The sequence below is a fragment of the Coffea arabica genome, chromosome 11e, assembly GCF_036785885.1.
Source record: "Coffea arabica cultivar ET-39 chromosome 11e, Coffea Arabica ET-39 HiFi, whole genome shotgun sequence".
NCBI classification, from domain to species: domain Eukaryota; kingdom Viridiplantae; phylum Streptophyta; class Magnoliopsida; order Gentianales; family Rubiaceae; genus Coffea; species Coffea arabica.
In genome coordinates this window covers 47,652,493-47,724,368 of record NC_092331.1, presented here as the reverse complement: position 1 = coordinate 47,724,368, position 71,876 = coordinate 47,652,493, and the positions used below count along the sequence as shown (strand labels likewise).

Sequence of the window (71,876 nt, the reverse complement as noted above, 5' to 3'; positions counted from 1 at the left end):
TGATTCCATGATTAAGTACAATCACCATGTGTACAATATAACAATCGTATTTGAAGCATATATGGTCATTCACCACTTAAATAAAATAAAGTCATGCATTATGATAGCATTTGAACATACTAGAATAGTAATCTTAAATTCTACTCGGTCCACTTTAGCATGAATCTAACATAATTACTATATGGAGTGTAGATCTAAAACTATATGCTTATAATACAATAATATTTGAGCACTAGAACATTTATATAAGCACAGCATATATCTATACGAATATAAATTGGCAATCATTTGGATATCCTTAGTGTTAAATAAGGTGGATTTTTGTTGAAACTACTTCCTTATTATAGCCTGAAACTATCTCCTTATTATAGCCTTCTTTCTCTGCTTTCTTTAACCCTTTTTGCTCTTCCCTTTCTCCTTTTTAGCTCACTTCTCTTACCCTCTCAAGAGTATAGATGAGAGTTTCTATTTATATGTAAATGATAGGGAGGGCCCTATTTATAAGAGGATGGGATAGTAATAAGTCAGCAAAAGGAGTAACGGAACTCCGACACATTTCATAAGGTAATGACACTTGTTGCGCTGGCATGAAATGTGTCCACTACGGTGCGACACATGTTAAGGGTTGTGACGTGTATGGACATGTATCAAGCTATGCAACATGTGTGTAACACATGTCACTATAAAAAGAAATATGGTAGAATTATTAGTTATTTTTGTATTAATCCCTCAAGTTTGAGTGGGTTGTATTCAGGTCACAGGTAAAACCTCTTTACCCAAATCTCCTAAAGTTGATTTAGCTCAAGTTAGAATCTCCTTAACTAATGGTGAACACGAACCTCCTTAGTTAGAGTCTCTTAGGTTGAATTAGTTTAATATAGATTAATGCTAACTACTGCTAAGATATCTCATACAAATTGATTGAGAAAAACCCTAATTTTCACCATGACAAACCCACTCTAGTTAGAGAAATTAGAGATGCAATTTTTCTTTATTTTCTTGGACGAATTTGGGTATTTTTCTATCAAGATTTTTTCAAAATCTCAGAAAATGTATGTTGAGTAGCCTTGCTAGCGAAAGCTTGATGAGTATTTATAGACAAATAAGTTGTCAATATCTTTATGGAAACTTGAAATCAATTTCCAATAGGATTTGACTTTCTTATTCTAATAGACCACTTGTATTTGGAAGATTTAAACTTATTTGTACTATAAGTTCCTCTAGTTTATTTTGTCTCACAAATTAAACTACAACTTATAAAGCTTATCTTGCAAGACTCCACTTAAAATTCTTTTAATCCAGTTAAAGAATCTCTTAATATGTGTGATCCATTATGTTCTCATATACGTTGACAATAACTATAAATTATAATTCTTAATAAATAAGAACTAGATAAATTAAAACTGCTTTTAATTTATCATGATTCTGCTAATTATTCAATTCATTCTTATATATCAAAATTGATATCTAACAATGATCATGACTACCCAAGTAATGAGAAAAGTCAAGTAGATGAATTCACCTTTTAGTGAACATTTATTGTGTAATTAATATTTTTTTATCATAGTTATCTCATATTAAACTTGAAATAAGTTGTACCTGTTGAAGATATATGATTATAGAAAGATTTGATATTGTAAATATTAGAAAAGATTTGATTTGATTTGTTTTGATTATAGTATCAGATATTAATTAGGTAACAGATTGATTTAGACTAGCATGATTTTAGGATCTAAATTAGATTACACTTATGTATGTATATATTTGAATATTGTGTAGTTCAGAAATATGAAGAAGTGTATTTTCCCTCCCTTTTTCTTAGTTTTCATGGTATCAGAACGTTAGACTATGTTATCAGTTTGTCTTTTGACGTGACCCTATTTGAGTCACTTTTAGGTCTTTCTTGTATGAATTATAATGGCAGATATGAAAGGTAGTAGTAGAGAGATAAAAACAGTAATTTCTGATGTTATTCCTACAACATAAAAAATTACTGAACACAAACTGAGTGAAATTTTTTTTTTTGAATTGGAGTAAAACTATTCGGATATATCTGCGCAGCATCGATAGAGATGATCATCTCACTGATGACCCACTCGTTGATGGGGAAGGAAAAAAGGTTTAGCTAAGGGAAAATGCAAAACTATTTTTACAGATCCGAAACTCTATTGATAATGAGATAGTCAGTCTCATCAATCATTGTGAGTTTGTTAAAGATCTTATGGATTATTTGGCTTTCTTGTATTCTGGTAAGGGTAATTTAAATCGTATATATGATGTTTGTAAGGAATTTTACCGTCTGAAAAAACAGCAGAGATCCCTTACAGAATATTTTATGAATTTTAAATGTGTGTATGAGAAATTGAATTCTCTCCTTCCTTTTAGTACTGATGTAAAAACTCAACAGTCTCAACGGAAACAAATGACTGTAATGAGTTTTCTTGCAGGATTACCAATTGATTTTGATGCTGCTCGAACACAAATTCTCTCTAACCCAGAGATTGTTTCCCTCCATAACACTTTCACACGAGTGTTGAGAACCGAGGGATTTTTGTCTATTTCCAATGTTACAAGTGCTCTCGTGAGTCGAAGTGGCGCTGGTTGAGGAAATAATGGTAGAAACAGTGGCAAAAATGGGACTGGTGGGATTGCTAGTCATGGACGATACAACTCAAATCAGCGAGTCTATTATCACTGTAAGAAACCAGGTCATACCATACGTGCGTGTTGGAACCTTTATGGTAGAGCTCAACTGCAACCCCCGTTTGCAAATTTCATAACCCAAGAAAACAATTATGCACCTTCTGACAAATTCATACTCATATTTGCTGATGAGTTTGCCAGCTTTACTGAGTTCCAGGCCTCACAAAAATCTGCTAACCTATCTTCTAGTACTAATCCTCCTTCTATTGATCACTCAGGTAAACCTACTACATGCCTTGTGTCATCTTCTAACAAATGGGTCATCGATTTCAGTGCAACAGATCATATGACCGGTAATTAGGGGTGTGCATCGAATTCGAATTCGGTAATTCGGAAGTTTGAATTCGGAATTTTTCGAAATTTTGGTACCTGATAATTCGACCGAATTCGATTTCGAATTCACCAATTCCGAATTCGAATTCGTACCGAATTCAATTCGGAATTCGGTAAATTCCGATTTCACCGATTTCACCGAATTCGGAAAAATTTATATATTATTATATAATATAAATTTTATAATATTATATAAATTTTATATTATATTATATTATATTATATAAATTTTATAAATTTTATATAATATTATATAGTATAAATTTTATATTACATGTATAAAAAATATATTTATATATTAAAAACGAATTTGAAATCGAAATCGGAATTCGAATTCCGATTTCGAATTGTGAATTCGAAATCGGAAATTCCGATTTGAAAAACTCCATTACCGAATTCGAACCAAATTCGAAATATATGAATTCGGAAAATCCGAATTCGATTCCGATTTCCGATTTACCGATTTCGAAAATTCCGAATTCAATTCGAATTCGGTCGGTAAATCGGAATTTTTCGATTTTGCACACCCCTACCGGTAATAAAGGTATCCTCTACTCTTTTAGTCCTAACAAAGATCATCCGAATGTTATTTTGATTGATGGGTCATGTGCTTCAGTTATGGGTTCTAGTGTAGCAATTCCTATCTCATCTATCCCATTATATTCAGTCTTATGCTTACCTAATTTTTCTTTTAATTTACTCTCAGTCAGTAAAATTACAAAAGCTCTCAAGTGCTCTGTATCATTCTTTCCTGAATATTGTGTTTTTCATGATCTTATGATGGGAAAGATTATTGGTAAAGAATGTGAGTCTGGCAGCCTGTATACACTTGAAACCCTTTCATCGAAAGTGCCGAAACCTGTTGCATGTTCCTTTACCTTGACTCCTCTTGAAATTCACTGTCGTTTGAGTCATCCATCTCTACCCACCTTGAAGAAGTTATGTCCAAGTTTCAGAATTTATCCCATTTAGATTGTGAGTCATGCCAATTTGTCAAGCATCATCGTTTGCCCTACTTGCATAGAGTCAATAAACGGGGTACATTCCCTTTTGAATTAGTGCACTATGATATTTGGCACTCTTGTCCAATAGTATCTAAGTCTGGTTTTAAGTATTTTGTCACTTTTGTTGATGACTACTCTCATGTTACTTGGTTATATTTAATGAAAAATCGTTCAGATTTATTTAGTATCTTTTGTTCCTTTTGTACTGAAATAAAAATACAATTCAATGTATCTGTCCGCATTTTGCGAAGTAATAATGCAAAAGAGTACTTTTCAAACCCTTTAATTCGTATAAATCAGAAAACGGAATCCTTCACCAATCTTCATATTCTGACACACCATTACAAAATGGTGTTGTTGAAAGAAAAAATAGACACTTATTAGAAGTTGCTAGAGCCCTTCTATTTCATATGAAGGTTCCTAAGCAATTTTGGGCAGATGCTGTTTCAACAGCTTATTTTTTAATTAATCGCATGCCATCTTCTGTGCTTGTTGGTGAGATTCCTTATTCAATTTTGTTTTCAACCCAATCTTTATTCTCCATTGAACCACGTATATTTGGGTGTACTTGTTTTGTTCGTGATACCCATGCTCAGGTGTCTAAATTAGATCCCAAATCTCTCAAGTACATGTTTTTGAGTTATTCACATTTTCAAAAAGAGTATAGATGTTATTTTCTAAATTTATATCGTTATTTAGTCTCTGCTGATGTTACATTTTTTGAGACACATTTATTTTTTCTTAAGTCTAATGTCTATAGTAGTTAGGAGGAGGAAGATGATATTCTAATCTACACTGTTACAACAACTGTTCCTATCAGACCACCAATCACTCAAGTGTATTCTCGTCGTCCTCAACACATAGACTCACATCCTCCACTATCTTCTCTGTCTACAGATCCGAGTCCTGATCCACCGCTTCTTCAGTCTCTAGATTCCAGTCTTCATTTGCTTATTGCTTTAAGGAAAGGTAAAAGACAGTGCACTTATCCAGTTTCATCATTTGCTTCATATGATCATTTATCTCCCTCCTTGCGTTGTTTTACTGCTTCTTTAGATTCAATATCTTTTTCTCAACGCTTATTTGAGGCTTTGGAACATCCTGGTTGGCAGGCAGCTATAGAGGAAGAAATTATGGCTCTAGATAATAATGGTACCTGGGATTTGGTTCATCTACTAACAGGTAAGAAACCTATTGGTTGTAAATGGGTATTTACTGTTAAAGTCAATCCTGATGGTTATGTTGCTCGCCTCAAAACTCGTTTTGTTGCAAAAGGGTATGCTCAAACATATGGGGTGGATTATTCAAACACATTTTCTCCTGTAGCAAAACTTACCTCTGTTCGATTATTTATTTCCCTTGCTGTTACTAATAATTGGCCTTTGCACTAGTTAGATGTTAAGAATGCATTCCTTCATGGAGATTTACAAGAGGAAGTTTATATGGAGCAACCACCTAGATTTGTTGCTCAGGGGGGAGTTTGGTAAGATTTGTAGATTCCGAAAGTCATTATATAGTTTAAAACAGAGTTCTCGTGCTTGGTTTGAGAGATTCAATGAGGTGGTTCAAGTGTTTGGCGTGAAGAAATGTAATTCTGATCATTCTGTCTTTTATCAACAATCTGAAGTTGGTATTATCCTATTAGTAGTTTATGTTGATGATATTGTTATTACTGGTAGTAACAATGAAGGTATTGCAGCCCTTAAAAATTTTCTTCAATCGCGCTTCCAGACAAAAGATTTGGGTATGTTGAAATACATTTTAGGCATTGAGGTTACAAGGTGTAAACAAGATATTTTCTTATGCCAAAGGAAGTATGTCCTTGATCTTTAAAAGCAACAGGAAAGCTAGGTGCTAAGCCATGTAGTACACCAATGATTCCAACATGCAACTTACAGCAGATGGTGGGGAGTTATTCTCAGATCTTGAAATATACCGAAGGTTAGTCGAAAAATTGAATTATCTTACTGTGACTCGTCCGAACATTGTATATTCGATTAGTATTGTGAGTCAATTTATATTCTCACCAAGAACCATCCATTGGACAGTTTTAGAACAAATCTTATGTTATCTTAAAGGAGCTCCGAGACGTGGTATACTATATGGTAATCATGGTCATTCTCATGTTGAATGCTTCTCAGATGCGGATTGGACATGTTCTAAAATTGATCGAAGATCTACAACTGGATATTGTGTTTTCGTTGGAGGTAATTTGGTATTGTGGAAAAGTAAGAAACAAAATGTAGTATCTCGCTCTAGTACAGAGTCTGAATATCGGTCTATGGCACAATCCACTTGTAAGCTTATATGGATACACCAATTATTGTATGAGGTGGGAATCAATAATTCACTTCCAATGAAGTAATGATGTGACAATCAAGCTGTCCTTCATATAGCATCAAATCCAGTTTTTCATGAGAGAACAAAGCATATCGAAATTGATTGCAACTTTGTTCGTGAAAAAATTCAGCAAAACTTGATCTCAACCAGTCATGTGAGAATTGGAGAGCAGTTAGCTGATATTTTTACTAAATCTATAAATGGTCCGAGAATTGATTATATTTGTGGCAACATGGGTATGATTAACATCTATGCTCCATCTTGATGGGGAGTATTGAAGATATGTGATTATAGAAAGATTTGCTATTGTAAATATTAGGAAAGATTAGATTTGATTTATTTTTATTATAGTATCAGATATTAATTAGGTAATAGATTGATTTAGACTAGCATGATTTTAGGATCTAAATTAGGTTACACTTGTGTATATATATATATTTGTATAATTGTGTAGTCCAGAAACATGAAAAAGTGTATTTTCTCTCCCTTTTTCTTAGTTTTTAGTACCTATTCCATTATATGATTAATATTCATTTCTTGAACCAAAATATTACTCCGATGAAGAAATACTTAAAAACATGTTCTAAAACTCTTCCACTTAGTTCTAAGAATTCTGAATTACTTCTACAATTGGCCAGACATGAGATAACTCATCTTTCATAAGATGTGGTAAATCTTTATAAGTTGTTCACTATCTTTCTATATTTCAAATATATACCTATATGCTAATAATGTGAGCATTCCCTGTTATGGAAGAAATCATATAACAAACAAAGTATAACCATCAGTACTCACGATACGATGATAACTTTAAATCTAATGATCACTTAAACAAATGTCACTTAGAGATTAATCCTTTGGCACTTAAAGAATATCTCTATGTAGATCAATTCAGTGAATTTGATTATCTTTTCAACCACACATATATTAGTTTAGGTGTCTCATACACTATAATAGATGAGATTTACTATTTCTCATATAGACGCGGCATAATATATGCCAGTCTAACCGTAATGCTCTGTTTTATTAATACTTTGATTAAAGATATTTAAGAATAAATCTTATCCATAATCGAATAAACCTCACCATCATAACTCTTATAATTTTATCACTTAGATTTAATCTAAGAGTTTTATCATACAAATATAAATATCTATAAATAATCAATATGGTAAAGATATCATGTAAAATAACATAAATAATTCAAGTGCATATTAAATGTTAGAAGTTAGTTGACTTTAGGTCATATACACTTTCAACTAGCATGGGACTAATAAGAAAAATGAAAAAAGTCATAATTAGCAATGGACTAGTTTGGTAACGCTATCCAATCAATATTTATAATAAAACATTTAAAACATAAATTATAACAAGTAAACACATAGAAACACATAGCATACAAACATAATATCTAGATGTGATGTCAAATCCTAAGGAAAATGAGTAAAATACATAAGACACATAAACACATACAATCTATCTATTAAAAGGGCCAACTATCATCTAAAAGTAAAAATATAAGAAAATAAACATATCTAACATATCTATTATATTTGTCTATCTAATTACAATTTTTGCAAAACATAACCTATTTATTAGATCTTGAGTATTCGAATACCCTCCAAATTATTATAAAACTTAAATTACATAAATAAACCATAAAAATGCCTAAAATATTAAAGAAATAAATAAAAATACATAAAATATATAAAATATATAAGATCACATATTTTCAAGAATTTAAAGGGTTGTAGGGTTAACTCCCTCTGAAGAAATGACTAAGATGAGGGAATATTGACCTATCTATGTTCAAGAATCAACAAAGGGTCAAGACACCAATTTAATTAAAAATACTTTAATAAAGAGAGTTAAAATGTAGTAAATTCACATTATTTAGCTAAACACAAAGAAACTTAAAACATTCAAAATGGCAAGTTAAATGCATTTAAGAGAAGCACAATTAGCAATTAAAGAAAAAAAAAACCATCCTAATTGAGAGATTAAGAAGCTATCAGAGTCAAAATATATTTTTCAAAAGATTAGGGTCTAAAATAAAATAAAAATAAAATTTTGGGGTCAAATTATAATTAAAATAAGTACCTAAATGAAAGAAAGTTAAAATTTTTGGATCACAACAGAGTTATTAAGAAACTCATGGGGCCAAAATAAAAGTTCATTTTCTTATGGTTTAAACCATCACGGTAATTGTCTGGATTGTCCCACTTTAGGCCCGATGAAGTAATGACAGATTACCTAGAAAAAATAGTAATGACCCACTTAAAAAAAAACTCAAACAATTCAATTTTGTTTTTAACCCAAATAGACCAAATCTAAAACTAAATAAACCTAACCAATAGCTTTTGAATTGTTGGCCATCACCAAGGACTTGGTGGGGATGGGAGGTAAAGAGTTCAAATCTTGCTTCCCACCAATTGTCACAATATGTGATTTCCGTAAAAAAATCCAGACAGGTGCGCTGGTCCGATGGTGGTTCAGTCCCTATCAATTTCCCAATAATATAGATAAAGTGACGATGACAAAAAAAAAATAATAATCAAATTAATCCAACTCCTTAAAACTCAAACAAGCTTGACTTAAATCTAAACAAACCCAAAGAATCAAATTAATCCAAGTAAAAAAAGAAAAGGAAACAAAAGACAAGGTAAGCATTAGCAAGTTTCGTTGGCCTCTAGAAATATTCCGACAAGAATGGTCGGAACTTCGTCGGGATCAAGCTCTGGTAGCTTATTTTGGGAACAAAAACTAGAGAAATAACCTCCACATGACAAGAAAGACAACCTCACTATCTATATCAACTCAAGGTTCATGAACAGGGGACAAATAGATAGATTTCTTTCAAAGCATCCAAAACCCAAAACACACAAAATGTCATGAAATATGCACTAAAATCTATTTTAAAATATGCTATAGATTCATCAAACATATAGAACAACCTTTGACCAACTATCAAGTATAATCTCATTTGCCAAAAGTTGCCAATAATAACATACCCAATTCAAAGTTCAAGGAGCTAACTTTTAATTTTGACATTTTCTTATTTAATCAAACATCAATAGACGGTTAAAAGGGTCTCTATGAGGCTATAATGATCATGAAACGGGCACAAATAAAAGCAAAGCATGAATCACCATGTCTAATCAAAAGATAAAAGCTTAGAACTCCTTTATGATGGATTTAACCTTTTACCCAAATTTGAATAGATGGAAAAGAATAAACAAGAGTTACCATTGGTGCTTGGGAAGTCAGATTGAGCATAAACTCTGGTAGTGTATAGATTTTGAACACAAAATAGACCCAAATAGACAGCTTCTTTGGCAACAAGAGTTGCGCCTAAGATGATTTCAAAACTCCAATTTCAAGCCTTTAAAGCCGCTTTCTCCAGATACTCTCAACAGGGAAATCATTCTATTATGAATCTAGAAAACACAGGAAAAATAATCTAACCCAAAAGGTCTAAAACAAAAGAGAAAGCTGGGGACGAATGGGGCTGGTTCATTAGTCCTAACGCCTTTTCTTTTCTGAAATTTTTCTTCTTCTTTCTTTTCTTTCTGATCTTTTCCTCTCTTATTTGTTTCTGTTACTGCTCCTTTCATCACCCTTTGCTTCTGAAAAAACCTAAACTCCTTGTTTAGTAACTATTTATATAGACTAAGAACTAGATACAATGGTTGAGATCAATTCTTAGGGAGGCAGATATAGGTGGTGGCATTTTCTTGATCAATTGATCAGAAATCTTGATAAGATTTCGTATTAGAAGTGGAATGGGAGGGATGGCTGGTACAGGTACAATATCCAATGAGAAAAAATGAGAAGGAAAAAAAATAAAGGCCTCCAGTGTTGTTTCTGTGATGCGAAGAAGAGGAAGTATGTTAGGATTTTTTTATGTGAGCAAAGGGTTTTTCTTCAAACTTTTCCTATCCTTTTTGTTGGGATTTGTGTGAGATTTGTTTTGAATTTGTTTTCATTTCTTTTGGTTTTTGGAGTTAGGTTTTGGGGGTTTAAGGAAAATGGGTTTTTTTCTTGATTTTTTGAATTTCCATTCTTTTGTTCTTTTCTTTTTCTTGTTTTACTTTTCTTTGCACCAAACCCACAAAAACAAAAAATAAAAATGAATACTTGAGATAAATAAAATAAATAAATAATAATAATAATAAACTTGAGATAGACAAAATTTTACTGTATACATCTCAAAGAATGAGCATTTGAAAAACTAAGCAAATAAGGAAAAAAATTTCGATAATTATTCCCTATGAGTAAACTAGGCTAATTCTATTTTTCTAGAATTTTTTGAATTGTATAACCCTACTAACTAAGACTCCTAAAATTAAACCCTGAGCTAAAAACTCAGAATTTGTACTTCGAAAGGAAAGTTGACCTTTTATCCATTATAAATTTGCCCTTGAAACTATTTTTATTGAATCCAAATAGGAGGTACTTTCTTATTTATGTGTGATATCTTAAGTAAATGGATATTACATTATACAAATCCAGAATGCTAATAATCTAAACTACTTGTGGCCTGAATATTATTTACACAAACCTAAGGGACCAACCTGTTAATAACTAAAGTTCTTACCATATTACCTTTTGTAGAGACACATGTCCTAACACGTGTCATCAAATCTTGACACATATTATTAGTGTGTGTTGTAGTGACACGTGTCACCAAATGTTGACACGTGTCATAGTATTATGACACGTGTGGCATATTCGACCCCTCTTAGTGCTGACTTATCACTTTTACGTTTCCTTATAAACAGGGCCCTCTTCATTTACACATCAAAAATTAGAAACTCTTACCTATACTCTTAAAAGGATAAGGAAAAGTGAGCCAAAGAGGAGAAAAGAAATAGCAAAAATTGCCATAAAAGATAGGAGAATGATGCCATAATAAAGAGATAGTGTCATGAAGATGACAACCTTACCTAACACTAAGAATATTCAAGTGAGTGCCCATTTACATTTATGTAGGTATATATTGTGTCTATATAATTGTTATAATGATCAAACATTCTTACATAGCATATAGTTTTGAATCTAGGCTCAATATAGTAAATTATGCTAAATCCATACTAAAATCGAACCAAGTAAAATTTAATATTACTACTCTTGTGTGTTTAAATACTACTATAATGCATGTCCTTACTTTGTTTAAGTGATAAATGACAATGGGACAGTGTCGAGACAGTGATAAGCTAACTTAGGACAAGAAGATTTAGGTAAGTGTCCACTGCATTCATGTAATGATAATGTTGCATTCGTATAGTTATTATATGATAACTTTCTTTTTGTATATTAAACATATAGTTATAGACCTGCATTTATAGCAGTAGTTATGTCAACCTCATATTAAAATCAGACAAAGTAAAGTTAATGATTGCTATTTTTGTATGTTTAAAAACTACTATGATGTATGTTTTGTCTCATTTAAATGATAGTTTCTTATTTAAGGTGAACATACTTTTCAAATTACTATATTACAAACGGAATTATTTTCTTATCAAGCATGCTATTGTTTTGTGAATCTAGGTGTGTACTTTATTGCATAATAAATTTTATTTGCTTGTCTAGCTAGCTATTGTCCTCGTGAATCTGGATATGTATTTTATCACACCGAAAAGTGATTGATTGAATCAGCTTGCAAATACAATGAAGCATTTACCGGTTATGTACTTTATCGCATTGGAAAGTGCTTGCGACTTGTTTCGCTAAAGAATTGTCTTATGATTGCTTGTGCTTGGCCATACCAATTATGTACTTTATCATACTGGCACAAGTGTTATGCCAATAATGTGTCTTGATCCGTTGAACAAGCAAAGGGCTATGTTGAATATCACTTCACACATTGATCCACAACCCACTATTTGGGTAGGAGGTTGTCCATTTACTGATTAGTGAGTGAAAGGCATTTCCAAATTAACCTAAGTGATTATTGAAGTAGGAGGCTGAGTTCGTGATTGCGGTATAAGGCGGAACCGGATCGTCACTAATAATTAGTGCAGTATCTTTCCATTATGTTGTGATTTATCTGTTTTATGTGTTTCTTATGTGCTTGAATATACATATTCTTGAAAATTTAATCTCACTTATATAGACAGACCTCACTGGACTGTTGAGTTCACACCAAAACACTAACATTTCTTTAAGGATCGAACTATTCAAAATAGACATGAAGAAGAGATCATCCCAGCATAGCAATGGTAGTTGAGTGTATTAAAGATATACAGAATCTAGTGAATTCAAGTAGAGCATAATTTCTGCTGTATAATAGTGTAATACTATGAGTTGTAAAAATGTCTCTACAGTAAATGAAAACTATTGTTAATTTTCAAATTAGTGATTGAGTGAGTCCTGACAGAAATTAGGCAATCCACCGCTAATAAAGTGTCAAAGAGGGATGGAATGCTTTATCGTTTAGGTAGTCCACTAGCAAATGCTTCGTTGAACTTATAAGCTGAATCAACCAATCACTTTCCGATGTGATAAGTACACATCAGGATTAAAGATATACAGAATCTAGTGAATTCAAGTAGAACATAATTTCTGTTGTATAATAGTATAATGCTATGAGTTATAAAAATGACTTACAATAAATGAAAACTATTGTTAATTTTTAAATTAGTGATTAAGTGAGTCCTGATAGAAGCTAGGCAGTCCACTGCTAATAAAGCCCCAAAGAGGGATGGAGTTGTGGTGTGATAGATGCTTCATTGTCTAGGTAGTCTACTGGCAAATGTTTCATTGTACTTATAAGCCGAATCAATCAATCACTTTCCGGTGTGATAAGTACAGATCAAGATTCATGAGAATAATAGCAAACTAGACACGTAAATAAAATTTTTGGTGCGATAAAGTAGACACACAGGTTCACAAAATATATAATAGCATGCTTGATAAGCAAATTCTAGAAAAATAGGATTAGCCTAGTTTAATCATGGGGAATAATTACCAGAATTTTTTATTCTAATATTAAAGTATTTTAAGTACCTAACTTTTTGTGGTACTTAGTTTTCACTAAACTAGTCAAACTTGGGCGGGTATAACCCCGAACCTTATTGTACCTTGTGTAACTACAATTATCCTAGTGATATAAATTCTATTTACTAAATGCTTTATTATGTCAAGAAATCCTCCTCCATATTAAGACTATATGATCCAATTGTAATATGACATCTTTTCCCGTTAAAAGAATTTCATCCTAGAAATTCATACCTATTTTTGAGAATACTTCTAGGTATTTTCTTTGAATCTCTTCCTCTAACTCCCAAGTAGCACTTTATATTTCATGGTCACTCCATCATATTTTAATCAATGGTACTTCTTTTGTCCTCAACTTGCACACATCACATTCCAAAATCTGGATTGGTTTTTCTTTGTATGTCAAGTCAAGCTGCAGGTGTAGTACCTAGTAGTCTAATATATAATCCTTATTTGGTTGGTACTTTCGAAACACGGAAACATGGAAAACATCATACATTCCTACTAGGTTTGGAGGCGAAGCTAATCTATATGCTACTTTCCCAATACATTTTAGTATCTCAAATGGTCCTACATACCTAGGGCTTAGCTTGCCGCCATTTATATGCTTGATGATTCCTTTCTTTGGCAATACTTTTAGAAAAACTTTGTCCTCTTCCAAAAATTCTAGATCCTTATGATAATTTTCAGCATAACTCTTTTGTCTACCTTGGGCAGTAGTCATCCTTTGTCCTATTAGGTTTACTTTGTCAATCGTATCCTCCATCCAAAGAATGATATTTGGTATAAGAATTTTCCTTTCTCCTACTTCCTTCCAATGTATTGGGGATTGGCACCTTCTCTCATGTAATGCTTCATAAGGTTCCAGACCAATAGTTGATTGATAACTATTGATATAAGCAAATTCTACTAGAGCCAAATACTTATCCTAATCATCCTTGAGATCCATCACACATGCTTGAAGCATATCTTCTAGTATCTAAATGATCCACTAGACTGGCCATCAGTTTGGGGATTGACTAAGGTGCTAAATCTTAATCTTGTTCCAAAGGTTTCTTGTAATTGTTTCCAAAGTCGTAAGCTAAATCCAGGATCTTGATCAAAGATAATGGTTTGAGGTGCACCATACAATCTAATTATTTCATCTACTTACAGCTTGCCTAACTTGTCCAGAGAATAGGTCATATTAATAGGTATAAAATGAGAGGATTTGGTAAACCTATCCATTACTGCACATATTGCATCATGTTCTTTATGACTCCTTGGCAATCCACTAACAAAATCCATGGTCACTTCTTACCATTTCCTTTCTAGAACCGGTAGGAGTTGGAGCAATCCAAATGATTTTCGGTGATCTGCTTTCACTTTATGACAAGCCAAACAAGTAGATATACAATGTGCAATATCTCTCTTCATGTTGTTCAACTAATAGTATTGCTTTAAGTCCCTATACATCTTGTTTCCTCCTGGATGTATTGTATACTTTGAACATTGTGTCTCTTTCAAAATTCTTATTTAAGATAGTTAATATTTGGAACACAACCCCTATTTCGGAATTTCAGCATCCCTTCTTCATTAATTTGAAAATCCAGTAGTTTTTAACATATGAAGAAAAACCAATCTAGATTTTGGAACATGATGTGCAGAAGTTGAGGACAAAAGAAATATCATTGGTTAAAATACGATGGAGGAACTATAGAATAGAAAATGCTACTTGGGAGTTAGAGGAAGAGATTCAAAGAAAAGACCCAGAAATACTCTCAAAAAATGTGTGAATTTCAATGATGAAATTCTTTTAAGAGGGGAAAGATGTCAAACTCCACTATTGGATCATACAGTCTTATATATGAAGGAGGATTTCTTGGCATAATAAAGCATTTGGTAAATGTAATTCATATCACTAGGATAATTGTAGTTACACAAGTTATAATGGGCTCGGGGTCACACACGTCCAAGTTTGATCAATCTGTGGAGACTAAGTACCATAAAAGTTAGGTATTTAAACTACTTAGAAAATTGGAATAAAAATCCTAGTAATTGTTCCCTATGAATAGACTAACCCTAGTTTTTAAAATTTTTCTAAGCATATAACCCCACTAATTAAAACTCTTAAAATTAAATCCTGAGCAAAAACTCGAAATTTGTTCTTCAGAGGAAAAGTTGACTTTTTGCCCATTAAGAATTTGACTTTGAAACTATTTTTATTGAATTCAAATGGGAGATACTTCCTTATTTGCATGTAAAAGCTTAGGACGTTTACCTAAATGATATTACATGGAAATAAAGTTTTGAATGTTGATAGCCTAAACTACCGGTGACCTAAATATAGCAATCAAACTTGAAAGACCAATGTGCAAATTAGGGGTGAGCAAATTCGGTACATACCGAATTCATAACCGAATTCAAATTCAATTGGTAATTTGAAATTGGTATTTGGTAATTTGGTACAAATTCGGTACGTACCGAATTCACCAAATTTTAATATGGTATGAAATAGGTAATGAGATTATGAATTTGGTAATAACCGATTTTGCATTCAAATTCAGTAAAATGAAATAGGGTTCCGCATTACCGCATTCGAATACCAAATTAGTTTATAAAATTATATAATATATAGATAAATGCTATTTAGTATTAGTATATACTACTAATATATTATTATATTATATAGGTAAATGCTATTAATAATAGTTAGTATATGGTATTATCATGTACTTATAATAATAATAATATATAATAATGTACAATATATTATTTTAGTATTTGTTAATTGTTATATGACTATAATAATACAAATATATAGTAATACATAACAATATAACATAACTATAATACTTATTATTTTATACATGAGTAACATGACTAGAATTAGATAATAATTAATACATATATGTATAATACTAAATATTAAACAATAAACATAATTAGTAATTAGAATTTAGATATTGGTAATTTGATACATCATTCATGTTTGAATTATTGAATATTTGAATGCGTAACCTGTAACTTGCAAGTATTAATGTGCTCTAAATTTACATTACATATTTAACATAAAAATTCATATTCTCTATTCACTAATTTTAAGGCTTTAAGTATAGACAAGACAACTAAGCAGTGTGAGTGAGTGCATATGAATTGCAAATCAATGTATTAGTGTATTGACTTTCACAATAACATATGTAAGTAAATAAGTTTTATGTTGATCTGAAATAAATTATAAGTTTGTAACTAATATAACTTATCATTAATCATTGTAATTTGTAAGTTTGTAACTAATATTACTTATTATTAATCATTGTAAATTATAAATTCATAAATTATCACTAATCATTGTATAGTCTAAGGTTTATTCTAGTTTAAATTAATCACTTTTTATGTGTTCCTTAAATCATAGACTAAGGATTCTAGGTATAAGTGATCAAATAAATGCCAATTAAATTAAACCACAAAATGATTAGAACATAAGTAATGTGTTAAATTATGAATAAATTTGTGGATCAAATCAGTAATAATTTTTTAAAAAACAGTTTTTTTTTATAAATGAATTCGGTTAACCGAATTCATTACCATTTCCGAATTCCAAATCGGTTGCGAAATGAATTCGATTATAGCCGATTCGAAATTGAAAACGGTTTAGATTTCTATATTCACCGAATTCAGCTAACCGAATTACCGAATTTGTACCGTTTGCTCACCCCTAGTGCAAATAATAGATAATTCTGCCATATTCCTTCTTAAAGTGACACGTGTTACATCGGACATGTTCCACACATTTTGACACGTGTCACACCATAGTGTGACATGTCATGACCCTATAACATGTCGCAATTCTATCGCTCCTACTAATTCATCACCATCCTATCTTTCTATAAATAAAGTTCCTCTCTTCATTTACACGTCAAAAATTAGAAACTCTCACCGAGACTCTTGAGAGGGTAAGGAAAAGTGAGCTTAAAAAGAGATAAGGAAAAGCAAAGAGGGTCGAAGAAAAGAGGGGAAAAAGGCCACAATCAAAGGAGATAGTGTTAGAAAAAGATCCACCTTATCTAACATCAAGGATGTCGAAGTGAACACCCATTTACATTTATAGAGATATATATATTGTATCTATATAAATGTTATAATGTTCAAATATTGTTGTGTTATAATCATATAGTTTTAGATCTATAATCCTATAGTAAACTATGCTAGATCCATGCTAAAATTGGACCAAGTAAAATTTAAGATTAATACTCTTGTGTGTCTAAATATTATCATAATGCATGCTCGTATTTTGTTTAAGTGGTGAATGACCATACATGATTAATATATGATTGTTATATTATATACATAATGATTATATTTGATAATTGAATCTGTCCGCGAGTTGAATCAATTATCGATTGTGTACTTTATCGCACAGGAGAATGTTCATGTACTTGTCTTACCAAAGACAGATATCGTGATTGTATATGCTTGACAATACAGTAATATACTTTATTACACTGGTACAAGTGTTTATGCCAATGTTGTGCCTTGATTCATCTAGCAAGCAAGGGTTACGTCAAACGTTAGGATAGGAGGTTATCTACTTATTGGGTTGCAAGTGAAAGGCACTTCTGAAATTGACCTATTGTTCGGGAGTAGGAAGTTGAGCTCGTAATGATGGTATACGGTGGAATCGAGTCGTCACCAAGAACTAGTGCGTATTCTTCAATGTGTTGTGGTTTATTGGTTTTTCCTTGTCTGATATTACTTATATCAGGTCTGACTATCTAATATTACTTATATCAGGTCTGACCATTTCTAAGCAAATATAACGTACTTACAATCCAAAAAGCAAAACATATCTTTAGCAATAACAGGATTCCCAGCCAGAGGTGTTCTCAATGTATGATATACTATGCTTGGGAATTTGCTGCTGGGCTTGAATTTCTATACGTTCTGTTGTTTGTATCGTTCAAATTTTTTTTTCTCATAAACTTGATCAGCGAAATTAAGCTTTCAATTTTTGCACATAATCTTATGTCATAATATTGTTCTAGAATACAGTCTGTTAAGCAATGTTCCATTCTCAAAAAACCGAGAGCATAATAATCCCTAACATGGTCCCTGGATCACCTGCGATGATGCTTACTTCCAGAAAGATCTACCACTAGTTCTAAGTGTACTACAAAGGTCAGTAATATCTATCCAAATATACAACTAATCATTGCATTTTTACAACAAAAACTATTGTTGGTGAACAGTTACTCTATGCAGCGAACTGACACCACAGACTGCTCAGCCTAATTTCTCCGTGCAAAGGAATCAGCTTAAGACGAGGTTTGTAGGCACAGAAATGAATTTCTGGTGAGGAACTTCAGGATTATTCCAGGGCATAACTTGTGCCAGAGGCTCCTCACAGCCTAGCTTCAAGAAGGCAGCATTGGAAAGCACTGGAGCTGTACTTTTTCTGAATTTCGGTAATCAGTTCAAGCTGCTGGAGACAAACAATAAAATAAAATAAAATAATAAAACAACATAAAATAAAAGGCAGAGAGTATCAGTTCACAGGAACAAAACACCTGATGCTTTGTAGTTTAAGCTAAAAGATGCATCCCACACATTACCTAATTTATAGTAGCTATACAATGCAACATATTGACAACTAATAGCTACCAACCAAAAAGGGGGTGAATGACTGGCTTTCATAAGTTGTCATTTAACTTAAATACAATCTAAGCAAGCACATTTTGTTTCAATTACCAAGTACAGAAAATTTGCACATCTTTGTGCGCCATTAAACACAACATTTGGGTTAAGATGGAGGAGCTTTAAGAATTCAGTGCAGGAATAGGCACTTGACATTGCAGAAACAGAAGCAAAACATGCAAAGGACAGGGGCTGAAAGAAAAAACAGTCTTACCATAAAATATCCAAGCTAGTGAAACATTATCTATTATAATCTTTTGTCAGTCTTCCCATTATTGTCCATTTCCTGCTTCTCATCCTCGCTTTGCAAATCAAAGTGTAGGAGTGCATCCAGACTGGATATCCATAAAAAGGACATTGTTAAGAGATTTAACGTTTTAATAACAACCTTCACAAACCATGCACAACCATCAACAATAATTGATAAGAATAAGCATCCCACTAACCTGCAATTCTGAGGAACCCTCCATGATACTAAAGGCGATCCCTTAAATCTAGGTGGCAGAGACATATAGCTTTTCCAATCTTGAAGCAATATCCTGAGATCGTGAAGTTTACTATCCAGCCCAAAGCAACAATTTGCATGCATGGTACAGACTTCATTTAAATCTCGGCTAGGTTCGCAAAACCCACCAAAGTATGCAGTACTCAAAAATCTCATTTTTAGTCCAATATCTTGGATAAAAGTACCATTTTTTATTATGTTAAGTACATCCTGATCATGTAAACCAGGAAATTTCTCTCTTGATGAGTACCAATACTTGTAGAACTCTATGGATCGATTATTTGACCTTACAAACTTGAAACCACCATTAGGTTTGTTTTCAACACCATCAGATATCCCTGAAAAATGATCACAAGCAATCTGAAAATCTGCATCGAAGTAGAAATGGGGAAATGGATCCCTAAACCACATTACATCAGCATCCTGGAAGAAGAAAATGAATCAGAAAGTACTAAATATGAATGAAGCAAATACTTCTAAAGTTCACATATATTTACATGAAATATCACGTTATTAAATGAAATCAAACAAGCAACAAATGTAATAGGAAACGGCACAACTTAAGTATCATAATTAAATAAGTGAATCACCACAACAATGTTTAAGTCTCGAAGATAAAACACAAACTAGTGAATGTCCCAATAAATGCAAAGAAAAATATCCAAAAGACACGTAGAGAATCCTTCCTCTATGAATACCTCTGATAAGTTATATTTGGTTTTGACTTCCTATCTTTTGAGGATTGAACATGAGATAATCTTAGAAAAAAAATTAAATCATATGATGGAGTATCTTCTCACTCTATCTAGTCCTTAAGATTCCATAAGCCTCAAAATAACACAATAGACAGAGTTAAGTACTACTATTCTCCCATGCAAAGCAAGCAAACCACACACAAACACCAAAATGACACGTTCATCAAATTATGAGATGCCAATACCAAGATCCAGCCATAGACAAAATGTTGGTTCTCTGGATTAGAACTACAATATATGATTATTAAAAACGTTAATCAGCAGAATAAAACTGGTAACCATGGACCTAATGACCTTAAAAGACCTTGGACAGGGGATTATAAATAAAAACACAGTTACAGAAGAAATTGTTAAGCGCAACTGCTTAAGATGATTACAAGTGTTTGTTAATGCATATGCAGCTACCTCAAATGGGAATATTTGTGTGCCTGTACGAGAGGGGGGGAGGGAGGGAGGGAGGGAGAGAGAGAGGGAATACCGTGAAAACAAAGTTAAATCCCAACTCCAGAACAGATTGTAGGAAAAAAATCCTACTCCACATCATCTTTAAGTACGCTGGAGTCATGAAATAGGCCTCACTTGAAAAATTGACTCCTTCAGTAACTAGGGCAAAGCAATGTGTATGTATATCCAAACATCGAGAAAATGCTTTCATATCCAACGCAATAATCACCAAATGATTAAGAAGTTTCCGAGTGTGTTCTCCAAATCTGAAGCTCTCAAGAAAGAGATCAATAATTGAATTTGGTGAAGCCCACGCTTCATTCAAAGTAGTTAGAATTACTGTTTTATCTTCCATTGCAGCATCATTCAACACTTTTTCAAGCCTAAACTCCTTGCTGTCCTACAGTAACCACAGAGGTCAACAGAGCACGAGCATTTTATTGTCTACCATGGACAGCAAATAACAATGAGTCAAAGCATGGAGTTCTGCAAAGATATTAAACCAAGAAAAATTTTCCCTTCATGCGTATCAAACTATATTTTTTTCCAATGAACTCATGAATTTCCAGAAGAAAAAGCCCAATACCGCATTATGTGAAAACTCTGGCACCAATCTAGAGCTGCCTTGACTAAACTATAATGAGATACAACACGAGCCAGCTTAACCACAAAGGTAAAACTAGAACTACAGAATGTAGAAGGATGATGTACAAGTACATACAGAAGGACTTTACAAGAAAATTTTGCAGTAATAACCAAAAAAGCAACTGCAACCACTATCATTTTCCTATCTCAGTATTGACAAGTAAAATATTATTCCATTTATTTCCATTTTCCATCATCCTCTGAGAAAATTGTCAGAAGCAATCGTGCTTATATAAATCTTCTTCTTTTTGATCGTGTTATAAATTGTGCTTATAATGCCCTCATTGGATCAGTAAACCTTCTTCTTTTCAGCCAAATTGGTTAGTCAACTGATAACTTAGTCACTCATATAATAAAGAATCTGAACATCATCTTTATTCGTTGAAAGAACATTTTGATTAAACAATAAGTTAAGTAACCAAAACAGGATATTTCAAATAACTCAGCGATCATTTGCTCCATATGCTGTAAATATTTCTCGGAGATCAAAATTTTTAGGGGCAGGCCAGTAGGCATGGATTCTGCAGAATCACTGTTCATGGTTCTTCAACTAATCAAATTTCTCAGCATAACTAAGCATGAAGCCAAGGTTCAAAGGCCCAAAAAAAAAAAGCCAAACCCTTTATGGAGTCCGAAAACACAGTAAAAGAAAGGCCAACAACTAACAAACCAACTGATATTCCCTTCTTCTATTCAACTATATATGGAAATCAATACAATGGACAGGCACGCACTCACCGGCAGACGAGAATTATCAGAGGAAACATCGTCAGAGAGTAAGTCAGGGTTCCCGGAGGCATAGTAGTAGTAATAAACCATCGGCATTTTCAACCCAACAGAATCAGTAGCTCTATAGAGAACAAAGCAGGACAAAACCACAGCGCTTAGGAAAACAATCGCAGTAAATACTCGCCGGAGATACACGGCGGAATTAGATGCAACATCCGGCTTCATCTCGCCGGAATTTGAGGGCAGCGGCGGTTTTGGCGGCGGAGACGAGAGAGGAAGAAAAGAGGGAGAAGACAATCGACGGCGAGGAAATATATAGGCGGAGGAGAGTGGCGAAGATGATGGCGATGACGAGATCATGATGGAGAATTGGTAGAGATTCGGGTCGGATTTGTAGGCATTGGGCGTAGAACATAGTACTCGTTACCGTGCGTGAGTATGTGAGACAGAAAGTGCGGCGAAGAGGGTAGATGCGGACTTTGTCGGTTTTGATTTGGTTTTAAAGTTTTGAGAGATGTTTTGGTTGTTCAAGAGAAACAGTAAACGTCTATATAGAAATTTGTACCGCGGAAATTTTGAAAATTGGGGTGGAAATTAGAAAGTAGTGAAAAATTAACAAATAAATCTAGACATTTTTTTGTACTCCCTCCGTCCAACTTTAATAGTTCTGATTTTTTTCACACAATTTAAGAAAAAGTAGTTAATTTTGTTGGAACAATCAATTTAGATAGCTATTTTTCTAAAATACCCTCACATTAATTAGAGTACAACTTTATGGAACTTGAATTGATGGTAAAAAAAGAATCAAGACTCATTAAATGGGATAGGTTTATAATAACAACAACTTACATTGAATAAGGGTATTTTAGAAAAATTAAAATACAACTACATTCTTCAATTGGAAAATGAGCTACAATTTGGGACAGACGAAAAAGAAAAATATGACTATCAAAGTGGGACGGAGGGAATATTTAGATTTACCAGTACTCAATGCACACCCAGTGTGTGTGCAATCAAAAAATACATAATATTTATGATCATATATTTTAAATAAAATTTTTATTACTAAACCAAACTTTAATCTTTTAAATATTTTCCAAAAAATAATTTTATATTGCTAGTTATAATATTTAGGGGTAGTTATGTTGAAATATATATTTAAATAGTTGAAAGTAAAATTAGATCAGTAGTTATAGATAGTTAAAATAAAAATAGTTTTTATAAGAGTAAATTCATAAAACGACAATAAATGTTAACCCCGATGTTAACACCAAACTCCTTTCTCAGGCTTTATATATAATATAAATTTTGTTAAAAAGAAATAGTAATTGAATTTCAATTTTACAAGTGTCCAATAGGCATTTTTTAGATGAACTTTTATAAGAAAAAAGTTTTTTCTATAAGTTAATATATATATATATATATATATATATATATATATATATATATATATATATACTCCCTCCGTCCCATTGTTAATGTCATATTTCACCTTTTTCATTGTCCCAAAATTAGAGTCACGTTACACTATTTTCCTTCTAACGTTCCGTCCTTGCTCTCATAGTGCATGTGCTAGAAAATCCAAATAAATTTGGTGGGACCTGCTATTTATTATCCATTTGGAGAAGCAAGAGGAGTACGTGAGACTAACTCTCACTTTATAAGGCCAATAATAGCGCGTGTCTCTAACATACAAAGGGATGCTTTTGGTTAAGATGGGACCCACGAAATCATTACTCCATGAAAAACACAAAGTGCAGCTGAACATTGTACTTGCGACGGGGTAAATTTGGAACAAAGGCTTGACTGTCAATAATGATACCACTGTACATAAAAAGTTGCATTCCCTATAAACGTCTCTAATATTGGGACGGAGGGAGTATATAGAATTTTATATCGTGTAAGTGTATAAAGTGATCATTACACCCTTCAATCCACTGCAAGTTCATCTCCTCCACGCTCCAGGTGTCAAAATTTCAAGTATAAAATGACCATTATGCCCTTCAATCAACCTCTTGCTCAATCTACCCCGTTTACGCATAGTCAATGCCTACCTTAAAGTGTTTTAAGGGTAAGAAATTTCAAGGATGAGTGTCATGTTTGCGTATTGTAAAAATATTACTAAAATGGAAAGAAATTAGATATCAAATATAAGTATACTTTTAATTTATACATTCAATAAAAATTGCTAAATAGTATTGTGAAGAATTCTGATACTTCTTCTTGCTGTTTGAAATGTTTTGCTTTATTTTATAAGCAATTGAAGTGCATATCATAGATAAAATTTAGTAGAAATTTTATTAAATTTAGAGTTGTTGATTATTGTTTGCTTCTAATTCGTATGCTAAAATTATTGGCCTTGTTTGACAGATAAATTTTTTGTCAAGTTTGTCTGCTATAAGTTTAAAAACTTTAGCTACAGTAACTTCAAAAAACTTTTCAAAATTTTTAAACTATACATTTCAAAATATTAAAAAAAACATACTTCAAAATTTTTTTTTTAATTTCTATAGTAAGCTACAATAAAGTTTTAGACAAATACCTAAAAAACTCACTTGCCAAACGGGGCCATTGTCTTTTCTTTTTCAGAATGTGGAGGCTGTGAAACATGGAAACTTTTGTGGTTTTTTAAACTCTAATTATGTTTTAATCAAATTGGCCGTCTTTAGATTTTGGAGTTGGCAAAGGGGTGTTTAGAGATTCAGTAGATGATTGCTTCTTCATTTGCAAATTATATAAGCGCAATCTTTTTTATTTCCATCTAAGGTAAGCCCGCCTTCTATAGTTTTTCCTAGGGAAAAATTCACTTTGAATTAGGGACACATTTCATCTCCAAACTTTTTTGTGCAAGACATTTAGTACATGAATTAATAGCCCTGTTTGGCAAGTGAGTTTTTTTTATATTTGTCTAAAACTTTATTGTAGTTACTGTAAAAGTTGTAGAAAAATTTTTTGAAATGTGTAAATTTTTGGATATTTTGAAGTATATAGTTTAAAATTTTTGAGAAGTTTTTGAGATTACTGTAGTTAAAGTTGTTAAAAAAACTTATAACAGACAAACTTAGCAAAAAACTTGCTTGCCAAACAAGGTCATATAATTTCTAACCAGATTTAGTTCAAAAACAGTAAATTGTTTAATTTGGAGGGAGAAGACTCACGCGTATAGCACGTGGCCGTTGATTTGGATTGCGAAATTATTTTTACTTAATGGCCACGTGCTAAACACGTGAGTCTTTTCCATCCAAATTGAACAATTTACGGTTGTTGGACTAATATGGCCAAAAATTATTAAATCATGTATTAAATGTGTTGCGCCTAAAATTTTAGGGATGAAATGTATCCCTAACTCAAAATTTAGGGATGAAAAGTGGATTTTTCCCCCTTCTTCCTATCTAAATGGCTATTTAGATATGGCAAGCTTACAGAACCGACATGTTCCAAACTGGACATCATGGCATACTGTGTGTAATGAACTTCAGCCTGTTTGCCATGAAGAACAGAAGGAACTTGATGCGGTTGAGCTACTGGTTCGTGGCCTTTTGGTCACTGTTTTGGGGTGTTTTGGTTGTTGTCTTGGTGTATAGGGCAACTCTCAAATTGCAGTCCAATCGGTTCACAAGGTGGTACTCAACCGACTAAACTTGCGGGCTGGTTTGGTGTAATGGTTGGCACTTGGTAGGTTTTTTTTTTTTTTTTTTTTTTGAAACTGGAGGGTGTAGTGAAGGGGCTATTTAGGTCTGTTAAGGGCTTTGAAGTTGACTAGAAGCCTGGCCGAATGGGTTTGGAAGCTGGTAATCCAAAAAGAATTAGGATTAGTTGTAGTTCAAGGTGGGACTTTGTTCTTGATTAGAAAACTAGGGCCGTAACTTCCTTTTTTTTTTTTTCTTATCATTTTTGAGTCTGTTTTGTTCCCATATTCGTAACTACGTGTAGGGTTTTGTCTTTGGTCCGAAATCTGTCCTGCGTGTGTCCTTTGTCGCAGATTTGTCTTACTAAGTTATGCATTCTTCAAGGTTCTATTCGTGACTTACTTGTCCATGAGTCACACATTGATGGACTAATGGGACACTTTGGTGTCACCAAGACTTTAGCTATGTTGCAGGACCATTTCTATTGGCCACGCATGTGCAGGGACGTGGAGCGGATTGTTGAAAGGTGTGGTGTGTGCCATAAAACTAAGTCTCGGGTCAATCTAAACGGTTTGTATACTCCTTTACCTATACCTCACCAATCTTGGATTGATATTTTCATGGATTTCGTACTTGGTTTACCTCGATCTAAACGTGATCATGATTCTATATTTGTTGTGGTAGATAGATTTTTTAAAATGGCTCACTTTATTGTATGTCATAAAACGGATGATACTTTGCACATTTCTGACTTATTCTTTAAAAAAATTGTTCGTTTGCATGGCATACCTAGGACTATCGTGTCTGATAGAGATGTCAAGTTTTTGAACTATTTCTGGAAGTCATTATGGGGTTGGTTGGGAACCAAACTGTTGTTCTCTACTTCTAGTCATCCTCAAACGGATGGACAAATTGAGGTGGTCAATAGGACCTTATCCACACTCCTACGTGCAATCATAACGAAAAATCTTAAGTCATGGGAGGAGTGTCTACCTCATGTTAAGTTCGCATACAATAGGGCTGTGCATAGTATTACACAATTCTCATATTTTAAAGTTGTGTATTTTTTTAACCCCTTAACTCCCTTAGATTTGTTGCCATTATCTTTTTCTGAGCATGTGAATTTAGATAGTAAGAAGAAAGTTGAGTTTGTGAGATCATTGCATAACAAGGCTCGTACCAACATCGAGAGGAGGACAGCCCAATATGTCCAACAAGCTAATAAGAACAGGTGCAAGCTTGTCTTTGAACCTGATGATTGGGTCTGGTTACACTTGCGCAAGGAAAGAATTCCCAAAAAATGACAAAACAAGATGTCACCAAAAGGAGATGGGCCTTTTCAAGTCATTGAGCGCATCAACGACAATGCATACCGCTTAGATCTACCTGGTGAGTATAATGCTAGTGTTACATTCAATGTTGCTGATCTAAATCCGTTTCTTGCAGGGGACGAGCACGATTTGAGGGCAAATCCTCTTCAAGATGAGGGGAATGATGCGGTTGAGCACGAGACCCATGGTGCTCAGGTAAATCCTGTAAAGGTGCCCCAAAACCCAGTGACACGAGGACGAGCTAAGAGATTCAAGGAGTCACTTCAAACCTTGGTTCATGCCGTCCAATCTCAAGAGAAACCACCCATTGAAGGGATTGAGTTGGAGGATCCTTGCAAGACTACTAAAGTGTTGCTGACAATTGAAGATGCAAGTGTTCAAGCTCCAAACGGCGGATTGGGTCACTGAGCTTACGGTCTATGTATTGTTGGGCTAAACTTCGGGCAAGTAAAAGAAATGGGCTAGCCAAATTTTCTTAATGTTTTTCCAGCTTTATTAGGGTTTAGTCAAAGCTATAAATAGCCTTAAGTGATGTTTTACATTCAGTTTTTCGATATTATTCAATAAAAATTCCAGAATTTCGTCCATAGATTGTGGCAAGTTCCTTTAACTTGTGAAAGCTAGTTTGAACATCCTAGAGTTGATCTTAGGTTATTTATTGACTTATCAATCAAGCAAACACACTTGATTGTGGCGTCCTCTATCGTTGAATCCGTTCTTGAGTGGTCCAAGTTTGGATTCGACTCCATTCGTCTTGCAACGTGTCCTCTAGGATCCTAAAATAGCTTCCGCGCTCACATCAGAACTTCAGTTTATCTTAGACCATTCATTGAAGAACATCCTTTAATGGAGTCACCATTTTCAGGCTGGAAGCTCGAAAACGAAGGCAATGAAGCAAGAACAATATTGCATGATCTATGCTCTGAGCTTTTGAAATTTTGGTCTTCAACTTGTATGTTACGGTGTGCTGATATTGATTGAGATAAAAATCCATTATTCTTACATGGTTCATCAACTGAGTCAACAACTAAATCAACTTAATTACCTAATTGATTTTCCCTTTCTTTTCACTATCAAAAGTTTAGCTGACAATGAAACAGACATTCAGCAAGCTTAACTATGCATCAAAGAAAATAAGCAAGCAACTTGAATATCAACAACCTAAAAGTGCTCACAAAAGTAAGAAAACAAATATAAAATGATGAAACGGTTTTAGAGTTCGTTGCCAAAGTCTAGAATCATAAGTTACAGAGTATATACGATTCAATTGACTTCCTAGCCAGTGCTTTTCTTGGAATTCAAACTTTGAGATTGGATTCCAACTACTATAATACTTGTTTAAATAGTAAGCAACTACCAATAGTTTGCTAATGAAACTTGTAAATACCAATCAAACTTAAGTGGCATTTTATCAAAAATTAGGCTAGTTAGTCAAAAGCAGTGTGACTAACCTAAAGGAAAGTGATGGACAAAGCAAAAGTCTTGAATACCCAAGTTAATGCTGCAAAATCGAAACATAAAACATGATGCTATTACAGTGAGATATGAATGGATACATATGCTGAAGAAAAAACTGAGTGGAATGAAAGCAAGAAATTGAAAGAAGCCTTCTCTGTGCTACGTTGGAACATGAACGAAAAGAAGCAAAGCAACCATTGGTAGTGTATCTAGTGGTCTGTACTACATACCATTCAAGGTTTGCTTGTTCATAACAATTTCATCTCTAAAATGGTAGTTTATGATATCTAAACTAATCCAGTACTTTGTATTTCAATTTAATGGTTATGAACATGGTTCAAAGTCGCCGTCGCGATTGCGGTCACGGTCTGGACCGTTCCACATCGGTCTCAACATATCGGTCACGGTCTCGGCGAGATGCGAATTTTTGAAATATTTAATATTATAAAAATTGTAAAAAATATGATAAACAAAAATAATTAAAAATTAGTAAAAATAATAAAAATTCGAGTTGACTCCGGATGATTCGGAGTGATTCGGTATGACTCGGCCGTTCAACCCTTCACGGTGATGTCTTAACGAGTTGAGTGGACTCGACCAAGTCTTTGAACCATGGTTATGAAACGATGAAGTACAACTGATAATTCATCAAAAGTTGAGATTGCTGTGAAGGACAATCTAACTTTAAGGGAAAAAGTAACTATCAAATCCGACTAGATAATTGGGAAAAAGTAGAGCAGTTGAAGAATGTTTGCATGGTTGACTTACAGGCAAAGGAGAGGGAAAAGAGGAGAACCTGACATAAAGGAACCGTTTACTGTTTTTAATCTAAAATTGAACAAAGAAATGTAAGCTTTGTTGAATAATCTATAATTCAACGGCAAGTAAAATCGTGGGAAAAATAAATACAAAGCTAACATCTAGCATTGAAGCAACAAGAAAGAACATCTTAATAAAATAATATGTGTGTGTGTGTGTCATTTAGACGTTGATGCATCCCTTTGATGAACAAAGAAAAAAAATTTGTCATAATAAAGGCAAATATTAACATATAAATGAATTAAAATAAAATTAATATGAAAAGTGCATATTATATTAGGTGGCAATTTAAGTTCATTTGTACAACTTTAAATGCTAATAGAAATACGAATGAGTATAAAGTCAAATGCTACTAAATATTTTAATATGAGCAGATTAAAATAAAACAACAAAAAGAAGCATCTTAATATATTATTTATATATATATGTTTGTCATTTAGAAGTTGATGCATTCCTTTGGCCAACAAAGAAAAAAAATTCTGTCGTAATAGAAGCCAGATATTAATGTTTTAATGAATTAAAATAAAATTGATACAAAAAATATATATTATATTAAGTGGCAATTTCAGTTCATTTGTACAACTTTAAATGTTAATGGAAATACGAGTAAACATAAAGTCAAATACTATCAAATATTGTAACATGAACAGATTAAAATAAAATTGAAACGGCAGAATATACATTATGGCATTAATAATCTTTTTCTTTATAATAATATGAAATCAAATTTAAATATTTCTTTTCATTTTTGAAAATATGACAATTCAAAAAATACTCTCTCAAATTGACATCATAATGAATATAAATTAAAATAATGATAATAATTTGTAATTGAATTACATCTCTCAAAGGCCTACAAACTAAAAAGTCCAATAAAAATAATTGGACCTTATACATGAATACCAAGGCCAGTCCAATTTTGGTCATTGTGCCTTGCAATCCAATCTATCTACCCTTGCTTTAGTGGCTTATGAAAAGAGAGGGAATTTGTGAGGATCCGAAATTTTTTTTATTTTTATAGAATATTATTGGAATATTTAAATGATTATTCACTCATTTTCTTCGAATTATTTATTTCGACCATTTTAAACCCATTTATATGGAACGACGCCTCTTTATATTTTTAAAGCGTTTTGTTGAAAAATTCGCTTTTCGAAAATTTGTTTAGTCTGGAACGACGGGTGCACGTTTTTCTAGGCTATACTTGAATCGGGAGTGTATTAATATTGGAGAATTAAGAACGATCAACAATAGATTAAGAAAGATTAATGGAGGAATTAATACTCAATTCACGTGAGGACTCGTAAAATTATTATTTTTAAAACCCCTAATTTTGGCTCAATTAATTATTTATTTGGATTTTTGCCACGAATAATATTTTCTAACCTTATTGACCTAAGTACATGGTTTTATAGTTTCGTTATATTTTTAAAGTGTTTCGTTTCAAAAATTATTTTCTTATAAGCTTGTTTAGTGAAAACGTGAAAACGTGTCCAAACACTTTAGCCAATTGGGAATACAATAAGTTCAAAAATTTGAAACATATACAATGGTTCTAAAATAGGTAAATTTAGGTTTAAATACTCAAGTGATAGTTAGTGGTACGATCGTTATAAGAATTTCTCGAAGGTTTCATTTTATTGCGCCTAAATTGGAAATACGTGTTTTCACGTGCGCGCTTAATTGAGGGACTTTGGACCATTATTTTGGGACAATTAAGAATGAATAATATTTATATGAATGTAAGTGCCCTAGAGGTTTAGTGCACTAGTGCAACAAACTTAAGAGGAATCGAACACAAAACGCGCGCGTAGGCGCACTAGTTGCAATTGATTTTTACGTACTTAAAATATTACACGAGTAGCGTTCCTTATACGCCAAAGGATCAGCAAACCATTTTCTTTCTTCAAGCTCCTTGGACGGCTAGTAGCTGCAAAGAAACAACAAAAAACTTTCAACATTCCCTCTACAAATCTTACTCAATCTACCAAACTCTCTTAAAAATTCAACTACATCTATCTCAACACTTGGGAAGTCCATTTAGCTGCAAAAGGAAGGAGCTATCCACGGTTTTCTTCAAGCTTCAAAGGGCCGAAACTTCTGTCTTGACCAACCATCAAGTAGGTAATGATCTAATACCTTAAATTTGTCCTATGAAAGTTAAATTACACTTATAAGCTTGAATTTGCATATGGGTTGTGGTTGATGTTGGAGAAATTGGAAAAGTGAGCTCTATGAATTTCCACTCTTGGGTTGTTGTTGATTTTGTGCTTGATGATGTTTATAATGTCGGATTAGTGTTTAAGTTAGTGGTTTGTTGAAGGAAAATTGCTGGAAACTCACGTTGGGTGCAAAGGCCAAATCTGACCATTTTGCCCCTGCTTTGTTCGGCCACTTTAATGCAGAAATTTGAGGATTTAATGGCTTGATTGTGTTGTTTACATGTTGTAGAAGTTGTGTACAAATTTTCATTGAAAAATGTTGAGTTTTGGTTGATCAAAAGAATTTATTTCCCAAAGCTGGTAATCTGGAAACGGTTGCCGTCGTAACCAGACCAGTGTTCGTATTTCATCCATAACTCCGTATTCTGACGTTGAAATCAAGTGTCGTTAGTGACATTTGAAACTAGATATACCCATCTTTCCAACGGTATATAATGCACGTTCTGGTTCCATATGTGTGAACCGCACCACTATTCTGAATTCAACTGCCCTGTTTCTCCGTTCTGCCGAAATGATTTGATGATGCTGCAACTCTAGGCTTAATTTCGAGCCAGTTGCATGCTGAAACTTAAAATGATTTCTTCTGTGAAATTTTAGCCCTATGAATGTTTTTCTAACAGTATCAACCATGCCCAAATCCAAGTTAAATTGAGTGAGTTATGATCAAAATACGGTGACTGCCTTGTTCTTGAAAACCTTAGATTTGGACAGATTAGATGTGAGACTTGTTGTGGCCTTACCAAATGAATTTCTTGGTGCTAAACACCTACCAAATGTACCATGTATACTCCTTAGACTTTTCTTGCACAAATGAACCATACTTGGAGGTTTTCCTTAGCCGAATGTTTGGAAACGGAGAGAAAGAGAGCTAAAGGCAGTTTGGCCTTAGTAATTTCAAACTTTGGTTGATTGGTTAACCACCTTCCCGAAGGTATTTTTTCATGAAATTTGATAGAGAGATACCCTTCATATAGGAGTATTATACTGCAAAATTTGGTATCAATCCAAGTCCGTTTCGACACTTAACTAAAGGTCCAAAGTCGGAACCAAATCTGGAAATTTGTTAACAGTCTTGAAATTTACCCAACTTTGAGCTACCATATCTTGGTGCTCGAAACTCCGATTCTTGATCCGCTTGTTCTGCCCTAAACCTTACTTGCACCTCTAATTGAGCTATAAATTTCAAGGGCTGGTTTGCAACGAGTGAATTCTGCCGAATTTTCAAAATTAGCAAAAAATCAACCCCGGCTCAATCCTGGGTGATTTGGAACAGCAATTTTAAGCTCATTTTTGAGCACTTTCCACTTCGATTCATGGAAAAGTGACTTCTAGGAACTTGTAGTACTTTCTAAGAGGTTTCCAACGGTATAAAGTTTTCCAATTCTCGACTTATGCCGAGTGAGTTACGATTTTTCAAAAATTCATAACAAAACTGAAATTTTCCAACTTTCAAGGAAATAGAGTTTTTCAAGAACTCTTTATTCTTTTGATATTATCTAAACGTTTTATCCCCGATTTCCTAGATAAAGACTTAAATACTTTTGAATGTTATCAAACCCCTCTCGAATCTCGATTTATGAGTAATTGAGATTCATTTTCACAGAATCCCTTAGATTAATACTAGTGAATGAATTATTCCTCGATATTTGGGATTTGGATGATAATTCACTATTATTTGCCCAGGTACACACGAGGACCTTCAAGAGGATCCTACGGTGGACGCTTGAACTTTCCTTGACCTTACTTACACCTAATACGTGGTGAGTGTCAGGTGTATGTAAACTTGTTACATGTTTAATTGTTATTAATGATTGAAAATCTTGAAAGTGGAGTCGAGTGTGTACTTTACCACACTCGTTCTCATTAGAAATGAAATATTAATGATTGAAATGTATTGAATGAATGATTGAAATGCATTGAATGAATGATTGAAATGTATTGAATGAATGAATGAAATGTAATGGTATGCTATAGTTGCCTACGTCGTTGGAGTGAATCTCCTCGACACACAAGTGCACATGGGGACGCCCAAATCTCATTGACCAACCTTGGACTCGAGCCGGCATGGGTTTGGTCGGGAACCTTGGCGAGCCATGAGATATATAAGCTTGACCTAGTGAGAGGTCTTGCTTGGCATACTCGAGTAGTATCGCCACAAACAAATGACAGGCGGGCCCGATACAGGGGTATGTAAGGTGAAAGGGGACAGGTTAAGTGGAATTCTACGGACTAAACCTACCCGATTGACGGAGTGTCAATTCGTGGAGGTTATTGAATGTGCAAGTGGAATATAGCTCTTGAGGGCTCCAGTATCCTTGAATTGCTTCTGGTTATATTTTCAGTAAATTGTTAATTACTAAAATATGATTGTTTGACTTGTAATTGAGATTATTATTTGAGCAATGTGCTTGTATGTGTGTTCTTGGCCTCACGAGCGTTGTTGCTCACCCTGTAGATTTGTTTTCCTTAACAGGATTGAACTTGGCGAGATATCGAAGAAACCTTCCTGCTACGCTTTTGTTTAGGGTTTCTATTACTTTTGACTTTGTCTTGGCTTTTGGGTTGTATTTTGGAATCCGAATGTAACTTTTGGAGCATGATGTATATTTGGGATATATGATGGTTGTTGAACACCCGATGTGCGGGTTGGATATCGGATGACTTTTATTAAACTTGAACGCTTCCGCATTTATTGTATCTAAGTTATTGACTCGTATGGTGTGGTCCGGCAATGAGTTTAAATGGAATTGCTTGAGTCCTGGCGAGAGCTAGGCAGGCGTCCCACGGATACCCTTTGGTTCGCCTTAGGGAGAAGTGGGGGCATCACAGAAGGAATGAAAACTCATAAATTCACCAAGAGTAACATGCGTTAGTGAAACAGCATGCCATAATAGCAAGTAGAAATTGTTAGCGAAAAGGAGAAATTCGTACAAGTTTTCTTGGACTGTCAACTAAAGAAGAGGAAGAGTTGTCCTCTTGTTCTCATCTCTCCATCGGGCAAAAAAATGATTAAACTTGCTACAATTAGCAAACTCACCACGTAATTGTCATTAAAAAAGAATCCAACAGCTAAACCTCATTAGGTTGAGCTATTCATGGATCCAAAAAAGATAATGCAAATGTACCGATGTGTTGCAAAAAGACTTCAAACAGTTTCTTTTCATTTTTAAAAATGTGACAAATTTTCCATCACTTTTTTTACGGCTTCTAAAATAGCAAAAGTTACATTAACAAAGTAGCAAAAAATAAAGAGATTGCTACAGTAACTTTAGGCACTTTTCTACAGAACTAATTGAAACTTAAGTCAATCTATTAAATATGACTTCAAATGATAATATAAATAGTAATAAATATAAATTCAAATAATGATCATGATGATAATAATATTATTGTAATTGGATTACATTTGTCCAAGATCTAAAGATTCAAAAGTCTATTAAAAATAATTGTATGACTAAAGATTGAAATGTCCATTAAAAATAATTGAATCTTATGCTGGAATGCCAAATCCAGTTCAATTTGGGTCATTGAGAAATGCAGCCAACAGGTTCATGATTGCACATCCAAAGCGAAGGAAGCAATATGAAAGCACAAAATTCACTTATAGTGCCACATGTCAATAAGGGAAATTGTTATAGTAATTTTAGATGTTCGCTTATCTTATATTACTAGAGGCATCTTGGCCGTGCTTGTGCCCCTTAGAAGTTTAGTTAAACATAAAGCAATATATCTTTTTGGTAAATATAGGAGAAAATTTGAGCATCAAAACAATTAAAATTTGTTATGAAAAGAAATTTCGTTTATGAAACAAAGATTTTTGAACCAATACTATGTGTGCATAATAATACCAAAAAAAGGAGAGATAATAAGTACACTACATTATCAATTTAATAGCAGCATACTTTAATTGTGACTAAACCAAAAGTAGTCATAATACTTCTAGCAGTTTAATAATTAGAAAAGGTTTAGAAAGTCACCAAAATTTGTCACAATTTTCAACATCAATGAAAGATACAAACTTGCACATTTTTCTATCCTTTTCAAAACATACAAACCTACACATTGGTTTTTTTTGTCTTTTTAAGAGAAAAAGCGAGTTGTTAATCCATCCATTTTAATCCTTTTTAATAGCCTTACAACAGTGATAACATTATCTGCCAAAAGCTTAAGGATACAAATAACAATATTAGATAAAAATATGTACTGCCATGTTTGCAAATGTACATATACAAATTCAAAACCAACCATTTGTTTGATCGCAAAAATGTCTTCTTAATCAAGATTGAATTTTTTAACAAATTTTTTGTCGAATCACACTCTAGGCTAAAAGTCACAATTTTGACTTCCACCACCAATTGCAATTCCTTAACAACAGTAATCAATTCAACTACTTGAGTTTACAAAAATTTATCAACTCCTTTAGCCAAATAGTCATGATATATCGAGTTCCACATCTAGCTTATATAAAAATACAAATTCATAGAACCAACTTAAAGCAAATGATTTTAAAATCTAGTTTTACACTTTTTTTTCTTCTCAAACCATCATGCAATGAAAATAAACCACTTGTCATGGATACAAGTCAGTAACCTAAAATGAAGAGATTATACGAAATATTTTATTCATATCCTAAATTGCTAGCCCCGACAATTCCTTTACATATCATCCTTCTCATCTAATAAATAACCATTTTTCACTATTAAGAAACTTTAAATAAATCAAAATATGGAAATATAATTATCTATATATAAATTAAGAGATTTTGATTAATTTTAAATTCAATAGACCTCTCTATTCATTCACCTTGGATCTTCACTTGTCAAATTCTTCCTCCTCCATCCCAACACCATCAGCCTATTGTCAAATAACCATTTTAATAAATGAAAACTAAAATTGGAATGAAAATAAGTTGAGGAAAAATTGTTATCTTCCCTCAACAAAAATTGCTATCTTCCCACATCCACTCAAACAACAAAACCCATTCATTTAGTTAATTATAGAAAAATTGAAAAAAATGCATTAACTAATTCAATATAAAAAAAAACAAAGTAAATGATTAAGGTGAAGGAAAAAAAGAGAAAAAAATCAAAAGAGTGCAAAGTGAAAATTGAGCATGCAAGTGATAACGTAGATGAGGATGAGGGTTCTTGTGATTGTCTTTGCCAGAAAGGAAAGAGGAAATGAGGGGAAAAAAGAAAGCCAAAAGAAAAAGGGAAAAAAATAAAAATCGCTTTTTCAAAGGATTAATGAGCCGCATGTCAAAGTAGATAGGAGTAGGGATGGCAATGGGGCGGGTGCTCGGCGGGGGACTACCGGGGCGGGGGGAAAAAATTCCCCCCCGTTTAGAAACGGGGCGGGGGACGGGGGTATATTCCCCCGCCCCAACCCCCGCCCCGTCCCCCGTTTAAAATTTTAAAAATATATATATACATAATTATATATATAATGATATTATCAATTATATTACTAATTATACATGTTTATTAATTATTTATACTAAATTTATTAATACATTTATATTAAATTTCTAACTACACTTAATACAATAACATTTTTTTCCAAAAAAGCATAATAACAATTTAGTGAATGTATTTGTATCAAAAGTGAAAATTTGATTATTTTAGTTATACTTTTTTATCATATTAGATTGTATTCAAATAACTTTTGTTTAATTATTTTTATGAGTTTCAATTGTAAAGTTACGATGAATAATAATTTGATGATATGTTGATATTTTAGTACTTGATTATTTGTTCAAATTTAATTATAATAAATTATATAATAAATTTTTTTTAACCCCCGCGGGGGATGCGGGGCGGGGCGGGGGATGGGGGTAACTAATAGGCAATGGGGCGGGGGACGGGGGAAGGATCCCCCGCCCCACCCCCGCCCCATTGCCATCCCTAGATAGGAGTCACTTGGTAGCCATCACTCACCTTGGATCTTCACTTGTCAAATTCTTCCTCATCCATCCTAGCAGTATTAGCCTATTATCAAATAACAATTTTAATAAATGAAAAGTAAAATTGGAATGAATATAAGTTAAGGAAAAATTGTTATCTTCACTCAATAAAAATTGCTATCTTCCCTCATTCACTCCAACAACAAAAACCATTCATTTAGTTAATTATGGAAAAATTGAAAAAAAATGCATCAACTAATTTAATAGAAAAAAAACAGAGTAAACAATTTAGGGTGAAGGAAAAAAAGAGAAAAAAAAATGAAAAGAGTACAGAGTGAAAATTGAGTATGCAAGTGATAGTGTAGATGGGGATGAGGGTTATTGTGGTTGTCTTTTGCCAAAAAAAAAGGAGGAAATGAGGGGAAAATGAAAGCCAAAAGAAAAAGGGAAAAAAAAATAAAGATAGCTTACTCAAAAGATTAATGAGCCATGTGTCAAAGTAGATGGGCGCCACTTGGCAGCTATAGAGATTGCTACAGTAATCTCACTTCTTTCTTATATAATAGGTAGAGATAAGAAGTTTTTAATTAAAAAAATATATAAAATTTTACTTTGAGTAGTGTGTAAAATGATCATTACACCCTTCAATCCACTGCAAGTCCATCTCCTCCAAACTCCACATGTCTGAATCTTGAACGCAAAATAATTATTACACCAATATACCTCTTGTCCAATTTAATCCGTTTATAACCTTGTTACACCCAATCCCACATGCAATTAACTTTTGTTGTGGCGACTAGAGTCGCAAAGGGAGGAAGTGAAGAGGGAGAAAGGGGAGGAGGAAGGAGAAAAAGGAAGGAGGAGGGAGAGAAAGGAAGGAGGAGATTGCTGAACCACAACGTTGGTACCTGCGAAGTGTTGACTAGTATAGTGGTGGTGGTGGATTGAGACGTGGCAAAAGGAAGAAAAGGATGAAAAGAAAGTAAAAAATTGTGTATTTTTATGAATATTTTTGGGTGTGTACCCCGTTTGGAAGCTAAGTTTTTTGGGTGTTTATCTAAAACTTTACTGTAACTTACTGTAGAAGTTTTTAAAAAAATTTTTAAAGTGTGTTTTTTTTGAATATTTTGAAATGTATAATTTAAAAAACTTTGAAATTTTTTTTTACTATATTTAAAATTTTTAAAAAACTTATAGCAGACAAACTCGGCAAAAAACTCCAAACAAGCATTTTAGTGTGTTTTTTAGAGGGTTACTTTAGATAAAGTAATAAAAAACATATTATCTATTAAAAACTATGCTAAAAACTCACGTTCCAATTCCAAACAGGTTCCAGTTTAAAAAAAAAAAAACTATAAACAATACCCTGCGACGCGCCGCCCACCTCCAATTTTACACTCGCTCGACATGCATATTCAAGAATGTAGGGTTTTAAGCTGTTTATAGCAAGCTCCAGCCGAAACCTCACAAGCGTTCTTTCTCTCTCACACACTAATACATCCCCAGGAACACACGGTTATTTGATTCTGTAGAGAGAGCAGAAATCAGTCTATATATACAAAATTTTTTATGTATATATAGCGTTTTGGTTTGAGGTTTTATTAATCTGATGATGGCGGCGGAGACGATGATGAATTCTTTGTGGGTCGGATCAGTTAAGGACCCAGAAAAGGAGCCGGTTACAACGTCGGATGCGTCGAATTCGAATGCGGCGTTGTTTCATCGGAGAATTGAGTTTCATCTGGCGAAAAAGCCGTTCAATGGGTTCAATGATGGAGGAAATAGTGGGAATGGGTTTAAGCTGGTGACTTTAAACCCGTATAATTCGAATGCCAGTTTAAAATCGGAGCCCCATAAAGCTTGGTCCGGGTCCGGGAAGCCCCCCTCGGAGTCTTCCTCGGAGAATCATAGCGGGTTGGATCCGGAGCTTAGCTTTACAATCACTTTCAGGAGAATTGTAAGATTTTTTATTTGTTTTTCTATATAAAAGTTTACATTTTTCCATTTCTATTTTCATTTTTATCTAGTAATGTGTTTTTTGCTGTTTGATTGAGCTCTGATTTTCTTTTCGGGAAACTTTGGTATCTCTAAAAAGCATCAGTTAGCTTGTTATAATAGAATGAATTGTGGGTTTTAAATAACTTTGTGTTGGCTCTTCATTTTTTTTCTTTGAAACAATTTGAAGTTCTGGGTTCTGTTTATGTATCGGAAATTTATTGTCACTGATGCTAAGCATTTAGGCATTTTAATGAGTGGAAATGTAGCATAAGCTGGATTAGCGAAAGCAATGAAGTTCTTATATTCTAAGCCTCTAATAATCCTCAAATTGCAAATTTGAATTCTTGTATGTGTATCTCTTTGCCGAGGTTGGAAAAGGAAAAATTCATACAAGTGGGTATTAGAAAGTGTTATTTGGCATTTTCGCACTGCAACATTCAGGTACTATAGTGTAACTTCTTAAATTTTGTCAATCATATCAGCAGTATCCATGTTATACCTGTTTTCATCACTGATTCTTCTGAGGCTTCTCCCAAGTGGGTGGTTCTTGTTAGTTACTAAAAGTTTTCTCGATGTTATACATTCAACAAGTCAGCAACTGAAAGAATTGAGGTTGAGTTCCACACCATGAATTACACTCACCTGAAATTGGGATACTGTCAGTATATTTTTTTATTTTTTATTTTGTTCAGTATTTGTAATCACGGTATTTTGTTTAGTATTTGGAATCATGGTTTTCTTTTTGATGCTATAATGGAGTGTAACTTTGATTAATTACAGGGTGCTGGCTTGCAAAATCTCGGAAATACTTGTTTTCTCAATTCTGTATTACAATGTTTGACATACACTGAGCCCTTGGCAGCATATTTACAAAGTGGTCGGCATAAAATATCCTGTGAGTCTGTCATCTTTCTCTTACATTTTCTTTATCATACAATAACAAATATGAAGTATATGAAATGCCTGTATGAGGGATCCCTGGTATCATGTTTGTCATTTTATTCTCAATGGTGTAGTTTGATATTTGCTGTTTTATCATCCGTGGGAAAAGATGTCTGAAGGTGGGATAACATTGATGGATGTTTCAAATGTGCTTGTAAAAGCTAAAGTGAAAGAGACATAAGGCTTATGAACAATTAGATGATTGAATATGGTTCCAGATAAAAATGGAAGGGCTGACAATGTGGGATGTATAGAAGTGCAAATTAATACCATGAATCTGTCAGAATTGATTGATGTTCAAGGAATGCCCAAGGATGAGATGTAGAAAGTGCAAAGTACTATCACGATTCTTCTTGCAATTTGTGATCATTGTTGACGGTTTCTTGTCTGATTTTCTATGTGATGCATATAAATTCTGGCAGAGCTAGACTGATTCTTTCATCTTTCTGGTTTTGAAAAAATTCATCCTAATTTCTCTACTTGCATTTTTTTTTCTCTTCGTTTGCACTATCGATTCATTTGAACCGTAGCATTGGTTGGCATCTTTAAGATCTTATGACCGTGTATAATATATCATTTTATCTGAATTTCCAGTGGTCCTATAAGAAACATGCGTGCTGACTCGTACAGCTTATCTTTGTTAGTTCTTTCTGGTTCATTTTTTCTTCTCATGGCTCATATTAGTGGCTTATATTTTTCCTGAGCCCTGTTTTACCTCTGGTGTTCACTTTCAAAAGGGTCAATTGTTTGATTCTGATTTTTGCATCTTTGACATGGTGCTATGAAGGTCGTACTGCTGGGTTTTGTGCTTTATGTGCCATTCAGAAACATGTGAGCCAAGCTCTGGAATCAACAGGAAGGATATTGGCTCCAAAAGATCTTGTATCAAACTTGCGATGTATCCTGAATTTTCTGCTTATAATGTGTTCGCTGGACTTCTTGTCATGTTGTAGGTTCATCTTCATGGCTTGTAATATTATCTTATCTTGATTTAGTTCAATATGTTTCCTGTCATAGCAGTTTGATACTGCCTGACATGACTTTTTAGCATCATTGGTGATCTTAGTTTCTACTCTGTTTTGGTCTTCATTTTTTCTCTTGCACTAACACTTGTCTGTTTTGCAACTTAAAACTTCTAGATGCTTTTAATTTGGTATTCTCCTCACTGTGGTGGAATTGCTTAGGCTTTAGATGTTTGAGTTGAATTTGGATCCTTGACAGTGATTTAGGCATATCTCGGAACTTTAGAAATGCCAGACAAGAGGATGCTCATGAGTACATGGTCAATTTATTAGAATCGATGCATAAATGCTGCCTGCCCTCAGGAGTGCCTAGCGAGTCACCCAGCGCTTACGATAAAAGTTTGGTCCATAAGATATTTGGTGGTCGCCTTCGTAGTCAGGTAACCATATCTTGCTCAGCTGCTCTTTTTTTTTTTGCTTAGGGTATTAGATCATTGGCTACAGATAGAATCAGAGTCTGCCTCACTTTGGTAAACGTGGTCAAATTTTTAATTAACTTTTTTATGCTGAAAGATCAAGATTTGATTGGGTTTCTGAGTGTACAAGTACCAGAAGATTTGGAGTCTTTTTTTGATTAGTCTTCTTATATTTTACAGGTGAAATGCATGCAGTGTTCGTTTTGCTCAAATAAGTTTGATCCCTTCTTGGATTTAAGTCTAGAGATAGTGAAGGCAGACTCGTTATACAAGGCACTAGCTCATTTCACTGCCAAAGAGCAGTTAGATGGAGGGGAGAGGCAATATCAGTGCCAGCAATGCAAGCAGAAAGTCAAGGCTCTTAAGCAGTTGACCGTTTACAAGGCGCCCCATGTCCTTGCAATCCACTTGAAGCGTTTTGGTTCGCATATGCCTGGCCAGAAGATTGACAAAAAAATTGAGTTTGGCCCTTCATTGGACTTAAAACCTTTTGTGACTGGTCCATATGTAAGTAGAAGGTATTTTATACAAGTATTAAGCATATAGTCCGAGAACGTTGTTTACTTCCACTAAAATGATAAGTTTTCATGTGTTCTTTTACAATGTGCATCTTGTATCTAAATATGTGACGTGGAATGAATAGATTAATACACTCAGCACAATTCAAAAGCATCTTAAGGAGTGTTACACTCTTAATAGTTTTGAATTAACATTGAATAGCTAGGAAAAAAGCATGTGCAGCAGATATTGCATCTTTAACTTCTTGTTGTGGTTACTTTATGTGCTTCTACTGTTGCTGAATTTTTGTATTAATCAAGTTACTTTCCTGTTTTGCATGTCATGGTAATATGAAATCCAAAAACACATCCTGGTGATTTTATTTTACTGATTACTCCTGTCTTTCTGTTTCTATCAGCTACATATCCTTCTACAGTTGTTCCAAAACTATTTTCCACCGTTAACCACCAAAGATCATGGACTTTTCAAATGTTCTGAAACTGCCCCTCATACCTCTCATACATCTTGACTAAATTACAAATATGCAAATAAACTGATCCTTTGTCGAAGGCTGAAGAGACATGGGAAAGAGGGATTATATGTTTTAAACCCTTTGACTGATACCATGAAACCAGAAAAATGTCATTAGGTTGTAGGTGTGATTTCTGTTCTTATGGTGGATTATCAATTATCTTTTGCATGTAGATATTCCACCATTTTTTATTTTGAAGGGTGATGCTGAAAGGGATGAGTATTGAGTAGCTGATTTGGACAGTTCATTGCTATTTCTAGTAGTAGATGAGTAAAGCCAGCCTAGCACATGTATTTTGTTATTAGTGTTTACCAAAATGAAAAAGTGTTAAAATGCTTTTTCATGTCTATGCCAACACATTTGCATTTTTTGTATGGTATCCCTTTTTTTTTTCTGTTGTTAATTGTTGTATTTCTTTTCTTAATTCATTGCAGGATGGGGAATTGAAATATACTCTGTATGGTGTTCTGGTTCATGCTGGTTGGAGCACACATTCTGGTCATTACTACTGCTTTGTTCGGACATCAAGTGGCATGTGGTACTCACTTGATGACAACCAGGTACTAGGATGCATCAATTTGTCATCATTTTCTTGTACCAATTTGATTACAGAAATTTCCACCTATCATTTCTCTTACAGAAATTAGGACCTATCATTACAGAAATTTGATCATCAATTTGATTACAGAAATTGGGACCTATCATTTCTCTTAGTATCTATGAGTTCCTTTTCTTGTTGGATCAAGGGTTCTTATAGTGCTATAAATTTCCACCTTAATTGTGTATGACCTTAAAATTGGGTGACGGAGTGAAACTCCAGTTGTCTGGTGGACATTTTATTTTCTTTGGTGGGAAGTTGAAGTAACTTGTACCGAATCAGATATTTGGAGATGCACCTTTGTTTTATTTTAATTTTGAAAGCCACCTTTGGATGATGGGCAGTTTGGAACCTTTGGGTTTCAATTTGCTAAAAGGCACATGAAACTTATCTTCCTGAATCGGGGTTGCCGAATGATTTGTTGGCATTTTGTTATTATTGCATGATTGGTGTTCCCCAGCTTTGTAACATGAACTAGCTGGTCAAATCTTTCAACTTGTAGGTTGATGTTACTTTTTGGTGTTTATAATTCAGTCTTTAAAGAGGTGAAACTTATTAGAATCCAAAAAGCATGTTTTCTTCATTATGGGTTGCTTTCTCTAATGTACCAATTTGGTCTGTGGTTTTGCTCCCGAACGCAACTTACAACCCATAAATCTGATTCCAAACAAATCAAATTCTAGTCCCCAGAAAAGTGACAGATCTTTGCATAGGGTTGGGTAATTCAGGTGGTCAAACCAAGTCTGTCAATATGGTAACATAATTGTTTAATGCTTTTAGTTTTATAACAGTTATGGAATAAAGTTTAGGACCTAATGGATGGAACTTGGAATAGTTACAGAGTTTTAAAATTCCTTTAAGCATCGCAGTCTCAATAGAGCTTCAAGATCAATAGTTTCCAAATGAAATATAACTTTTTTTTTAAGAGAATTATGATAAAAGAGGATGATCGGCTCTTTTTAAGGAAAATGGAATTCTTGCCAAATTCTTCAATGTCAGTTTAAAGTTTGGTGTAATGTAATCATCTTGATTTTCTATGCTCATATGTTGGTACTTTGTGGAGATAGCCATGTCCAGTTGTCTATTGCAGCTTTAAATGCAGTCCATCATGTGATGCATCATGGGATTAGTTTTCTTATTTTACTTGTTAGGTCATCTATGGCAAATGTTTGTGCAGGATAGATGAATTTTGGCTTCTCTGCATTGTAAACTGATACACCGTGAATTAACAGGTTGTTCAAGTTAGTGAGAGGAGGGTTTTGGAGCAGAAGGCTTATATGTTGTTTTATGTTCGAGATAGAATGTATTCCACACCTAAGAAAGTTGTTGATGCGATACATAAAGAAAGTATGGTCATAAATACATTTGGAAGGAAAACATATCCTAATCTTAATCAAGGATTGAAGGAAAATATCATGAATGGAGCAGTTGGGGGAAAGTTGAATGACTCCTTTTCTGCTACTGCTGCTCAGAAAGATGTAATGAATTCTAACATTATAAGCCAAAATCAAATGAAAAAGGATCCTGCTCAGAAAATTAATGGCCCAACAGCTCCTGAAGAAGCATGCCTAAAGAAAGACCAGCCTGCAGAAAATTCACTGAAGGTGCCACCTGTTGACCGCCTCCCCACATCAAATATTAATGGTGGAGATTGCTTGGTGCAATCACTTCCATCTTCTAGTGGATCTGATGGCTTTGTTAATTTTGGGAATTCTAGTAACTCAGGCAGTAGCGGTGGCATAGAACTGACTACTGCTATTGTTAAGCAAAAAGACATCAATAGCCTCCAAATTTCTGCCGGAAAGGACAAGACTGATTGTGTGGTCATACCAACTGATGGAAATACGAAAGCGAGCACTGGTAAATATCTTAGTGATGCGGTTGACAGACCAGCTAATGGTAATGTCCTCCATAGATCTCCTCAAGATACATGTGTTCCTTTGGAGGCTAATGCTGGAAAGGTACTTGATTTGCTTAGATTATGTTTTTGATTAGCTTCTATTTCGTATTTTACCTGCTCTCTTGAAATATATGCCATCTGCTCTCTATTTTACCTGCTCTCTATTGCATATATGCCATCTGACTTGCCCAGTATCTGCAGAATGTCACATTACTTCAAGCATCTTTGGCATATATGTTGTCATTTCTGATTGATAATTAACCTATCTGGAGATAGTGACGAATTTTTACTTGGCCAGCATGGTCAATAAACAAAATTTTATAGACAGCCACGTATTCTAGGCCTTCCCGTCCCCTCGGACCGCATATCTAACCAAATCTTCTGTAGGTCGGATGTTTCCCAGACAGTATTGGTGTAGCTGAGGGAGGTGCTCAAAAAGTTCGTGATATCAAAGATCGAGCATGCCAAAAACCAGCAACAAAACACTTGCTTCGCAAAAGGGCTCTTAGTGACAGGCTGCATTTAGTAAAGAGGAAGCCTTTGAAGCGCCCTGTTACAACCAAGCATCTTAGCAGAAACATTATTTTAGGAGCAGCCTTGGGACGGAGAAAGAAGAAAAAGAGGGCCAGACATTGTTCCCCAAAAAAACTGGATGGGAATCATGTCCTGTCAGATCTCGGGCCATCTACTTCTGAGGAGTCGAAGACTTCGACCATAAGCTGTTCAGCGTTCCCTCCAAGGGGCTTCAAATCTAATGCAGATGAGAAAGATAAGATTCTTGGTTTGAAGGGTATTACAGACAATGCTGACCTTCTCAGGGGCGTGAACGTGAAGGTTGTACCATGTAGGGATGAAGTTGGTCAACATGAGAAAGTTCCCTTGTCGGATACACAATCACGCAACAGATATTCCACCGCGGGTGGAGAGTTATTTGATAATGGAAAATCATGTGGCTCCATGCTCAAGAAAGGTGAAAAGGTGGAGAATGGTTTGATGAGGATTTCTGCTGATGGTTTGGAAGAGACAACTGGTGATTACTTGCATAATTTTGTCTCTTTAGGCTATTAGCTCAATCTAGTTTTTATCCATTGACTCCGTGCTGGAGCACTGATTATCACTTGTCTTTTGATTTGATTGATTACAGTTGCACGTTGGGATGGTGTTGAATGTTCTCCTGAAATTGTAGAATCCAGAAGTGTGGAAAATCTCAGAATTGGTTATATTGGGGATGAGTGGTAAGTTAAGTATAAATTACTGAGATATTTGTGTTGTTTAAACTATTATTGTTATCGTAAGAAGGTTCACATTCATTAAATAAAAGTATGCAGCTTAATTTGTTGAAATCTGGTTTGGATGCTGCTATCTGCTCATGAGTAGCTGACTCATGACTTGCGGGTGAATTTTTCAGTTCATTCTACTCCGTTATATTGGGAGCCCAAAATTCCTATAGCTTGACTTTATACTTCCATAATTGTAGAAGGGTTAAAACTCTGTGCTCTTCCTGTTAAGACATGTTCAAATTAAAATGGGCTTATGAACCAAATAAAACGTCTGGGCCTACTTGTTCTTTTAGCTGTTTAAATTCTCGTATTGACATGTTCTCTTGTATGAGTCTCCCTTTTATATATCTATACTTCTGTAGGGATGAGGAATACGACCAGGGAAGAAGGAAGAAGATTAGAGGCTCCAAGCTCACATTTGATGGAACCAATCCTTTCCAAGAAATTGCGACGCACAAGGCAAAAACAAAGAAAGCAAAGCTGGACCGATCTAGCTCTGCGAACCAGCCATTCAGGATATGATGAATCGGAAGCACAGGTCTAGAATTTGTCGAATTGAAGAGAATTCCTCGTATAGCGGCATATCTGCATTTTTCTGTAACGATTGTTGCTGGCCAGAGCCAAAGGGTGGTCGAAATCAGTATTAACCAAATATTTTTAGTCGATATTATTGTTCTCTTCCCCCACCCAATAATGTAATTCGAGACTTGCTTTAACTCCCAGTGTTCTTGTTTGAGTTACCTGTCAGGCTGCCTGGAAAACAGCTGAATTTTTGCAATTTATGTGGAGATATGCTGAGGATTGACCAGCCTCTCTCCATAAAGTTTTGTTATCTGATCCTCGGTCTTTTCTTGTGAGTGGAGATTTTGTTCATCTGCTTGCCTGACTTGCAACACAATTGCTTGCTTAAACTGTAGAGATTTGTTCCTTCAGAAATAGCATGAAAACCATGAGTTAGTAACTGTGGAGAAATATCTGCAATAGACACTAGACAGAAATAGGGAACTGGGCCAGCGACATCAGTACTTTGGTGGGCACGTCAATTAGCCAAATTATGACACCGTGTTATGTTTGGATTAACTGTTTTTGAGGATATTTTTGAAAATTTTACTATAATACTGTATATAAAAAGTTTTTACTATAAAATTTTTTTGAAATATTTGATATATTATATGGATGAGATGTTTTTTGAGTTATTATGTGTTGCTGTAGTATTATATTTTAAAATTTTATTTTTAAAAAAATGGCTAATCTAAACGGACGATTTCTAGGAGAATTGCTGGAACCAAGTGCAATTGTCATGTAAAAGGACTAATATTCTACTTTACATATTGAGCAAAATTATCATTAGTTTTAGGAGATTACAAGGAAAGAAATCACCAGTAACAGCATTTATTAGGGATGGTAATGGAGGTGGGTACCCGCGGGGGAAGAAATGGGGCGGGGCGAGGCGGGGGTGGGGGCAAAATATTTACCCTTGCCTTAAAACGAGGCGGGGGATGGGGCAACATACACCCGCCCCATCCCCCGCATAAAAAAAGATATATACATATATATATACATATATACATATATATATATACATATATATACAAAAGTAACAAAACCTCTTATTATTCCCCTTAGTTCCTCCTTCGTTCCCTCCTTCGCAGCCATCGCCGTCGCCTCCCATTCCCCTCAGTTCTAATCACTACTCAATTAATCGCAGGCGCAAAGGAGAAAGGTGAACTGGAAGGACGCGTGACTAAATTACTTAAGGACATCAAAAAGTCAGGTGTGCCCACTTCTTTTTGGTGCATTTGAAGTAAGTCGTCTATTGTGGCTTAACTTGTTATGATAGCATTGCAGGCAATGTCATTATTTTTATTGATGAGGTCCACATACTTATTGATTCTGGGACAGTAGGACAAGGCAATAAGGAATCTGGTCTTGATATTGCCAATTTATTGAAGCCATCACTTGGACGGGGTGAGTTACAGGTAATATTTCTTCCTTGTTACATGCTTTAGTGTGCATTATGTTACTGGATACTCATTGATACCTGGACAAGAAATCATGTTACACTGGTATGATCATGGATATTGTAAACTCATGTTTCTAATCTTAATTTGAAATTAGTAGCCGAAAGTTTCTAATCTTTTCTCGCGGAGGACCGCGGGGGAAATGGGGCGGGGGCAGGGGCGGGGGTTAAGGGGCAGGGGACGGGGGGAGTTATTTGACAACGGGGCGAGGGATGGGGGAAGGATCCCCCGCCCCACCCCCGCCCCTAGCATTTACCAATTCTAAAGGTGTACGTGAAAATGAGTTTCAACAACTTCCCGACTATATATTTTTACTTTGCTGACAGATTGAAAGTTCAAATTCTGTTCAATCCAGACAGCAGAATTGCACTACTGTTAGCTAGATGTAGGGTTTAACTTCCTTTGGTTATCTTCCTTTGGAAAATCTGTTGCTCCCCTTTTAAAATCTTTCCAAAAGTAAGTTTGGTGCAGGACTTTTTTCATTACTAAAAGAAAATAGAAACACTAAAAACACAAGAATTGAAAATCTTTTTTGTGTATAAAAATGAAAATACAAATTTGAGCCATGATATGCAAATTGAAAGATGCATTAGAAAGAGTTCTTCGTGGAGTACAAATGTAAACTCATTATGAATTCTTTTAGTGTATAATTTTTTTCCTTTTTAAACTTTCCCCACTTCCCCCTCCCCTAATCCCTTCCTACTCCCGAACCTAGTGGCCAAGGTGGAATCTTGGTCTGCCTGACCAATAGAGGTGGCAAAATAGGTGGGATGGGCGGGATTTGCTTGGATTTGAGATGGAACCGAGTCATATGGGTTTGGGTCCAACCTTATTCATATGTGTTTTGGGACTAATTTGGGCGGGATCACTTTGGGATGGGTTTAGATTGATCCCGCCCAATGCCCAAATCTATTTTCTACATATTTTTTCCTTTAATTCATTTTTAATTTTTTATATAACTTTAATAATTTTTATTTATTAAATTTCTTTTAGTTTTATGAAATAAACATGCAAGTGCTTTATACTCAGGATTCCCACCAAAAATTGGATTAACAAATAAAGGAAAAGATAGATATACAGCCATATTCCAACACATATCAAGATGGCTAAGGCACTTAGGGTGTTGAATATTTATCCTCATCATTGTTCAAGGATGACAGGTCTAAACTGACTGAAATGCTGGAAATTCTTGTGGATAATGACTAGGAAGACTACTAGATTATATTCGCTGGTATGACTATAAAAATTGTTAAAGATAATTTTTGAATCTAAGATTCCGTTTGGATTGGCTATTTTTTCAAAAAATAATTTTTTCAAATACAATGTTATAGTAATATACAATAACTCAAAAAACATCTCATCCATATTAGTATATCAAATATTTCAAAAAAATTTTATAGTAAAAATTTGTCATATACGCTGCTACAATAAAATATTTCAAAAACATCACCAAAAACAACTAATCCAAACGGAGCCCTTGCTATTTGAACCCAATGGGTACCCAAGTATTTTCCAAAATTTCCCATCAATTAATGGGTACAATTGAGATTTGTCCCATTTTAAACCTAATATCAAATTCCAGTACCCATCCCACCCAAAGTCCCCATAGGCATGGATAACCCATTGGAAAGTTATTTTGCCAAATGAAAAATTCAACGTGATTTGTAACCTTTTTTAAAACTAAATAAATGAAGCATGTTGCAATGCAACAGCCAACTAGATTCTATGAAATTAAGATTTAGCAATAAAGTATGGTTCAATTTTATTAATTATTTTTTGAAAAGATTTTTCATTAAAATTTGATGCTTTTCTGTTTGATCATTTGATTAAGAAAAAATTACCAAATTTAAATAGTTATGTGATTTTGCAATTGATATATGTAGTTCAAGACTTCAAGTTTCAATTTTCAAAGATTTATAGGCGAGTGAACAATTGACAAGTTGGTCAAGAAGACAAATATCTTTTGGGTCATCATGTTACGGGTAGAATCGTCCCCAAATTCGACGGTCAAATTGGTCAGCGGATTTTTGGTTAGAAATGTAAATAAAAGGGCAAATTATCCAATTGGCCCTTTAACTCTTTGTCTAGATAAAATTAAGCCCCTCATCTATTTTTTACTGACTTTAAGCCCTTGAACTTGTAAAATGGGAAATCCGTGGCCCTTTTAGCTAGTTTCTTCGATTTTGCAACCGGAGGACCAATTCACACGAACGCCAGTGTGCTTCTTTCAAGGGCATTTTTGTCCTCATATTCTAAGCAAAAAGGGCACACATAGTCCACCTTCCCTCCACTAGCTTAGAAATCAACGGGGAATACAGTGGCCAAAATTTCCCCAAATGCCCGCCTAGACTCGTAAACGGACTTCCCAAAAACTACTGAATTGGGTAAAGAAAAATAAATATTCTCAAAGATGCAAGACTTAGGCTCCAGATGAGACATCAGACAAAGGGGTCCAACTCCGTCTTTATCCACAACCAATACCTCACTAGGCATTAAAGACATCAGAAACCAAACCAATATCCTCAAAAACGCAAGCTTGGACTCGTTAAAGACATCAGAAACCAAACCAACTCCAGTAATCGATTTGAGGACGTTGTCATGGACGGAGACGATGCCAACGCCTTCTTGGCCGCGGTGCTGGACCGCGTGGAGGGCTAAATAGCACAGGCGAGAAGCTTCGGGGTCACCATAGATGCCCACCACGCCTCACTCCTCTCTGGGTTTGTCGTCATAATCGTCGGAGACATCGGAGACGACGTCGGAGATATGATTCTTGGAAGCGGCCGAGACACCAGTCCAGTGGACTTTGCGGGTATGGGTGACGGGGTGGCAGGGTGGCAGGGTTTTACGAGGGTTTTTGAGAAGGAAGAGCAGAAGGGCTTGTCATGAGGAGGCGTTGTAAGCGGAGAGAGCTTCTGGGAGGCCGCGGCGGCCGCGGCTGCTGCGGTGGCGACAGAGACGGCCATGGGATTGCGTGGGGGTTGCGCAGGGAAAAGTAAGGGAGATGAGGGAAATCAAATAGAAAGGTGGACTATGTGTGCCCTTTTTGCTTAGAATATGAGGACAAAAATGCCCTTGAAAGAAGCACACTGGCGTTCGTGTGAATTGGTCCTCCAGTTGCAAAACCGGAGAAACTGGTTGAAAGGGCCACGGGTTCCCCATTTTACAAGTTCGAGGGCTTAAAGTCAGCAAAAAATAGATGATGGACTTAATTTTACCTAGATAAATAGTTAAAGGGCCAATTAGATAATTTGCCCTAAATAAAATGTTCTTCTGGGAGTAAAGTGCCTATTGATTGCATCTAAAGCGGAAAAAGTGCAAATCACCTCATATTCATCCAGGAACTGTAATTAATCCCTATAAGAAAATTAAACACTACCAAAGAGATCAAATCTCACCGTGCCAACATTTGAACCTGTTGAATAATGAGCATTGCCATTTCCTGGTATTCTACTGTCATCGTTTGGACTAATTTCACTTTGTTTTTTTGAACACTGTCACTTTTTTATTTTATAACCTAAACTTTAATTTTGAACACTTTATACTTTAAATTCTTAATTTTGGACACTTTGCGCTCTATACTTTCAAGTTTGTCCAATTTAAATCCAATCAATGACAACTTTAGTAAAATTAACGGTATAGGGAACTCAACAAATTAATGATAATGTGCAAAAAGTAGTCAAAAGATGTCAAGATATAATAATAAAAATAAAATAATATATTATTATTAATTTACACCATCTTTTATCTCATTAATTTTGCTAATAATATTAGGAATTGAGATCTTATAAATCAATGATAATGTACTAAAAATTGTCAAAAAAAAAAATTAAGTGATAACAGTTAGAGTAATTTTCAAGTTCAAACTATCGACATAACTAAGATTAATCAGTATTTGAGACTTTTAACATGAGTCTTTCTTTTTTTTTTTTTTAAAAAAAATATATATATAGGTAAGATAGGATTTAAGAAACGGAAATGGAGGAAGATGAGATTTGAACCTAGGACGTTTATGTTTATGTTCTGGGGTTTGATTACAGGTATTCAAAAAGAATCGAAAAAGCGGGTAATCGAGAAAATCGAATTGGTCCAAATCGAAAAAAGAGTAACCAATCATAATTTTTAAAATAGTTAGGTTACTCAAAATTACTTGAAAAATTAGGTTAGAGTATGATTTTCAATTTTAAAAAATTGTGATTACCTAAACCTACCTGCATATGTATAAGGTTAGTTAAGATAACCAATATCCAAATCTAAACAATAATTATTTATTCATTTACTAATAATTTAAGTTATGAGCCCCATGTCATTAAATATTTTATTTTCACAACTTATAAATTTGTATATTTAACCGCATCTTCCATTTACCTTTTTTTGCTTCCCACATTTGATGCCACTAATTTTATTTATTCTACTACTTTATTTTTTTTGTCTTTCTTCAAAATTTCTTTTCCTTTCTCATAAATTCTATCCACTTCACCACTCTAATTTTTTAAATTTTTAATTGTTTAGAACTTACACATTTGGTTGTGAAACAATTTGTTATCTTTAATAGAAAGTGAATTAATAGTTTTTAAGAAGTAGAGAAAACGAAAAAAATGTTCAAAATATTTTATGTTTTAATTATCTATTGTTCTCTGATTTTCTATTTTGTAGATAGTTTTTCAGAATTGTAGAATTAAATACTCTCATTAATTTAAACAACTATTGTATTATTTTCTTTGTTAATTTAATTTATTATCTTGAATTACCAGACTAATCCACACGTGTCCCATACCAACCTGCCCAAGCCGTGTCCGTGTGAGTTGTTTCATCGGAGATTCAATCCTTAGCAGTGGTACTCACATAACTAGGTTACTACTACCAGACCATTGCCCCTGACCAAAGCCCCGGGGGGCAATCGCTATTTGCGATTAGGGTTAGTAAAATTGTAAATGGACTGGTTGCTTGCTCCATAAACACCCCCCTTAGACTTGATAGTTGTCTTCTTGTTACGATTTAGTTTTATCAAGTCTCAAGGTTTTTTTTCCCCTGAAAAAAAGTCTCAGGGTTTGATGCGTAATTTGGCCTAAAATCGAGTAACATTAATTATAATTATCCCATCGCAAAAAAAAAAAAAAAAAAAAACCCCATTCCTTGGGCAGCAGGCTTCTTCCCTAATTCTCCCAATTTCCAAATTCCATTCAGATAAGGACTTAACTTCTTATTCCCAAAGAAAAAGAGATTGAAAGGGAAAAATGATTTGGAAAAGGAATTAAATGTGATATATCCCCAGTCCCTCTACAAAGCCCCTTTCTTTCCTCTTTCAAGCTTAAGTTTGCGAGAGAGGAAAACTCAGTATACTTTATTAAACAAAAAAAAAAGAGTAAAAACGATGGACGGAGTTTTATCTCCGGCCGATCAGCAGAGCTTAGTCTCTTCGTTTCTGGAAATCGCCGTCGGCCAAACTGCCGATACCGCTCGTCAATTTCTTCAGGTCGGATATACACACTCCCTCTCTCGCTTAGGGTTTATCTTGCGGATCTGATGATTTATTGAATTCGCATTGTTGATTTTGTTGCTATAATTGTTTCGTTTTTGGCTGAAAATATGTTGAATTTTTTTTTTTGTTTCTAGTGATATTTTGTTAGTGTAAAAGGTCTGAACTGTTTTCGGTACTTGTATCTATTTGATGATGATGAATGATATGAAGAAGATAATTTGAGCAAAAATAGTTAATTGATTGAAAAGCTTAGAAGCTGATTATCTCAATTTGACAGTTATTCGAGAATAACTTATGAAGGTTGCAGCTAAGATAAACCTGCAAAGTCTGATTTGTTGTATGTTATAATAGAAATATGGGGTTCTGCTTCTAGTGGCGATATGCATGGTCCCGCTTACGGGGTTCAAATCAATACATTATAAGAAGAAATATCTATTTTTGTTATTATTTTTTGGGGTTTTGGAGAAAGAATTGTGGGATTGGATAAGGATTGAGATAACAGAGGGTTTAAGAGTATGGTTCTTTTCTGTTGTGCCATTTATCAAAATGGTGTTTTGCTATATTAGAAGTTTCTAATGGTCGCAGAATATTTGTGGCACTTATGCTGGCTTGTCCCATTAATGCAGTAAAAAGGTAGTCTTTTTAGCATGAGGAAAAATGAAACGTGATGAGAATTCTGGATTTCCTTGTGAAATAAAACTGGGATGTTTGAGGTCTTCGTTTTTTTTTCTCTCTCTTTCCTTGGACAGTGTATATAGTTTTATGATAGCTCTGGAAATTCCTCATCAAGCTGATAAAAGAAACCGTAAAGTTCTACTTTGAATGCAATTGTTTTGAAATAAAGCAAGATGCCTTTCACTTAGATAGACAAACTGGGATGTTTGAGGTCTTCCTTTTTTTTTTTTTCTCTCTTTCCTTGGACAGTGTATGTAGTTTTACTTGATAGCTCTGGAAATTCCTCATCAAGCTGATAAAAGCAACTGTAAAGTTCTATCGGTTATATCTAGCTAAAAAGACAGCAGACTTTGCCTTAGCTTCTTAGAATTGAGGCAATGCAATAGCTAATCCTGCTTGTCCTTTGTAACAGAGTTTGTGAAAAAAGGTAAGATGGACAGGCAGGAAGTGTAGGATTTTGTTTTTGAAACATGATAGGTGGCAATATGTACTCCTTGTTAAATGCGTGGATGATGAACTTCTTATATTTTAAATATAAAATGATGAAAAACTTGAGTACTTCATTTGATAATTTACTGTCTTACATACCCCTTTTAAAAGTTTTCAACGATGATGCACAATATTTCACTTTATATATAAAAGGGAGATGCACCAATGTTGCTTTTTGGTTGCTTCAGTTACTGGGAATTTCCTTCCTACTTCCATCAAACATGAGAAGCACCCGTGCATATAGCATAACAATTCTTCTTTGTTGCATGGACCAACAGTTACTTCATTCACAAACTTTGTTCCCAAGTAATATAGAATTTTTGCTAACTTCGCTGCCTGTAATATGTGTCATGTTGCATACCAGTAAACAGATTGACACCTCACACCCAATCTTGAGTGCACATAACATAGATGAAAAATATTAACTCTAAAATGTAGAAGCAAAGCTTAATATTTTTTAGTAAGGAAGAAAAACATGGAAGATTTAAAGCAATTGTTGAGCTCAGTCATTATGTTGAAAATCTGGTGCAGTATTTGTTATTCTTACAGTGGCATTTTACTGCTGCAATTTAAGAGACATCTAAGTTCAATAAATTTGTTAAAGAAACTTATGGACATTTAGAGGTAAAGTCTGTAAGTCTTTCAAAATACATTTACAGTATTTTTTTCTAAATGTTGACTGCTGTACAGCTTTTTCCTTCAAGATTTATTTTTGGCATTGGAGGCATTGGTTTTAAATGTGGAAATAAGTTGTTGAAGTATAGTTTGTAGTTGTAACTGCATTGATTTGTGAAGCAAATTTGAGTATGTTAAATTGGCTTAAACATGGAGGAGTTGAATCTAATGAATAGTATTTGCTGCACGTAGAAGAACATATCCTGTTATCATAATTTAACCAGGCAGGGTCTTTAATTGCATCTCTAACAAATTTTGAAAATACGAAGACATTCTGCACAGTTCACATGAATGATTAACTTGAAAATCTATTGTTAAATATAAAACTTAAAGAGTTTGGTCCCTCTTAAAAATTCTGTCTTGATGTTGGAGTCCTAGCTTTTTTCATTGTGAACTTCTTGTTCTTATTTGTGATCTGAATTTGATCTCTTTGTAAACTAGACTCAGTAGTTATTATCTTTTTTCTATTGAGTGCTACTTGAAGTAGTGATTTGCAGTTGTGGTAAACTTTGAAGAGGAGGCTTTGGCCTTCAACATCTTTGAGAATTATTTGCTATTGTTTTAGTCAGGGAGCCAAACTTTGGGGGGTCCATATATATCAATGGTTAACAAATTTAGAATGTTTGACCTTTTATTTAAGAGTACTTTTTTGAGTTGTACTTCCTTTAAAGGTGGATTAAATAAAAGGTCAAACATTCTCATGTAATCCACCTTTAAGTCTTTCAAAAATAAATCTTGAAGAGTTGTACTTCCTCAGATACATCCTCAAGTAAAGGTGGATGACTTTTTTCCTTGTTGCCAACTGTTGGAAAGTTTGCTTTCTGATTATGTGAAAATTTTGATAGTCAATATTCCCTGCTGCAGGCCACAAGTTGGAAGCTTGACGAAGCTATTCAGCTTTTCTATATAGGAAATGAGGGTGGGGCGGCAACATCATCTGCACAATCTCCACAGTTGGAAAGTGATTTACCCTTGGATGATCCAAGCTTGAGGAGGTGAAAAAAAATTTATATGGCTAGATTGTCCTTCTATTGTTTCTGTGTCTTCTTTTTTTATCCTCTTCTCGTTTCTACTTGTTTTCTGAGGATGGATAAATTTTGGAAAGCTTCAAAATTGTGGAGACTGAATGTAGAAATTAGCATCTCCCAAACCATAAAGAAATTATACATCAGTCTAATGCATTTCTTTTACAACATGGCTTATTACAGTGGAACAAGAACAGACTTGGAAGACCAAAATATAAGACAAGGTGATGGAGATGATGTACGGCCACCTTTACCTGTAATAAGGGATGTACTCTATGACAACACAATGCTTTTTGGGTATGTCCTGATTCCTGGCATTCGGTGTGCTTTTCCTGGAATAGTTGAATGTTAAGAGCTGTTAATTTTAGCATATGCACTATTTTCTTCTTTTGAGCTGTGTTAGTGATGTAGATAACCTCATGGATGATTGTTCCTCATGCTTTTATGTGAAGAGGTATTTTGTATTACAGATACCTAAAATACTTTTGTGGGAAGAGGGATTACATTTTATCTAATTTCCTTCTCTCCAGATTCAGTTGTTCTTAAAACATTTATTTGCAATTGTTGTGGAAGAACATTTCGGATATATTCAATCTTAAAAGTAATCGTGCTTCATTTTTGAAGACAAGACTGAATTATGGATGTTATATAGTGAACCTCTGTTAGTCAACCAGAATTTGAGAGATTATGGTACTATGCGAATGCCCTCCTTTGGGACTGAATTTTTGTGAAACAGACTTGATCAAAATGAGGTTAATTACTTTAGCATGTGTTTTGTTGTTTAGTTACTTTTGTTGTCGCTATAAAAACTTTTTTTTCCTCCCTTTTCATTTTTTGAAGTGCGTCAAGAATGGGGGGTTCATCTAATGAAGCTCGTACAGTAGTCCCCTTCCGCAATTTTGAGGAGGAATTGAAACGACCTGGTGTCTGGGAAACAGAGAATGGTTCTGCATCTACTGTGGACAAGTCTCAATATAATCTTGCTTCGTTATATCGTCCTCCATTTGCTTTGATGTACCAGGGATCCTTTGAAAAGGTAAATGGCTTAATTTGGAAGAGCCCTGCAGTTTTTTGGCTGAATAAGTGTTTTTTCTGTTGATTCTTTTTTTGATTTTCTTGGGGTCCTCTTTCTTTTTTAATATTTTCGAGCTCCTTAAATTGTTTAACTTTCTAGACCTCTTATCATTTCCCTAAAGCTTTTATAAAGGTGTTTCAGTGGTTTAACTAATTATACAATTGTGAGTATTTCTTATTTGTGGCCAAGTGGAACAGACCGGAGAATGCACTAATGGAATGTGTTGGTCAAATTGATCACCAGGATTCTAACTTTATTATAGAGTTTAGGAACAACATATACCCCATCTGTGAAGGGAATAAAGGTGAGCTCAAGGAGGTCAAACTTCAGAGAGCAATGAATTGTTTTTCGACTTGTCGTTGGACAGGAGAGTTCTCAAGTAATATTAAATGAGCTGATAGTGTTCAAATTTTCTTTAGGCAATTTTTGCATAGTGAATATGATCATCTGTATGTGTTTTGATAGGATCTAGGATTGAGTCTCTGGTCCCCTTCCTCTTGAAGCTTCTGGAATGTTGTTAGTCAACGCCTGCAAAGACTGGTAGATTTCTAAGGATATATGAAGAAAGAGGGTAGTAAACTGGAGGTTGTGATTGAATGGTTGAAAGTCTCTGTGTATTCCTGAACTTTTGCAATATTATTGTTCAAGATTCCTGAATTTGTGCTATCAAGTTTCTTGGTTTGTATTAAAGTCATTGATCACCCAGCGCAGTCCTTTTGTTGGGATGAGTCCATGAAATAAGGGAGATAACTATGCAATTCAGAATGGAAAAAGGGTCCCCTGGGAAGGGGGTATAAGATTGGGGTATGACAAGGAGAATTCCATTTTACCATGTGAGGCACCTGTATACCTCATGTCCTCATTGATGACAGTTTGGGTATTTCCTCCTTTGGCATATTTATGCTGTAGTTCGTTTGTATCACCACTTAAAATTTTGAGGTTAAACCTTTGCCATGGAATCTGACAACAGTTTTTGAGATCTTGTAACTCTGAAAACAGGGAATGGAATTACTAAAAGTGTTTTAATTCGCAAGCTTATAACTACAGACCAAGTATGGTTTGACTTATTGTTTGGGAAGGTAAAGCTGTTATGACAGGAGGCACCTAGGTTTGCAATCATTTTTTTTTAACTTGTGCAGTTTATTTTTAGTACACTGTGTTTCATCAAAGAGCTCCACTAAAGGATAGCTGTGATTAACTTATAGAATAGCTGAATTTTCGTTTCTTCATCTGGAGCTCTAGGTAACTGGTTGTGTACACTTGGCAAGTTTAAGATTGGAATGACGCCTGCTACTTCTGTAATTGATTAAAGCCCACCCTGTATTCAACTGCAATGGTGATTCTTGTATTTAAGGCTATCTTCTCGATGGGCAAATTTTTTCTGGAATCACAATAAACAATTCTCACAACATCCAAATGTAGTTACAGTCCTTATTCAAGATGAAATTTTTTTTTTTTGGGTTTTTGGAAGATTTATTCTTAGCAGTCTTTTATTTGTTAGGTGGTCGGATCATTCTTCTTCTCTATCTCCTCCTCGTTCTTTAATTTTTCTTAACAAATCCTCACATGAATCTTCATTGCAACCTGACTAATTCTTGTTGGACTTTTAGTGAGGCGCTTTGTTGTGGAAATGTGATCCTTTATTCTCCCTGATTTATATTTATAAGAATATTGCATGTCTGAATTGATTGTAATGGATTGTGGTTTCTGTATTTTATATTGATGTTAACTATGTTCTTTTTTTGTTTTGCAGGCAAAAGATGCTGCTAGATCACAGAACAAATGGCTTTTGGTAAATTTGCAATCTACGAGGGAATTCAGCTCGCATATGGTAAATTTTTCTGATCTCACTTAGCATCCTCCTTACTCTCTGTTCTTCCTCAACCAGTTCTTTTATGTGGGCTGACTTCCACCAATTTTGCTATTTACTTCTTTTAAAGCTCAATCGTGATACATGGGCCAATGAAGCTGTTGCTCAAACTATTAAAAGTAATTTCATCTTCTGGCAGGTGTGTTTTTCTTCTTCCTCCTAAAAAGTTTGTTCTGTATAAAATTTGTGTACCTCTCAGACTCTTGTATTACAAGTTCTTCATTAACAAATGACATATTTACATGTCTTAATCTCTGTCAATCAACATCAAATGTTGTATGTATGTGCATGTGCAGTGGTTTTTTGTTTAATTAAATGCGCAAGTGTTTATTTCAATGCTACTAGAAATCATTAGATTTTTCAGAGGTATTTTCCATGCTTTCACCCTTTTTTTTGCTTGTTTGACTATGTTCATGATGCCATTTTTATTAGGGAGAGGAGATTCTGTTTCTAGGTCAGATGTGGCATTAATTAAATATAGGGGACATTCAAGTTTTTTTAATTTTGAATAGTTCTATACTGATATTTCACTTTTTAGCTTTTGAGGAGCGTTATCCCATCTAACACCTTTATGTAAAGGATGTCAATCACTAGTGTAATTGGTATCATGACCCACTAGACAAGGCACTCAGGATTAAGCTAATAAAAAAAAGTTGGATATTTTCTTTCCACTAGACAAGGTATCACTAACGTTGCTTTCCAGAAACAGAGATTGATGAATCACCATGTAGGAAATGAAGCTGTCAAAGGTAGAAAACTCCTTTAGGTGATTTATTGGTTGTTGAGGTTAAACAAGCTTTAAAATGATTTCCTGTGTGAAACCGCTTCTATTTTTCTTCATTAGTTAGGAAACTCAATGTGATTGCTGTGGTTCTTCCATTACCTTTTTTTTCTGTGATGTCGTTCGTATATACAGGTATATGATGATGCAGAAGAGGGCAGTAAGGTCTGCACCTATTACAAATTAGATTCTATTCCTGTTGTTATGGTGATTGACCCTGTGACTGGTCAAAAAATGCGCTCTTGGCGTGGAATGGTTCAACCAGAAACTTTGTTGGAGGTACATTATTCATGCTTGTAGTTTGTAGACAAAGATCATGTTCTGCTGCCTAGAAGCTTTTATGTTTTTTGCTTTTAATAGTTTCTAAGTATGAAAATTATAATAAATTTCTGTTGACTGCTGTAGGATCTTTTACCTTTTATGGATGGTAGCCCAACAGATCATCATGTGAATCTATCTCATAAACGGCCCAGAGAGAGTCCTGTCATTCGTCCTCACCGAGTTCAAGGTTCCTGAAATCCTTTTTTCTCACCAATTACTTTCTGAGCTTTTTTTGGCTGTTTTTTCCCTATGCTATATAATATCTACTACTGCATTCAGTCTTTCTCTACCTTGATTAAATCACTGTTTGTGCAACAAAAAACAGAAATTATGGTTTCTGTTCATTTCAAATTTCTATATCTATTGTCAAAACGATCATTGTTGTTTTTTTTGCTATTGTACTCATTCATTTGTACTTGCTTTGAATTTTCATGTTATATTTGCTGGTATTTTTGAATTTCTTATTCTTTAGAAAGTGGTCTGTTGATCTTTGTTGGTTTTCCCTCGAAATCTTCTGCTTTAATGAGTTTCTTTTATCACGATGACATGCTACTAGGACCGTATGATTTTGTAACTGCAGCAGCAGTAGCTTTAAAGGATGAAACTACTACACATTATTAAAGTAATAGTTAATTCAGTCAACAAAGAGCTCGAGGAAATCTAAAATGAAAGACTGCCATAGTTGTGCTCATGCTACTGTTAGGGACTTTTTTTTTTTTTTTGTTGAAGATAATTGGCCTATTTGTAAGCTGGTATATCTCAATTAGGAGTCTTTTCTTGAGTTTTACTAGTATAGAGTGTTTGCCAATATAGCTATTTTGCACAAAATTAACACGGAGCCTATCTTGAGCCTTGGTTAGTTTTGCAAAATTTTCTAGGATCTTATATAGCTATATAGTTGTCTTATTAGATTTTTAGACTTTATTGCTTTCATGATTGGATGGGGAACATTTGCTTCCCTTTTCCCCCTATATTTTTGTGTGATGAAAGCGGGATTGCAGTATGCATCCTAAGATTTTTCAGTTAGATTTGCCTTTAGCTTTTTTAAGATTAATTTTTTTTGCAGATAGATATGACGAATTAAGTTTAGTTGGTTATTATTTTGTTCTGTTTCTTGTCTAATCCCCTGAACGCCATCTTGTTGATCTCTTTCTCCATTGTTACTGCTCCCTGTCGTGAAACTTATTCTTCTTCTGCTAGAGTTAGTAACCTGATCCTGTCTTTGAGCAGCATGGTGTTTAGAACGATGGAAATAGTTTGCATAAGCATACTATGTTTGTATGTATTAAGAAAGAATGTTTATTTGCTGTTGCATAATATTGTTCAATTCATTTTGTTCAGGCGGCACAACTGTAAGGCCTAGAAATAGTGCTTCTCTTAAACTGTAAAATAGTTTTTGCTATATCTATGAGATATGCACGAAAACTTTCTTCTTGTTGCTTTGTGAGATACTGTTGATTAACTCCTTTAAGAATAGCTTTCTGAGATATTATTGACTAGTGCTCTTATCCTACAAAAGCTTTAGTGGTTGAAAGCTGTTTTCGGAAAGCAAATTTTAAACATGCATTTCCAGAATATCTTTTCTGACTTTTCTAAAGCAGAGCTACTTAACAACATGATCATCACATTTTTCATGATTTTTTTTTTTGTGCTTGACATGGTATTAAGTATCCATGCAGTACTTAAAGGTCATTGGTGCGGCTTTTAATTTGTTTTTGAAGCTTTGAAAGCTCAGTTTAGGTGCCCCATTATCTTTGAATTGCTAACATCTTCTTCCACTGATTATTCCTGTCTTACTTGTCCATTTTATTTTTGTTAAATATCCTCTTTGACATATTTTGGGTACACTTGAACTTCTATTGCACCCATTTTACTTTACCAAATGCTGCCTTGAGGATGAAAAATGGAAATTGAACTGGAATTTTTCTTGGATGTCAGGTGAGACTGAAGAAGATGAGGATATGCTTCGGGCATTGGCTGCTTCAATGGAAGGTGTGAAAGATATGGATAAAAAGGAAGCTGATGATGTTGACGAATCACCACAAACATTGTTAACCAAGAACCCTGCTTATCCACCACTGCCCGAAGAACCCAAGGGTGACAAGAATCTTCTCTGCAGGGTTGGCGTAAGGCTTCCTGATGGACGCAGACTTCAGAGGAACTTTCTTCGGTCTGACCCAATTCAGGTAAGATTTCGATCAATACTTTTAGTAGTATGAAGTGTGTAGTAAGTTTACTATTATCACTCCTTCAGGGAGGGACCTTATACATCCATGTTCATGTGTTGATTTGGTTTGCTGAATGTGAAAAATGGTGAGGATCAGTCATTTTATGTCATGGAAGGCCATCAATTTGAAGGCAAATAGGAGATTGTGCTTTCGTTTTGTTCTACTATAAGGATACACTACTACTTTTCCAGTTGCATAACAAGCAGAATTTTTCGGTCCCGATTTATGATGATTAAGTGACCATCTGATAGGGTTTTGAGCAGCCGGTTTTTTACCTGCTTCTAAAATAGGATTAGCTATTTACGAGCATGTCATTTCAAATGCTGTCCATTCCATTTACTTAACTGCAGTAAAATTCACTTAATGCTCTTAGTGCTGTCAATTTGGAAGCGCTCTTTGCTTATTTTGCTTTTTCTGTGGTTTCAGTTGCTGTGGTCTTTCTGCTGTTCTCAGCTGGAGGAAGCCAAGACAAGGCCATTTCGCTTGACACAAGCTATCCCTGGGTCCAAGTCCTTGGACTACAGCATAGATTTAACATTCGAGGCATCAGGGCTTGCTAACTCCATGATATCAGTTACATGGGAATGAAGACAAGGTTCAGAGTCAGCGGCTAAAATTGTGCCAAAAAGCTTCTGTTATTTGACTGCTGTAATCTTGTAGTATCCCTTCTTTTGTTGCTATTTCCTGACTTTTTGAGTCTCTTGGAAGGGAAGGCTGTGGAATGATTGAAGTTATACGTTCCCCTTGCGTATCATGTAAATATTGGACAGTGGATTTTCTATATTTATATACACACATATATATATCTGAGAGTTTTGCTCCTCCTCAATCTACATTTGGTTGCTCTATTAAACGCGCTTTCTTACCAAAGGTAGAATTCTAATAATCTTTAAAGGTAAAAAGTAGCTCTATTTCAGTCTACATTTGTGTGTGTGTGTGTGTGTGTACGTTGGATTATTTAAAAAATCTCTCTGAAGATTTCTGCTAATACCACGTAGCATGTGGGAAATTTTAAAATTATTACTTACCCTCCAGTTAGAGATTGACTATTATAGTATACGAATTGGCAAAATTACCTTCATGATATTACCAATTCTTTAGGCAAAAAATATGGAAGACAAAACCCCTAATACCTGAAATAAAACAGCTATTTTTACAATCTTGTAGTAACTGTTTAGGCCAAAAAAAATCAAAACAGTAAGAACAATGGGTGTTGAAACAATCATTTTTTGCTCTTAATATCACCTAGCACTTCTAAAGTTTTAAAAATCTCACTTACCTTCCTTATATTTGTTATTTGTGTAGCAAAATTTTTAAAAATCCTAAACTACCCTTCACTTGTTAAATAAAAATATTCCTAAATCACTTTGTTCACTTCAAGAAAACTATCATTTCAAAAATAATCTCTTGTAGTACTACCACATCACATGCTATATTCCATAAAAATATAAATTTGAAAAATAAAAATGATATTTGAAAAGAAATATATTTGCATCAATTTTATTATATATGCTCAAAACTGACTTATTATGAATTTCTATTTTTTTCAACATTTTTTCAACCCTTACGCAAACTATTAAACTGTACCAATCATTATAAAAATTAACTTAAAATAAGCAAATAAATCATACCCCACTTTATCACAATCACAAAAGGTAAAAGATAAACAAAATTTAGTTTATTATAATGTATAATAAAATACTACATAGTCATCCAAAAAATATGAGTAAGAGAGAATTATGGAGAAAAGGAAAAACGAAGAAAGTGACTCTTGTTTTTTTTTTTTTTTTTTTTTTTCAAATTTTGAGCTCCATTTATTTGATATGTTGTGAATTATATGCCAAATGAGGGTTAATATAGTCTTTTTATAATTATTAGGGGAGGTAAGTGATATTTCTAAAACCTCAGAGGGCCAAGTGATATTAAGAGAAACCTCAAAGGAGTTTTCTGATATTATCCCTTTCACATAATAAGCGTGAGTATGGACTATGTGAATTAGGATAGAGTTATGCAAGTTCCACTATTTAAGATAGCTATCACTCCCACCGAAATGGTCATTCTCGTTTCCTAAAGCTAACATGGAAATAAATTTTCATACTCCAATTTTGCTCTCCTATGCTCTTATCTCGTTTTGTTGCATGACAAAGCTTTGAAATCTTTGTTTTATGACCACAATTGCGAAGCCTATTTTGCGTATATTGTTCAATCATTTGGCGGACTAAAGAAAGTTGTGATTATGCTTCACACATGTAAAGTTTCGTTTCTTGTACGAAATGTATTTATTTGTATAATCACAACTCTATTTACTTTAATTAATTAATATAATCCTTATTTGCCTAAAGCAACATAGGATGATGGGTGAATTAGGTTAATTAGGTTGATTAAAATTTTAAAATTATGAACTCACATTAAACAAGGCACAAAGGTATTATCACAAAGTAATAAAACTAATAAACAATGACAACAAAGTAAAAGGGTATGTAAAGAAATGTAAACTGTCCATTTTAAAGTAAAAGGGTATGTAAAGAAATGTAAACTGTTCATTTTATAGTGTGGTTTGATTATGTTTACTTCCAAACTTTCTCAAATTTAGAGATTCTTTCACAAGACTGTATCTTTCAAAGAGTAAGACGACAACCTTTGTACGATTGAGGTAATTCAATTCAATCTCCTTGAGCCTCACTAGCTCATTGAGATTTGGATTATAGTCCTCCCTTGAGAAACTTCTCTCAAGTACAATGAAGTTCTCAAATTTGAACACTATTGTTGATGGACAATTTAAGCTATGAAATGTCGATTTTGGGTAGCTATCCAAGATCAGCTTCCATCTAGTTTTGTCATTTGTGGCATGACTATTAAACAATGAAAACTATGTTCAAAATTTTCTGATTGAATGTGACTTAGGTAATGGAAAATTGGGGGTTTAGGATAAAATATAAATGCTCCATCTGGAGGGTAAAGGGTTATTTCTGTGTGCGTGTGCATATTTGTCTGTGCTTATATCTTTTTAGGAGGTTATTGAAAATCATGATTTAATCAGATTAATTCAGCATTTACTATATAGTTGAATTCTATTTCAACTTCTCCTATTCAACCATACCAAAAGTTTGTATGTATATGAGTATCTCTTTTTTTTTTTTTTTTTTTTCTGGTCTTTACTTGTCTTATCCAGAAAATAATGAAGGCATAATGCATGCTTCCTGATTGAACAAATAAGCTACATAGATGAAATTCGAACAACTTATTTCAAAATTAAGTACGATGTCAAATCTTGGTTGCTAGGACATGTGAAAAGAAAAAGAGATTGGGGAATAGTTCCAACTACGCTAGATAATAGTACTCCAGCAATATGAGACTTGTGCAATCTGCAATATTGGTACAATATCTGAAACTTGTTTTCACCCATGACTTTTGTGTCAAAATAGCTAATTTTCTTGATCTGCAGCTATAGGAGATACAGAAATGCATTCCAAGTTTATGGCCTTCTTAAGCACATAATCTACCAGCTTGATTTCTTCATCACTTCCTCCAAAGTTGGTTATCCACACATTCTGTAGTGATTGTAAGGCATATTCATAGTTGGCTTGCTGCATGTTATAACCGCTTGAAGCCTTCTTTTTATCAACGTCCCAAAGCTGCATTTTTGTGGAAATCTCAAATTAGATTATCTCCACTTCTGAACAGAATTTAGCAATTTCCCATAAAAATGTTATTATGAGGACTTTTATTGGGAGGATGGGGGAGAAGATTATGCCAGGAAGGGGAATAAAAACTACTACAATTCATTTGTCATTTCTTGAAGAGAAAACAAGATTTTAGATACCAAGTTGAATTACATGAAATAAAAATAAACATGTTTACTATAAAGAATCATACAACCTAGAAAAGTAGTACCTTCAGCTTGATTTGAAGTGAATCCACATGGACGAGCAAGGTCCCAAAACGGACTGATATAGAAAGTATGCCTTGAAAAAGATCGATGAGATTAATTGATACTTCATCTGTTTTCACTTCTAAATGCTTGACATAATTCAGTGGAAGTTCAGCAACTTCCTTGAGCATCATCACACACTAGCACAAATCAAAAGAAGATGCCATTAGCACAAATAAGTGGCTGATGTACAAGAATATTTTCCTTTTGGAACCTTACCCTAGCCATTTCTTAGGATTATAATGTGGACACAATATTAGAAAGCCAAAATGTTTGCGTGAAGGAGTCCATACAACAACATAAAGAATATATTTGATTTAGTAATCCATGCAAACTTATATTCGATTTAGTAACCCATGCAAACTTAAAATTCTCTATAACTAAACTATTATACTAAAAGTATTAGCAGTACAAATTTCAATATATCTTAGCTTAAATACATCATTTATGTGTGCCTTTATACCATATCTTGCTAAACCTATGAGATCAACACAACAAAATAGAGAAACAAAGGATACACCTTACTTAGTAGCATTAATTATTTTTAATTCGATTAACATTAAGAGCATTACACACCATCATTGCCAACTTTTAATTTGTATGAAATCATAAAAAATTACATACTCATGGTAGTTTTGCAACCTTATCATGGAGGAAGATGGTCAGAGGGAAAACAAAAAAGGGGGTTAAATACTTCCCAATCTAGTCATCACATAAAGTTATGAAGCAGGTCAAATCAACCATGCCAAAAGAGAAGGAAAAGAAAAGTACGCATACAATTCTACAAGGGTCGCCCAGCCAATCAGATGAATAATTAAGTTGATAATTACATGGGGACACCAAGTTGAAAAAATTTGTTTAGTTTTCGAATAACTTTGAATTCCCAAGAGAAGAAAAGCTACAAATGTCAGTAGAGAGAATTGATTATATTAACATAGATAAACAATATGTTGTGTTCTACATACATGCTTTATGAAACCTACATTGGTAGCTATGTGAACAAATGGAAAAAGTGAGAAAAAGGACATGATTTTCAAATAATAACATTCAGGGTTTTATTGATGTTGCAAATGCTGAACTCACAGAAGACTAAGGAAATGAAAACTAAGAAAGAGGCTCTATTGAGTCAAATTAACAGTACTATACAATTGAAATTGAGTAGATAAAGAATACAAAATTTACCTCTTCACAATCATGGATGAGCGTCATTGTCATGTCACCTGCTGAGGAAAACATCTGAAGAAAATCTCTTGTGCGGTGAAGTTCCAATATATCATGGGAGTGAATAAATCGCGTCCTCAAACTTAGTTTTACTTCAACTTTGTTGGACGTTAGTGGTCGAGAGAACTTCACCACTGGCCCTTCATACTCAAGCACCAGGAGATTTGTACACACAATTTTCCAATAATCCATGTATTTGCAGTTACATATGACAAGACACTTAACTGTTGAGCTGATTACATGAAGTTTCCTGAGAGTCTTGCAACACTTCAATTCCAAGGAGACAAGGTGCGGGAAAAATGCATTGGTGCACCAGAAAGAACCATCAACTATTTCAATATCGGAAAGGATGAGTGTTCCAAGATATTTGAAATAAGGGTCCTGAAATGCCTTAAATTCCAATCTTGAATGTTTCAAGGACACAGTATCAAGTTTCGTAGCCTCATGTTCATTCCCGACCATTGAAGCTACAAGAACTCCAGCTCTATTCATCAAGTAGGGACCCTTATAGAAGAATCTCTGGAGGTTTGGTAGATCTATTTCAATTTTCTCCAAGAGTCTGTTACACTTGACCAAAAAGTAGCTTATTTTGTTGTGATGAATCTTGGCAATTTTAAGCCCAAGACAACGCATCAAAGACAGGTTTTCAAGAGAAGGACATGCATTGATTAACTTGGGCAGAAATTCATCTCCAATAAGAGCATTTTTGATGGAAAGAGTCCTCAGGAAAGGCAAGTTCAAAACTTTGTAGGAATATCCAAGGTTGATGCCTACCACCTCAAATGATTTCATAGATGAACAATGAGAAAAGATTACCTCTGGAAGTACATACAATGTGTTCCAACAACTACGATATTTTCCATTTGAAAACCTCAGGTCAAGAGCTTGCACATTTCCCTTGGTTGCTTCATCAAGAATTTTGTCTATCAGTTGGTCGATTTCCCCATTACTAGGAAATGTCATTTGAACACTGAGTTTTTGGAGATGAACCATTTGGCGTCGCACCAAGCATAGCTGCAAGGCTTCCACAAACTTTTCTCTAGATGGATAATTATCTTCATTGAGATCAATGATAGGAAATGTTGTGAAAAGCATATTCCAACGTTTGGATAAAAGTGACATGCTCCAGACATCTTCTATAGAGAGCAATGAGAGAATATGGTGATTCAAGTGGTCTGGTAGAGAGCTTAATCTGTCAGCACTTGTCTCATCTTTCTCTTCTTTTGTCTCTTGAATCCTATTATTTTCATTTCCTTTCCTTCTTTTGCATACCATTTCCATTCTATTTGTCTTGAGAAGCTGATGAAATCAAAGGAAGGACCAATTTTGGTTTTATTAGCAAGCTTTTTTAAAGTTAAACTAGTGAAAACAATCAAGAAAGAAGACGAGTAAAAAAACAACCTATAAAATACATCTACAAAATTTTCCCAGAAAGACAATTCATTAAATCAATAAAAGATTCAAAGAAAACAGATAGCATATGTAGGTTTTCGTACCTTTTCAATCAAAAGAAGAAAATATTCAGCAAATGTTGAGAGTTACACTAAGCTAGAATTGAACCCGAGTTCCTGTGCCTCCCCTATTTCCACTCCAAGTGCCAAAGTTCACAGCATCAAAAGATGATATATTAGAAAGAAATGCAAATGAATGGGGGAGAGACAAAGAAAACAAGCAATGGGATAGCAAATTTCTCCCTTGTATGATTGTGTACCTATATAAGCGATAAACTAAACTAGTCTTAACGGAATAAACATTTTTCATTTAATATGCTATGTCATCCTTCTTTCTAACTAGAAATCGAGTAAATGCCACTTCAACAACCTTTCATGGTTATCCAAAATTCGAACTAGATGGATGTTTGTAATCCCAACCATTCTTTTAATCTCGAACTCAATAAGGAAGGGAGTAATTCAGCAAAATTTTTTTGTTGTTGATTCTTTTGAGTAGTGCTTCTTCATCTATACTACCTATTAGTACTAATGATTGTTTGTAAAAGAAAACACCAAGTAGCTAGCTTAAAACAAAGAATTTGTTTTTACGGTTTGATCAGTATATCGAATAGAAATTTTGTATGCGAAGGAACAATTGGAAAAACAAGGACTTAAAATTGTATAAAAAGCTAGTCCATCAATTCAGTATTTTCTAGACATCATTTCAGGTTTTTATTCTTGATTTGAAGAACTAGACAAGAATAATATTAGACAAAAAGGTGAAAATAGTTGCGGCTTCTAATGGTTACAGTGTCTGAAATAAATTCAAGGAAGTTTGATTGAATGAGAATAAACGAAAAAAAAAAAAATACAAGAAAGCAACTTATAGCTTTAATTCGGCATTACTAGATCTTACCTGTGAACTTGAGATTGACAATTTTGTGAAGAATGGTAGAAGCTTTGAACACGAGAAGTTTTCACCAATATTTTGTTGTTTATACAATGACATGTAATAAGTGATGTATACCAGGAAATATGTTACGTAAATTGAACCTACCAATTTTCCTTTTTACTAGTTTTGGCATCATTCACAATCTTTAATCTTTTAGTTGGACATTTATATGACAATAAAGAGTGAATCTCCTAGTATTAAAATTTACAACTAATCACATGTGGAGAAATGAATCAATTTAATTATGTTCTTAATAGGATCCATACGGTCATGAACAGCAAATTTATTTTAACTTTTTTTGTAGAGTGCACTTTACTTCTCACATGCTGTATGAATCATAATGTATGCTTTAAACTATTAAGGAAAGAATCTTATTGGAAAAAGATTAAGTGAATGTAGTGCTATCTTTTTTTTTTTTTTTTAATAAAACCAATCAGTATGAATGGCTAATAGCATTCTACAGGAAAACTGCAGAAATTGAAAATGCGGGCTCAGAAATACGCGACTTGAAGTCGCGTATTCCATTCTGCAACAACAAAGAAGAAAATGCGAGCTTCAAAAGGCGACTTCAAATCTCGTTTTCAACAAAGAATGTAGTGCTATCAATTAGGTGGATTAAGGAATTTTTGTTAGTTACCTCAAATGTGAAAGTTATTATGTCTTACTGTACACAGAGGGAGAGCCATTAGTTGGATGTAAACTTATTTTTTAAAAACCTTTTAAATGTTTAATTTTATCCTCACAAAAATTTAATTTTACCATTCTAATCTAATCACCTGACCATCCATAAGCTTTTATTGCCAACTAACACAACCACAACTAAATTCCACCCTAATTATCTAAATTCATATTGCCCACATAACCACCCATGAGTAATATATCTATCAAATTAGTTTTAACATCCTATTAAAAAAAAAACTATTAAAAGATCAGTGTTTTTTCTATTCTAGTTGATGAAAATTTTATACTCAATTGTTTTATATAAGAGGTGATTTTTACAAAATTGAAAAGACAAATTGCACA

General features: G+C 34.1%; 4 protein-coding genes and 1 long non-coding RNA gene across 9 annotated transcripts; 2 read left to right on the top strand and 3 right to left on the bottom strand.

Annotated features, from left to right (window-relative positions):
• Positions 1-7,549: 7,549 nt before the first annotated feature.
• LOC140021757 (uncharacterized) lies at positions 7,550-10,450 on the bottom strand. Its single transcript, XR_011825729.1, has 2 exons — positions 9,627-10,450; positions 7,550-8,879 (listed from the first exon to the last, which is right to left on the bottom strand). It is a non-coding gene; the product is annotated as an uncharacterized lncRNA (long non-coding RNA).
• A 7,904-nt stretch (positions 10,451-18,354) lies between these two features.
• LOC113702927 (uncharacterized protein At4g15970) lies at positions 18,355-22,655 on the bottom strand. Of its 3 annotated transcripts, XM_027224109.2 has the most exons (6): positions 22,140-22,637; positions 20,791-21,156; positions 19,844-19,980; positions 19,499-19,591; positions 19,267-19,387; positions 18,355-18,837 (listed from the first exon to the last, which is right to left on the bottom strand). In XM_027224109.2, the coding sequence occupies exons 1-5, from the start codon at positions 22,488-22,490 to the stop codon at positions 19,300-19,302; spliced, it is 1,035 nt and encodes a 344-aa protein (XP_027079910.1). In that variant the 5' UTR covers positions 22,491-22,637; the 3' UTR covers positions 18,355-18,837; positions 19,267-19,299. The 3 variants fall into 3 exon arrangements, with proteins under 3 accessions (XP_027079910.1, XP_027079908.1, XP_027079909.1); XM_027224107.2 differs by having other exon boundaries at positions 19,499-19,980; positions 22,140-22,655; XM_027224108.2 differs by having other exon boundaries at positions 18,355-18,840; positions 19,499-19,980.
• A 16,185-nt stretch (positions 22,656-38,840) lies between these two features.
• LOC113703908 (ubiquitin carboxyl-terminal hydrolase 23-like) lies at positions 38,841-47,534 on the top strand. 3 transcript variants are annotated; one of them, XM_027225422.2, is made up of 10 exons: positions 38,841-39,448; positions 40,270-40,384; positions 41,219-41,329; positions 41,661-41,833; positions 42,050-42,376; positions 43,334-43,459; positions 44,730-45,458; positions 45,785-46,427; positions 46,542-46,632; positions 47,040-47,534. In XM_027225422.2, exons 1-10 carry the CDS (start codon positions 39,101-39,103, stop codon positions 47,197-47,199), a joined length of 2,823 nt encoding a protein of 940 aa, XP_027081223.2. In that variant the 5' UTR covers positions 38,841-39,100; the 3' UTR covers positions 47,200-47,534. The 3 variants fall into 3 exon arrangements, with proteins under 3 accessions (XP_027081223.2, XP_071928374.1, XP_071928375.1); XM_072072273.1 differs by lacking the exon at positions 38,841-39,448 and adding an exon at positions 39,461-39,930; XM_072072274.1 differs by lacking the exons at positions 38,841-39,448; positions 40,270-40,384 and having other exon boundaries at positions 41,313-41,380; positions 41,653-41,833.
• A 6,343-nt stretch (positions 47,535-53,877) lies between these two features.
• On the top strand, positions 53,878-64,148 carry LOC113704092 (plant UBX domain-containing protein 7). Its single transcript, XM_027225749.2, has 10 exons — positions 53,878-54,174; positions 56,884-57,014; positions 57,228-57,341; positions 57,885-58,080; positions 59,873-59,950; positions 60,060-60,128; positions 60,906-61,049; positions 61,176-61,278; positions 63,030-63,277; positions 63,746-64,148. The coding sequence occupies exons 1-10, from the start codon at positions 54,073-54,075 to the stop codon at positions 63,905-63,907; spliced, it is 1,347 nt and encodes a 448-aa protein (XP_027081550.1). The 5' UTR covers positions 53,878-54,072; the 3' UTR covers positions 63,908-64,148.
• Positions 64,149-66,744: 2,596 nt separating this feature from the next.
• On the bottom strand, positions 66,745-69,746 carry LOC140021327 (uncharacterized). The gene is made up of 3 exons (XM_072072091.1): positions 68,433-69,746; positions 67,214-67,390; positions 66,745-66,954 (listed from the first exon to the last, which is right to left on the bottom strand). Exons 1-3 carry the CDS (start codon positions 69,744-69,746, stop codon positions 66,745-66,747), a joined length of 1,701 nt encoding a protein of 566 aa, XP_071928192.1.
• Positions 69,747-71,876: the final 2,130 nt, after the last annotated feature.

What these genes read in the sequence shown, in the direction of transcription:
- LOC113702927 (XM_027224107.2), bottom strand. Translation starts at nt 22,490, where the DNA reads ATGATCTCGTCATCGCCATCATCTTCGCCACTCTCCTCCGCCTATATA. An exon ending in GATTTAACTTTGTTTTCACG is followed by an intron (nt 19,981 to 20,790) that starts GTATTCCCTCTC and finishes TTCTTCTTCCAG; the next exon opens with GATGCTGATGTAATGTGGTT. An exon ending in AGGGTTCCTCAGAATTGCAG is followed by an intron (nt 19,388 to 19,498) that starts GTTAGTGGGATG and finishes ATGGATATCCAG; the next exon opens with TCTGGATGCACTCCTACACT.
- LOC113703908 (XM_027225422.2), top strand. Translation starts at nt 39,101, where the DNA reads ATGATGGCGGCGGAGACGATGATGAATTCTTTGTGGGTCGGATCAGTT. An exon ending in TGGTCGGCATAAAATATCCT is followed by an intron (nt 40,385 to 41,218) that starts GTGAGTCTGTCA and finishes GGTGCTATGAAG; the next exon opens with GTCGTACTGCTGGGTTTTGT. An exon ending in TGGTTTGGAAGAGACAACTG is followed by an intron (nt 46,428 to 46,541) that starts GTGATTACTTGC and finishes GATTGATTACAG; the next exon opens with TTGCACGTTGGGATGGTGTT.
- LOC113704092 (XM_027225749.2), top strand. Translation starts at nt 54,073, where the DNA reads ATGGACGGAGTTTTATCTCCGGCCGATCAGCAGAGCTTAGTCTCTTCG. An exon ending in CCGCTCGTCAATTTCTTCAG is followed by an intron (nt 54,175 to 56,883) that starts GTCGGATATACA and finishes TCCCTGCTGCAG; the next exon opens with GCCACAAGTTGGAAGCTTGA. An exon ending in ACCAGGGATCCTTTGAAAAG is followed by an intron (nt 58,081 to 59,872) that starts GTAAATGGCTTA and finishes TTTGTTTTGCAG; the next exon opens with GCAAAAGATGCTGCTAGATC.
- LOC140021327 (XM_072072091.1), bottom strand. Translation starts at nt 69,746, where the DNA reads ATGGTATGCAAAAGAAGGAAAGGAAATGAAAATAATAGGATTCAAGAG. An exon ending in TCATCCATGATTGTGAAGAG is followed by an intron (nt 67,391 to 68,432) that starts GTAAATTTTGTA and finishes GATTTGTGCTAG; the next exon opens with TGTGTGATGATGCTCAAGGA. An exon ending in CACTTCAAATCAAGCTGAAG is followed by an intron (nt 66,955 to 67,213) that starts GTACTACTTTTC and finishes ACAAAAATGCAG; the next exon opens with CTTTGGGACGTTGATAAAAA.